The sequence below is a fragment of the Canis lupus genome, chromosome 21 (assembly GCF_003254725.2).
Source record: "Canis lupus dingo isolate Sandy chromosome 21, ASM325472v2, whole genome shotgun sequence".
In the NCBI taxonomy this organism is placed as follows: domain Eukaryota; kingdom Metazoa; phylum Chordata; class Mammalia; order Carnivora; family Canidae; genus Canis; species Canis lupus.
In genome coordinates this window covers 9,519,858-9,591,946 of record NC_064263.1, presented here as the reverse complement: position 1 = coordinate 9,591,946, position 72,089 = coordinate 9,519,858, and the positions used below count along the sequence as shown (strand labels likewise).

Here is a 72,089-nt window from a genome sequence, read left to right as displayed (position 1 = left end):
TTCTCCCTGAAACTCAAAACTGTCACCATCATATATATCAGTTGATATATTTTAATCTATGGGTCAGAGTAAGCTTAGGCACCACCACAGTCTTTAGAAAAGTTACCAAAAATTTTTTTCTAACTTATGCATTTTATAAATTTATTTGATCCACAATCTTATTACAGGCAAGTACAAATTCTATGTATAGCATATATGCACTTTTTATATGCTAGAATATATGCTTATATCTAACTGATTTTCTCTGGTCTTGTAGAGTCTCCTACAATTATGGTTTTGTGTTCCTTATTTGCCATAGTCTCTCATGTATATTCATGTTACATGGTACCTACCATTTCATTAAAACTAGAGCTTAGTCTTTTATTAGTCCATGTTATTAAACATTTATTTCTGTACATCTTTTTTGCCTTATATCCAAACCTTAAGTTTGATGTATTATACAAGGAGATTTCTAAAGATGATTTTTAAGCAAATTGTGTTGTGGGGCACCATTTTTCACCATTCATTTTCACTCTTAACTGCACAGATCACATCTTTCCAAGAAATGCTCACCAAAGAGCCATGCTGGTTTTTACTTTTGTGTATTCCATTTCTTCATTCTATGTAACAATGATGTAATTTAAGATGAGGACTAGTAGCACTCAGATTGTTCCCTTCAAACCCATCTCTCACAATAGTGTATGAATTTCAAAAAGGCAAGATCAACATCTGCTTTGGCCATTACTCTTGATCTAGTTTCTAGTTCTGTGTCTGACACTTAGTAGGCACTTAATAAGTATGAATTTAAATGATGCAAGGCCAGGATTATGTTTGAAAGCTAGAGGACTCTCCACTTTGAATCCTTCAGTGGGTTTTGGTGATAATAAGGATGGTGATCAGGAACACGTGGGTGGCTCAGTCAGTTAAGCAACTAACTCTGGATTTCAGCTCAGGTCATGATCTCAGGGTCTTGAGATCCAGCCCCATGTCAGACTCTGCACAGATGCACTCTCATTTTGCCATACTCCACCCTCACCCTGCTCCCTACTCACTTTCTCCAAAATACATCAATCTTTTTAAAGAAGTAAGGATGTCATTCGGCTCCTTAGTTTAGCATCTAAACTTCCTACTTGTCTGGAAATAAACCTCAAATTATTATATGGACTCCAAGATTTTGCATAGTCCAGTGTTTACGTATCACTTCAAGTCATGCTTCTACTTTCCTCCATGCCCTTTAGTGGCATTTACTGCCTACCACTGTCCACTTCCTTAAATATTTCATTCTTCAACCAAACATAGAATTTGTACAAATATTGTATTTTCTTCATGGAAGTACCCTACCTCCATTCCCATTACCCTTGATTTCTCTTAATCTTTCCTCTATCAGCTGAAACTTCACTCTCAAGAATTTCTTTCCTGATCATCCATATCAAATTGTTTTCCTGTTACACTAATCTATCACAATTATAATTTGAAACAATGTATTTGAACCAATGTCAAAGTAATGTCTATAACATTAACTCTTAAGGTTAGAGTCTAGGTCTAGCTCTTTACTCCTATTGAATAAGTGGGTATTTCCTTAATTAGCTCATCTCATCTGCAGTTTCCTCCACACATATTTTCATTATATGTAACAAATTTGCTTCAAACAGGTCATTTTCTTTCACACTTGTGCTTCTGGAGGTACTGACCTTTCCAATATAACGGTTTCCGCCATCTCAACCCAACACACTTCTCATTTTCTTTTTATTTTTGCTGCCCCAGATCCTATGAGAGTCTCCTATGATTTAGACATTCAGAGCACTTAGTTTCTTAATAGAAATGATAGGATTTGGTTAAGGCAGAATTGTCATTCTGAAAAAGTTAATCTTCAAGGATTAGCTCTTTTATTCTTTCACAAAACTAGATACACTGTTGAAAATAGATTTCATAATTATCGTAGGGCTTGGAAGGCAGTCAGTCAATGCAGTAACTCTGTGCCCTCTATGCCTATTATCTCCATATTTATCACAGTATGTAAACATGTTCTTCTTCTCTTGCTGATAGTTTCCCATCACAAATGGAACAAGTTGCAAACATCTTAGTATAGCATTCTGATGTTACATTATGTAGCATTTCAAAAATATTCAAGTCTTATTGCCCCCTATTCACTCACAGTTCTTATTAAATGCATTTCTATAGCAAATACTTAAGAACTTGCTATGTTCCAGAAACTGTTCTAATACTATAGATATAGCAGTAAATAAAACAGACGAGAGGAGGAGGGCCTCTATACTCATTCAGCTTACATACTAGTTGGGGGACTTAGTGAGGAGAAATGGAAAATATATATTAGGAGACAGTAAAAAAGAAATTGGAAAATAATGAAAGATAAGGAGTACCAGAAAGAGAGATACAATTTTACTGAGGTCAGAAAAGGTCTCTCAGACCCTGGAACAGGTCTCAGATGAAGTGAGTCCCAATTTTCTTAGCTAACTACTTCTTTAAGACTCTGTTCTTTTGCTATAGAATAAAACAAATGCCTGACACCTTGTTCCCCTCATGATAATTTTGAGTTTGGGGTCCCATTTACGTGTTTTCATAGCATTCTGTGTTTACCATTCTCATAGTACTCACTTGGCATATTAAGTATAGTTCTGTGTCTGTCATTCTTCATCTACTAAAATGTCAATATTTCAAGGAAAGAGACCATAAAATGTCTAACTTTTGTATATTGCTCTTAGCAAAGGTGCTTAGTATATGTTTGTTGAGTTGATTTGACCTAGTTGGACTGGACATCTTCTAAGCTATTCCCTAATTATAGTAAAATCATTTGTCTTGGCCTTCATTTTTTTTTTCTTCTGTAAAAAGACACGGAGTCTTGCAGAAGCTTGGAGTAGTGGGAAAATTCTGCTATTAAAATAAAATGATATTATCTAGGGTGGCTGGCAAATTGCCTTCATGAAAAGTAAAACCTCTTAGGGGAAATCACTATATACTTTCTTTCATCTTACCATTTCTTTTATATTGAGGACCAAGTTAGTTTTATTTCCAGATCAGTGAGTTAAGCAGTAGCACAGAATGAGTCGTAGTTTGAATTTTATTCACCAAACTTAAAGATGTCAATTTATTAAAAATTCACACCCTTTTAGTCCTATTTCCAGTATAGCGGAGTAGTTTCTACAAGACCCAACCCTCTACTATGTAACAGCTAGAAAATCTGGGGTGTGTGTGGCAGGGTAGACAACAACCTAAATGCTAGGAAGTATGAATAAAAGCAAGCAGATCAATACGAGAAGTAACACATAAGAAAAGGAACAGAGGGGACATCTATTCTTAGGTCTTTCAGGCTGAGAGTAGTCTGCAATAGAGGCTACTCTGTCAATTAAACTCCAATGGCAAAAATTCTGGGATTCTCTTTTTAGCAGTATTGGTTGCCCTGTAAAGGAAATACGCAGAGAGGACACTACCAAATTCTCCACGTAAATTGAGTCTAACTCCAAGAATAGTCCCATGGGCAGTTTTTAAAGATAAAGATAAAATTGCCCATGAGAGTAGGTAGAAAAAAGGCCATTACTGGGCATGCTGTAATAAAATTGCTGAAAAGCAAAGGGAATATTTTGAAATAGGCAAATGGGAAGGATGACATTTATAGGAAGGATGACATTCCTATATAGGGAACAATTTTTAAATGCTAATTGTACAAAAATATTAAGTCCAGAAGGCATTGGGAAATTATTAAAGTGATGGGATCATAATTCTCAAAATGTAATCTCATGTGAAATAAATATATCCATTGACATTGAAGATGGAATAGATTCTCATATAAAAGATAATAGAGCATTCCATTGAACCAACACTCTAGGAATTTCTGAAGCAAGTTCTTTAGGCTTGAAATGAGGAACATCATCAGAAATGGTAGGTATTGAGGTAAATATTTTTTTCCTTATTTCTTTAAAATACATAGGGTCGTTTAAAGCAAAAAAAGAGGATAATATTGTTTGTTCTTGTTTATAATGCATTCAGTATAATAGAACTCTAGCATAAAGAATGAGAACACTAAATGAGGTCTATGTTTATAAGGTTGACATATTTGATAAATTAAAAACTATGAAAAGACTATGAGAAGTTAAGGATGAAAGACTTATTCCCCAGATTTTATTCCCCAGGCACATATTAAGAATAATATTATGGATAATTTTAGGTCAATAAATTTGCCAGTTAAAAACTATAGGTGACATCAACATCATGGTGACAGATGATATCCCTAGTTTGTTCTCCCAACAATAAAAATTTGGCATCCATTCACAGACAAAGTATTTTTGATGGAGCTTCAGGGTCTAACACCACATGTCAAGGGACCCAGAACAATGTTGGCCACCCATGCATTGGGAACTGACAGATTGACTTTGGTCCTGGCTGTGGACCCTGGCACTGGTCTATGAATCACAGCCCAGAAGTCCCTGGAAAACCCTGACTTAGACAATCATTCATGGATGAAAGAGCCTTTGTAAAAATCCAGGTTTCTAGAGAAAGAGTTCCAACACACTGACCAAAAAAATAAGGTGAGGGGGTCGAGTGGGGTGGCAGGGAAAGAACTTGGACACACTGTAGATAAGGGGAATAATTTTATTTTACATATATAGAACACTCCATGAGAGGGCATAGCTTGGAAACATGAGATCTTCCTTAGCCTGTGATTTCTCACACATAGGAAAAGGGATAATATATAAATGAACACCTGGCTTCCCCATCTGTACAGAATGTTACCAAAAGGGATGATTTCTCTTGCCCCATCCATAGTAACTACAAATGGATTATAGACTTTTTATACTTTTTTATATTATATATATAATTATATATTTGAACATACATTTACAAAATGACCTAACAAGCCTATTTATCACAACTATTTATTAGAGAACTTACAAAACCTTTATTCCTAACAGCCAAAAAACTGAACTAGCTCCATAACCATCGATAGAAAAATGACTGTGAAATATTCATACACTGAAAACCTAATCAGCATTAACAAACTACACTTTTGTTTTTATAAAATTTTAGCACAGGCCAAGCTAATATTTCGTGGTGGTGGGGAATCAAACATGTGATTATCTCCAGCTCTGGGGGTTGGGGGGTGCATGGTGGGTGGTAAGGAGGATTCTGGTTTAATTTGATGTGTTTGCCTATTTCCATGGAGCAAATACTACCACTGTGGCTAACTTCAAATACCAACTTAATATCAAACATAATTGTTAAGAGGTTGTACATAATCAGTTCTTGTGAGCTGGTTTGTTTCCAGGACACAATGGAACATGAAGGAACCTTCTAGAAGATGGTAACATTCTGTATCTTGATAGAGATAGGAATTGCACAATTTTAGGCATTTGGAAAACAAAATCCTTAGCTACAATTAGTGCATTTCACTTCATGTGAATTTAAATAATATTCAAAGTATAGAACTGTAGATAATGATAAAATATTTAGGGAACATTCTACTGATATCTGTAATTTACTTTGAAATGTATTAAAAGATTAATTGATGGCTAGAAGTATGAATAAACAGATGTGTGATAAGGCATGTATAACAGTGACAGAATCTAAGTTGTGATTAAGACTGTTTAGTCTAAACTTCATTTAATTCTATAATATATTTTAGAAATATAAGAAAAAACCCTCTATTTTCAGAAGTTATAAATTTTATTAAATATTTTGTCTTAAGAGTTACATTGGAATTTATAATTTCTATTTAAAGACAATTTCATGTATAATTGTTTTCTTCTAGAACTTTATCTAGTTTTGTCTGTATTACATATTAAAAACCAGAAGTAATTTTCCTAATATGTATAAAATTAATCTACATTAATGCCTTGTTTAAAAATCTTCATTAGTTCTCTGTAGCCTACTTTTTAACCACATAAATGTCACTTGACATTATTTTAATTTATTATAACAGCAATAGAAAACTATCATGAAATCAGTGCCTTAAAAACTTAAAAATCTATCATCTTACAGTTCTGTGCATCAGAAGTCCAAAGCAGGTCTCAGTGGGTTAAATTCAAGGTATCATTTCCTTTCTGGAAGCTCTAAAGAAGAATCTGCTTCATTGCCTTTTCCAAGGCACTTTTAAAAAAGTAAAAAAAAAAAAAAAAAAAAATGAAGATTTCACTTATGAGACAAACACAGAGAGAGTCATGGACACAGCCAGATGAGAATCGGACTTCCTGCCAGGAGCCAATGTGAGACTCAATCCCAGGACTCCAGGGTCATGCTCTGAGCTGAAGGCACACACTCAACTGCTCAACCACTCAGTCACCCAGGCATCCTGTCCGAGGCACTTTAGAGGCTGCCGGAATTCCTGAGTTCAAGGATCCCTTCTTGCTTATTCTAAGCCAGGAACATTAGGTCTCTGATCACATTAGGAACTCATGATATTAGATTGTATTTATCCAGGTAATCCAGGTTAATCTGCCCATCTCTAAATTCCTAGTTTTAATCATATTTACAAAATCATCTTCCCCCTTGTTTACAGGCTCAGAGACTGAAAGGAAGAACTTGTTTTGGAACCATTATTTCTGTCTACCACATCTCCCACAATCCCATGCCAGTTAGAATTATGGGCTCCTTTCTCACTTTATACCTCTCACTCATTGTGCTTTAGTTTAATCAGGTAACTTGCTTAGGTCCTTCCATAACCTTGGGTCCTTTGGCCCTTTCACTTTACTTGCTTGTTCAGAGACATCCCTGGCAGTCAACATTTATTGATGATCTACCATATACTACCTTCAATGCCACTGTCAACTCAAGTGCCTCTTCTCAGAAAAGTCACAAATGGCAACATTTTATTTTTAATCAATCTAGGTAAATAATTTTCTCTGTCTTACCTTGTACCTTCTTGTAACAGTATCTTAGGCAACTTTGCATTATAGTTATGGTACAAGCTTTTTCCTTTCAATACATCTATGCTCCCTTGAATACTGGTACTAGGATTCTGATGTAAAAACAACATAGGCATTTTCTTATTTGAGTCACCCACAGTAGGCACTCGATATACATTAGTTGATATCTACTGTGTTGAATTACATACAAATTGGAACATATGTTGTGTGCTGGACTAGATACAAGGTGTGCAAGGAAGTCTGAGCTATGTTGGCATTGAAGCTTATAATGAAATACAGGGAGAGGGGACTTCTAAAAATAATTAAAAATATAAGGTAGCATATGCTTCGCTCGAAATGAATGGTATAAATACTAAGTGCTAAAGAGTTATGATGGCTAGGATTTGAAACATCTGTGATTTTTTTCTTTCCCTACAACTTTGACCCAATTCAACTGGACTGAAAAGAAATGTTTTAATTCAGAACAGCTGTCTGTCTATAGTTAAGCCACATTAAAATAGCACTTCCAAGAGTTGTTTTTCATCATCCTTCCACAATAAGAAGTTGACAGGGAAGTGTGTGAGAAACAAGAAAGATACCAGGAGAAAGAAAAGACAAGAAACAGAGTGAAAAACAGGAAAACTTTAAGGACCAGATGGGCTATACATGGACATGAACTCTAAGATTCTATAGAATTTTGATATGATTATAATTCTATGATTAAATAAGATCCTAGTGCTTGGGAATACCATCTCCATTTAAAAAATAAGCAAAAATTTTCTGCTTAAAGTTTATTTAATCCTAGAAATGCAGGTAAATATTTTGCTACAAGTGTCTATATAGAAAGTTTTATAAACATTAAATATTTCATTTCACTATGTGCCAATTGGTAAACCAGGAGCTTTTGGAATTAGAATACTTTTTCTAATAAATGGTTATAACAGTACTAGCTGTATTCTTCATGGAAAAACTATTTCAAACCCATTTTTTTCCTATTCTGAAGTTAAAAGGGGGAAGAGGTTCCCATGTTTTTCATGAGTACTATCTTATGTAAAATGGTGGTATCAAAATTATAAAAAAGAAGGCTAACATTTCTCTCAAATTTAAGATCAGATTTGAAGATTGATCACTTTCAGTTTAATTACATATATGGATATAAGACAGAACAGGATGTGGATGGGAATGCTGACCTTGGCAGTGTACAGAACTGGTTCAAAATAAACTTGCTTATTAGCGTTTCACCTCCATTTCTTCAACTGTAAATTCTTTTACTATTAAATGTAAGTGTCATGTGTGTTTAGTAATGGCAGCTGTGAACAAGTATGTCAATGCCTTTTTATTCTGGCTTAAAGTCACAACCCAATCTCCACTTACAAGTTTTCATTTAAATTCCATAGTAGCTAAATTTTAAGTTAACTTACATTGAGAATATAAGAACTGAGGAATAGACTGTATTCCTGGGTAACAGACACACAATAGAATAAACATTTTCTTAAGGTAACTATAAGATTACATTTTAATGGTGTAGTCATCTATAATTCTTTAGTTGAATAAAAACAAAAAAGATATATAAAACACGCAATATTACACCAGCTTCACCAAAGTAACAGGAATAACTATCCTTCAAGAAATAAGATCCTATTTGTTCATGTCCTGCTCCCTGCTTAAAAAGGTAAAAAATTTAAAAAAAATTTAAAAAAGGTAAAAAATTTAAAAATCACCTTCCCATCAATCTACAGCTAAGTCCAGTGCTACCAAATGCTACATTAGGATTTTCAAGTTAAAAATTTATTTTGTATTCACCATATCGGATAACTTTAATAGTCATTTATTATAAACTATGATTGCATTTTTTTAAATCCTACATTTTACTATGAATAGGTATATATAGATCTCTCTGAAGTACAGATATATGGTAGAAAATGGAAAGACAGTTTCTCATACTTCAGTATTATCAAGCACCATAAAAATTTAGCAGATATGTGTTGCTTTTAAACAGGTTACCGAAACAGATATTGGAAACATGGAAATGATTCTCCTCACTTTTAATTCCTTCTTCCTTGACCAAATTATTTCACAAACATGCAGAAACACTTTGATTAGTCAGAAAAGAAAACAGGCATGTGGAACAGAACGGTAATAAAATACAAATACACTAAAAATTGCATAATTTCCCAACAATTAAAAACTCAAGCTTACAAATAACCAAAGAAATGGAAAGTGTAACCACAACGGACTTTTGCTGCATATCCCAAATACTATAGATCTATATCTGAACTACTACACAGCATCTTAGAAAATTCACTTTCCAGCAAAAAAAAAAAAAAAAAAAAGTAAGACATTATTTGGAAACCAAATTTAGTTTTGTTTGTGGGGTTTTCTTTGTTCTTTGTTTTGCGTTTTGTTTTCAACACTTAGATAAGTACAAAATACAATTTTAATTAAATGCTATTTTTATCACCAAGGACTTCATAAAAGCTGTGAAACCTTAAGAGTTTAACCTTCAGGTTGACTATGTAGATAAATTCAGGAGTCCCCATGAAGAAAATCATGAAGAGCTCCTGACCTTTCATGTAAGTCAGACGACTCAGGAACCTTGATTCTTGAAAATACACTGAAAAGAATGAACAGAAAGACTTCATACTCCTAAAGGTACAATTGCTAATTAAGTTCTCAATGTGAGATAAGAGGAGTTTACTTCCTACTGGGATGATAAGGTCATTTCCTACTGCGTGAAATCTTCTATAGAATGAACTTATGACTAATTCTAAGGATTTTGGCAACATGCTATTTCTACAAAAAGTGTCTTATTAATCCCTGTTTAATAATGCTACTTCAACTCTATTTTTATTCATGAATCGAAAGGAAAAAAAAAGCCACTATCTAATAAAAACTGTCAAAATATCCAGTTCTCTCAAGATGGTGGATTTGTTGATAAAGCATACATGTGTTTTGCATTAGGGGCTTGACTGGCACTATGTTACAGCTGGGGAAGATTTTGCGTAGACAAAGTTAAGGCTTACTGGTTCACCTTTAAACTGTATTAAGTTTCCTTTTTCTCTTGACAAGGTTCCTTTTCCAAGATAGGATTTAGAGAAGGTAAGATTATGGTTTGTAGGCTGTGGGATTAGCAGCTAACACAAGAAGAAACAGATGGTTTTGCACAAAGTGCAAAATGTAGTACTGTCCTAGATGAATATATCTGTGGAGAATTACATGAATATTTGGTGCTGACTTGTTGAGCTCCTAGAACGCTAATTTATAGTCTTAGCAGAAGAGTGCCTATACTCTGTCTCAATGCAAGTCAAAGAAGAAGTAATTTCATATTAGGGCAGCAAGCATTTTAAGAAATGATTAAAAGAGAACAAGTATAGGTTCTACATACGGTAAAGATAAGGAGTACAAAAGAGGGAAGAAAGAAAGGACAAATCTTTTCTGCCTGGTGACTCATCTATAATCAAGAATCAAGTATATGACAATGACTTAACATCAATATAAAGCAAAAAAAAAACCAAATTCTTATCTATTTTTTATTATAAGACTTGGGATAAATAAGCTTGTTATAAGCATTTCTTTTAAAAACTTTTGGCTATAATGAATTTGGGAATGATTTTCATTGCAAACCTTTGATCTGTCACATGCAACACAGGAATAATGACTACTGAATAGATTATTGTGAAAGTTAAATAAACTGTGCATACAAAGAGTAGACTAGCCCAGTCTATGGTAGGCTTCAGATAAATTGTAGTTTCTGTTCCTGTCTCTATGATCTTCATGATGTCTATGAACACATAGTAAATAACAACTGAGAATATAAGAGGTGCTAGAATTTGGGGCAGGATGGTATTGGTTAATAATTTTTAAACATTATATAAGCTTTATATTTATATTTTTATGTCTTTAAATGAAATCTATGGGAAGTTAAGCTCAATTCCTTCTTAGCCGTTGTGTGAATACACAGAAAAGGTTAGCTGAAGGTTAGCTGCCACTCTCCTCACTTTCCCCAAACCGTAGAAGAATGGAAAAGAAGGCAATAGTATGTATTTAAGAAAAAGCACTGGACTTCTTCTTTTTTTAAAGATTTTTTACTTATTCATTTATGACAGACATAGAGAGAGAGAGAGAGAGAGAGAGAGAGAGACAGGCAGAGAGAGAAACAGGCTCCATGCCAGGAGCCCGACGTGGGACTCGATCCTGGGACTCCATCCTGGGACTCCATCCTGGGACTCCAGGATAGCACCCTGGGCCAAAGGCAGGTGCCAAACCGCTGAGCCACCCAGGGATCCCCAAGCACTGGACTTCTGATTCTACCAAAATGCTTACAGAACTTAGACACTGTCACTTCTATTCTTACAACAGGAAAAAATTGGACAAAGTGAAAGTCAGCAGATTTTCTTGGAGCCACCAAGTAACTTAACAGGGTATACCACCACCAGAAAAGCTAGAAACAGGCTAATAGGGAATCATAACTGAGATCTGCTTATCTGGAAGAGAGGCTGTGGAAGCCAGAAACTTGTGTTAACACTTAAAAGGTAATTTTGATGAGGTGCTGGAGACTGCAGAATACAGTTTGAGAAGGAGAAACTCATGGGTGCTGTAATTTTAAGGGGCTCCCTCACTTTCATGGATTTCAGCTCAAAAAATACCCACCAGGTTCTCTTGATGAACAGCCCTGCAAGATTCCCACCTGGCTTTGCCAGGGGGAGTATAAAAGTAAACATCTTGAAATATATGCCAAGCGTTTTTTTTTTTTTTTTTAATTTTTATTTATTTATGATAGTCACACCAAGAGAGAGGCAGAGACAAAGGCAGAGGGAGAAGCAGGCTCCATGCACCGGGAGCCCGATGTGGGATTACGATCCCGAGTCTCCAGGATCACGCCGTGGGCCAAAGGCAGGCGCCAAACCGCTGCGCCACCCAGGGATCCCTATGCCAAGCGTTCTTAACAAAGGCCTACTCTTAGGGGAAAACTAGTAGAGCCTTATCCCCCGAAGGAAGTACATTGCTCCAAACTGATTCTCCTTCATTTTTTCTTTAAAATTTTTTTTTTAATTTTTATTTATTTATGATAGTCACAGAGAGAGAGAGAGGCAGAGACACAGGCAGAGGGAGAAGCAGGCTCCCTGTGGGGAGCCCAATGTGGGACTTGATCCCGGGTCACCAGGATCGCACCCTGGGCCAAAGGCAGGCGCCAAACCGCTGCGCCACCCAGGGATCCCTCCTTCATTTTTTCTGATGCAAGAGGAGAAAGAAGAGAGGCTTAAAAAAAGAAATAAAGCACTTATTGGTAAATTTATAGTCTGGGATATGCATCCACTAAACAATGGTTTTGGTAAGATTACAAAATGTCCCCCACCCCCAACTTGCCAACAGGGCTTCACTATGTCAATATATTACACCTGAAAGATCTGAAAGACCATCTGCAGAGGACTTTCTAGGAAGCCCAGAAGTACAACCCAACTCCTAACCAGACTGATGTAAATCTTTATAATAAGACCTTTTTCCCCTCAGTTCCTATTATTTGATACAGCATATCCACCTTTCAGCCAGAAATCAAATGACAAAAATAAATGGCAATCCCAAAATGCTGGAGATTAAACAATAATCTGTAAATAACACATTAGTCAATTTAGAAGTTTCAAGAAAAACAAAATGATTTGAATCTAAATGGAAATAAAAATGCACCTTATCAAAATTTGTGAGATGAGTGAAAGCAGTGTTTAGAGGGAATTTTTTTTTAAGATTTTTTAATTTATTCATGAGAAATACAGGGAGAGGGAGAAGCAGTCTCCACGTAGGAAGCCCAATGTGGGACTTGATTCCAGGACTCCAGGATCACACCCTGGGCCAAAGGCAGGCGCTAAACCACTGAGCCACCCAGGGATCCCTAGAGGGAAATTTTTATCATTTAATGCACATACTTGAAAAAAGGTCTAAAAGTCAATAACGTAAGCTTCCATCTTAGAAAACTAGAAAAAAGAGTAACTTAAATCCAAAATAAGCAGAGAAGGAATAAAAAACTGGTTCTTTGAAAATATTAATGAATTAAAAAACTCTAGCCAGTCAAACCAAAAACTAAAGTGATGTCACAAATTACTAATATCAAAAAAGAAAGAATGGTCATTAAGACCTCAAGACACTGGCCAAAAACCTATTCTGTAATCATTCTGGCCCAACCATAAGCAATTATAAAGGCTTACCTGGCAGGCTGCACTGTGGAAAGTAGTCCTTGCAGTGGAAAGTCATCCTCACCACCCTAACTTGATGCACGGCCCACACACTTGCAGCCTCAAAAAGAAGCTGCAGTCAAGTACAGCATGTATGAGCATGGCCGGTATATATACTGTATGTATGTGGATATATATATATATATATCCAAGGCCTGCAGCTGAGGCTTTCTTCTGGGCCTCTACTGAGACTCCTCATGACTGAAAGACATTCTTCTGCTCTCAGACTCAGTATTCAGTTCATTTCCACTCTGAACCTTCTCCCACCCTCTTCTCCTTCCAGCCCCTATGATAGTCACAGAGAACGAAGTCCTTTGCTGGGAGTTCCCTTGTCATTGAGACAATTCCCACCTGTGTACTGATCCATTTGATCCTTCACCAGCAACCATTCCCTGGAGAAAACTGGCAGGAGGGATGGGGAGGATCTGGCACTTTCTCAGGTTTACCCTCTTGCTGATACTATTGCAGGAAGTGACTAAAGGCTTGATTTTTACTGTACTTTCATTTTGGCTTTTTGTCCCGACAACTGCAATACTCAATAGCTCAGCTCTCAAATCCAGCTCAGTTCCTGACAGTCATATAGCTACTGAAACCATGAACATTAAAAGTGTAATAAAGGAATGCCGTGAACAACTCTATGCCCACAAATATGATAACTTAGATGAAAGGAAGTAATTCCTAGAAGGGCAAAATCTACCAAAACTCACAATAGGATGAATGGATCTTCTGAATAGGACTAAATTTATCAAAAATGTTGAACACTTAGTAACTTTCTATAAAATACTAGTGCCAGATGATTTCTCTGGTGAATTCAATCACACATTTAAGTAAGATATGATACCAATTCTTCTCAATCTTTTCCAGAAAATATAAGCACATTAGATATTTCCTAACTCATTCAATGAAGCCAGCATTATTATGCTAATATCAAAGCCTTCTTCCTGGTCTTTCAAAACTCCTGATTCTTAGGGTAATCTCTCACAATTTCAAGTTTTGAGAGAAACTCAGGTTAATACAATTAGGTAACTATTACTGCTGTTTTCAATCTCAGCTTAAAGACAATTTACCCAGAGAAAACTTTCTGACCTCTTCATCAAAATTCAAACCAAATTTTTCCATGAGTCTTTGATGGTATATCCCTTACTTTACAACCAAATCATTTATTGCAAATTTCAGTGGTACATCATTTTAGAAATATTTATTGGATTACGATATCCATAAGGATAGAGACCATGCCCATTTATCTATTGTATCTACAGCCTTACTGTATCTAACATTTATATGAGACTCAATAAATGTACATAGAATGAATAAGTAAGTTATATCCAAGCAGAAAATATGAAAGAATGGAAATTATAACAGAAGCTATTTATACATAAAAGACACAAACACACAAAATTTGCAATGGTATCAAACTAAAGAATTTAATTGGGAGGAAAAAAAGAACATAGAACATAGCTTTTGAAAGGTTAAAAAATACCAGGAATATTTTATAAAGAGATAAAAAATAACTACGTTCATAATTTTATTTCAGAAATAGTGAGAATGACCGGAAAGTATAAAATATCTGAAACAAGAAAACAAGGGACAGATGATTCATATCCATATACATAGTTCCTGTGTATGATGTGACTATGAATAGTTATAGCTACAAGAGAAGTCCCAATGTAGAAACACAGTTAATGTGTTAACTTCTGTTAATACACAGGATAGAGCCATGTCCTAAGCTACCTACACATAAGTATAAAATAACAAGAAATAAATACTGAGGAGTATCTTGAGACTAATGAGAGAACAAAGGAGTCAATAAATCAAAAAATAAGGTAACCTGCAGGATCATATTTGGGATTAAAAAAAATGTGGTGAGATATTTATTTATTTATTGTGTAGAATAAAACAAGAGAAGAAAAATTGGGGCATGTTGCAAAGTAAATTAATGTTCAGTTACCCAAAGGATTGTGTTTATGTGTAACCTAAAAGTAAATATCACAGAAATTAAAAAAAAATCCAATATGGATGAAAAATGATTTGTAAAAAGTAATCAAGTATATGAGCAGCTCAGATATGAAGTATAAAATATTGGTTATGAGGAACTGTAGGAAAGAGACAAAGGGCACAGTCACAAGAGCAGAATGAAAGGGAAAACCAGAGTGAGGAATGAATGAAAAATATCACAGGAGGTCAAGATATTATAGAAAATGTGTTTCAAGCATATAAAGGACCAGAGGTCACTCTGAAGAAGCCTGCAGAGTAAAAATTATAAGAATAAATTATCGACCAATGAAATAGATATTGCTAAAATATTAAATTAATTCCTTGCTTCCTTGTCTCAGTTTTCACAAAGAAAATAAGGGACAAATTCTAGGAACAGACATTAATTTCCCTTGGGAGAGAAAAGAAATATTACAGGAAATTGTGATCATGCCAGAACAGGTAATCAAAAATAATGGTTGAAACCCCACACACAAGGAATATAAAAACATTCAATAGTCAATGACCATGTATATCCAGATTTTACTGGAGAGATACTAAAGAAAAAAATAACCAAAAAATGCACGAGGAGAAGTGAAGAATAAAGTTCCTCTGAGGTCAGTCTTTTTCTAAAAACCTAATATTTAATGGTTACAGCCTGCCATTTTTTTTTAATTGGAAAGACAAGTGATCAGTGTAAGGAATCCTTTGTCTCCTGAAAACCTCAATTCCACTCACATATCAAATCAGTCACAAGCATTTATATAATCATTTATAATGCTGCTTAAAAATATACACCTGATTTTGGCATTATGCAGAAGAGGAAGGTTTGGGGGTAGGAATAGCTAAGTATTTATTTCATTATAAACAAGTAAATATAAGCCTATGTTTATTACAGCATACATGAAATGAATAGGATCTCTTAAAAGGATGAAATGGCAAAGTAAGAAAAGATCAAAATTTATTCCTAAATTATAAATTTAAAAGGCTTACTTACTATTTTTAAATACAATACACAGAAATGAGTAATATATATATTCAAGATGGAATCCAGATAATTTAATACTTTCGTTCACTTACTGAATAAATCTAAGGTCTGTTTTGTAAAATCAACTTGTCAGTCTAGTGGAAAGACTACTTTTTGGATGAATTCATACTTGAAAAATAAAAGTTAGTTATAGGTAATCTGACAGAGCCTTATGAGAAGTGTGAGACACAAATGGGAACATTTCCAAGGAGAATATCAGAACAGGCATTATAAGGTGGCCACCTCTGATCCAAATTTGTAAAAAAGGAACATCTCTGTAGATAAAGATAGGGCTGGTCATGATTTGTGGTGAGTACTCTAGGCAGTGCAAGAATTATGGATTAAGTGCACGGATAAGAATAAATCAGCATAGTGCCTTCTAAGAACTGAAAGTAAGTCAGGTAGGTTAGAAAAAGAAGCAGAGAAGAGGCAGTAAGGAGGCTGAGAAGTGAATGGCAGGGATAATGCTACAGAGGATCTTTTATTTTTCTTACTTCCATTCATCTATGATTTTGTAATTTGATATTAAAAATAATTACTATTTTGTGATCATTTGTCCTTCATGAAAAATATAGCATAATATTGTATCCCTGACAGCCTTAAGTGGTAAAAGAGGATTTTTAAAAAAATATATTTTATTTATTTATTCACATGAGACACACAGAGAGGGGCAGAGACATAGACAGAGGGAAAAGCTGACTCCTTACAGGGATCCTGATGTGGGACTTGATCCCTGGTCCTGGGATCACACCCGGAGCCAAAGGCAGCCGCTCAACCACTGAGCCACCCAGGCATCTCAAAACAAGGATTTTTGATATGATTTCTGCTTTACTAAAAGCAATCAATGTTACATCAAGGGTCTATATGATATTTTTGTAGGTGGTCACTCATATTAGTCATGTAACCATCTTATAAATAATTGATTTTGAGATGAATAGAGAAATAATGATTTTTTCTTTCTTAAACAACCTTTTCAAAGAAGAGACCAAATAATGCATTTAAGGTTAATACAGATAAATAATTTTTGAAACAATGAGCTAGTGCATAGAACATCTAATAGAGAAAGAATTTAGCAAGGTACATTATCCTTTAATGTTTGGCATCTGAATATTGATAATTATGCAAAAATAGCTCAAAAGGACATGAGGACACCCAGAAATCAATATAATCTAAATGAAACTAAAATATCTAGGAAGGAAAGAAAGAGAAAGAAGGAAGCAAGGAGGCGGAAGAGAGGAAGGAAAGAAGGAAGAGAGGGGAGAGAGGGGAAAGATTGTGAGACATGAGAAAGAGGGAAGGAAGGCAGGAAGGAAAAAGAATCAATCAATCAATCAATTATAGACTTTTTAGTTACTCGTGTTCATATTTACATTATTAAATGCCCTAAATATTCAAGAACCCCTGAATAAAATGATAAGTTCATTTAAACTTGGTGAATATGGTAGGCACATGGACAAAAAAAAGTTCTACTTTAAAAAAATTTCTGTTCTCAATAGATTAATTTCTTATTACTCACCAGGTCCAAGAGTCTAGACCTAGAGACTTAAAAATGTAATCTCAACAAAATTTTCTATAGATTAAAAAAAAATCTCAAATTACAATGAACTTTTAAATGGAACACTACATTGTACATTGAAGCTAATATGACACTGTATGTTAACTATACTGAAATTAAAATTAAAAATAAATACATAAATAAGTTAACATTATAAATTAGTGTTTATTTGGAAAAGAAAATGTATTATAGTGAATAATTTTTTCTTCTTTTTAAACATTTTAAAATTTCTTTTTAAAGATTTTATTATTTATTCATGAGAGACACAGAGAGAGGTAGAGACATAGCAGAGGGAGAAGCAGGCTCCCTGCAAGGAGCCTGATGTGGGACTCGATCCTGTGACCTTGGGATCACACCCTGAGCTGAAGGCAGACACTGAACCACGGAACCACCCAGGGTCCCTGAATAATTTTTACAATACAAAAATTGGAAGCAGCCTGGGGGGATTCAGACAGCAAAATACAGGAAAAAAAACTATAAACTATAGAATAAACAAATATTTCAAAATGTTGTATCACTATATCTAGATTATCTATTGCTGTGTAACTAACAATTCTAATACTTGAGATTTAAAACAACAGTTTATTATTTTTCTTGATTCTACGGGTTAACTGAGGTTAAATGGACAGTTCTCATTTAAGATCTCCCATGTTCACTGGGGCTGAAATCAACTGAAGACTCAGCCATGGTGTAAAACCAACATGACTTACTCACATGGGTGGCATTTAATGCTAACAATTAACTTGCTGCTTAGCTGAGGCTGTCAAATGGAACACCAGCAGTCTTCCCATATTGTTCAGGCTTCTAACAGCACTGCAGGTGGGTTTTGAGAGAGAATATCCCAAAAGACACAAAAAAGGCTGCAAGAAATCTTATGGCTTCACCTCCAGTGGCCCGAATGTCAAATCTATTCCATTCTGCTGGTCAAGGAAACTATGCACCAACCCATATTCTAGTGAAAGGGAATCAAATCCCATCTCCTAAAAAGAAGAGTGTCAAAAAATTGGGGCCCATATTTAATTTACAAAAAAATATCTGAAGAGAGAATCTAGTGGGAGATCCAACATATATGAGAATATAAAATATTATAAAAATATTGTGGGAAAAAGAACAATATAACAAATAATCATAGGAAACTTGGAGACATGTTTCCAAAAATGTTAGAGCTCCTAATAACAAGGAACACAAGTATAAATTCCCTATGGTTTAATATTATCACAACTGTAGAGTATGAAAAACCTTTCTAAGCAATATTTAAAATCTAAAAATCTTAAAGAAAATGCCCCACTTTTTACACTGATGTATGTTCTCTCTATCTTTATTTGTTAAGAGTGCTCCACATAGACGTGGGAAATTTACCAAGATTGACCATATGTGGGCCATAAACAAACTTCAACACATTTAAAGAATTAAAATCTTATATGTCTCGGACCACGAGAATTAACTAGACCACAATAACAGGAAGATATCTAAGAAATCTCCAAATATTTGAGAATTTAAAAGAAACATGCTATAAATGACCCATGGCCAAAGAAAAAGATACATTAGGAAATATTTTGAGTTAAATGGAAATAAAGATGCAACATATCAAAATTTGTGGGATTTGTCTAATGCATTGCTTTGGGTGAAATCTACAGACCTACATGCATAGGTTAGTAAAGATTATATGTCTCAGACAAATTAACTAAACATTCAACTTAAGAAACTTGAAAAAGCAGATAAAATTAAATTCAAAGCAAACAGAAAAAAGAAAATATTAAAGAAAACCAAAAAGGAATAAACAGTAAATCAATGAAGCAAAATATTTTTAAAATATCAACAAAATAATAAATATGTTAGACTGAACAGAAAAAAAAGAACAGATACAAATATCCAATATCAGAGTGTATATCACTAAAGATTCCATTAACATTAAGCCTAATACATAAATATTTGAATAATTTTATGCCCATAAATTCATCAACTAAGAAGACAAAGTGGACAAATTCCTTAAAAGACACAAAATTCCAATGCTCATTCAAGAAGACATGTGTAACTTGGATAGTTATATATCTACTAAAGTAACAGACGGGCATTTTAAGGTTTTCCGATGAAGAAAATTCTATCAAACATTTAAGGACAATATAATACTGACTACAAGCAAAATTTTACAAAAATTAAAATAGGGAACACTTTTGAACTAATTGCTCAATGCTATCATTATTTCAACACTAATATTATAATAGGACAGAAGATATTACAAAAGATATTACAGATCAGTGTCATTCATTGACATGAACACAAAAATCTTTGTTAAAATTTGTGCAAATCCCTCGGTGCCTGGGCAGTTCAACTGATTAAGTGGTTAAGTATCTGTATAGGGGCTCAGGTCATGATTGCAGAACCTTGGGATCAAGCCCCCAGAGTCTTCAGCCTCCCTGTTCAGTAGGACATCTGTTTCTCCCTCTCATTCTGCCCTTCCTCCCTGCCTCATTCCCTCTCTCTCACACACATAAATAAATAAAATATTTTAAAATTTTGTAAATCCAAACCCTCAATACTTTGAAAAGAACAGCACACTACATAGCCAAATGGGCAAAGGGTAGTTATTCAAGGAGTCCAAGTTTGGTTAAAGAGTTGAAAATCAGCAGGTATAATTCACCATATCAACAGACTAATGAGGAAAAACCATATGATAATCTAAAATACGCAAAAAAAAAGTATTCACGAAATTCAACACCCATTCATGATAAAATCTCAAAGCAAACTAGAAATAGAAAGGAACTTCCCAAACTTGATAAAACATCTGCAAAAACTAATGCAAACTGGGACTGAGGAAAGGATGTGTACCTATCAATACTATTTAGCATCATAGTAGGTGTCTTAGCTAGTCAATGCAAAAGGAATAAAAATAAATAAATGCCATATATACTGAAAGGAAGAAATTAGATGACTTGACTGCCTACATAGATTTTCCCAACAAGTCTATAGAAATGAAAGTTAATGGAACTAAAAAGTAAATTTAGTAAGAATGCAGGATATAAGATCAATATATAAAAATCAATACTATTTATATATGTGAGCAACAAACAATTAGAAAAAATTTTTCAAAGTAAAATCTAAAATAGCATCACAACCATGCAATATTTACATATATATCATCAAAAATATATGCAAGTTTATATACTGCAAAGCATAAAATATTGTTGAGAGAGAAACTTAAAACAAGCTATACAAACATAGACTCCCATCATTAGAACTACATATTCAGTAGAATCCCAAACAAAATTCCAACAGGCCTTTTTTTTATAGAAGTGGAAAAGCTAATTTTAAAAGGTACATAGAAAGGCAAAGGAATAAAAACTCTGGATAAAAGCAAAGTTGAAAGATTCATAATACTGATTTGAAAATTTACTATAAAGCTACAGTAGTCAAGAAATTATGGTTTTGGCAAAAGAAGAGGACCATAGTCAATAAAACAGATTATGGAACACAGGAATACACCCAGAAAAATGTGATCAAATGATTTTTTATAAAATCACCGAGGTAATTAATGGAAAAATGGCAGTCTTTTCAACAAATGATACAGAAAAAATTGAACATCCATATGCCAAACAAATATAGGATAAAATATATGCTTGATTAGGCAAATATTTCTTCAACAGGACACAAAGAAGTACAAATCATAAAAGAAAAATATATATTGGACTTCATCAAAATTATAACCTTCTTATGCAAAGATACTATTAAGAAAATTAAAAATTAACAGTACACTATAAACTTGGATAGAGTATTTGCAAAGCATATATATAATAAAGAACTCATTTAGAAAATACAAAGACCTTTCAAAACTCAATAATAAATTATTATGAAAAAAATGAGGAAAAGATTTGAGGAGATAAGCATACAAAAAGATGCTCAACATCATTAATCCTTAGGGAAATGCAAATTAAAATCACAATGCAATACTACTACAACTACAATGTGAGATATAACCACACACTTGTCAATATGAAGATCTGGTGAGGATGTGCAGCTACTGGAAATGTCATGCTGTTAGTGAGAATGCAAAAGGGTACAGCGGCTTTGGAAAAAGAATGCTGGTAGTTTTTTGTAATGTTCTCATAGGACTCAGAAATATCACTCCTAGGTATTTACCCAAGAAAAATGAAAACACATCCACAAAAAAACCCATTCACAAATGTTTATAGCAGCTTTATTCATAATCTCCTAAAGTTCAAAACAACCAAAATGTGTACAATTGGTGAATAGAGAGACCTGGTGCATCTATAGATGTATACAACTGAATTCTACTCAGTAATACAGCAACATGGATAAATCACAAACATGATAAAGAAAATAAACCATTTACTGTATGATCTTCAGGAGAGGGCAAAACTACCTACAAAACCAGATCACTGGTTACCGGGGCTCTCTTCCGAGAGCAAGGAAGAATTATAAGAGGCACAAGGGAGATTTTGGGGAGATGGAAATATTCTTTGTGTAGATTTCAGTAGTGTCTACATGACTGCATGTGTATATCAGAGCATACAGAATTGTACACCTTTTTAGGTGAAATTTATGGTATTAAAATAACTCAAACAGGTTTTTAAAAAGGTAAATGCTGAATAAATATTGTAGAATAGTGATTACTGGCTACACTTGCCTAGAGAGCAGATCAATTAGCCTGTTTTGAATACTGGCTGGGCTATTTGTTGTATATAGCAGATAATTCTTTCTTAAATTTGAAACTTTCTTTTGAAACTACTTAGTGCTTATAACTCTGTGAAGCTAGAAATCAAGTCAAAAACCACAAAATTAAAACCTGATAGAATTTACCCAATTCCTAGATTCAGAAAAATGATGGTCACAAAGAGTCCTTTTACTTTTACTAGAATATGTGTTATATTCATGGGGACTTCCACTTCTAGTAGCAAAGAACCCTTCAGATCTTCACCTGTCAGCAGTTATGTGTAAATGCTTTACTGCTTCTCAGCAATGCACTGAATAAAATGTAGTTATGAAAAACTACTAGTTATGAAAACTACTACTAAAATTTTTTGAATTCTGGAAATCTATAATGTCAAAAAGACAATTATCTCCTGATCTCAGCCTTGCCTTCTAATAGAGACTTCCTATCACAATGGTAGACTAATTAATAATAGCCATGCAGCAGCAAATGCTACAGGGAAAGAAGCAACCTGTTTGTGGACATCCTGGAGGTCACAGAATGAAATATTAGCTGCAGACTCAGTGACCAATTTCAAATGCAAAATGCTAATGGAAAAGATAAAGATTTTGTGTGAATTCACGCTTAGAATAAATTACATATATATGTAATTACATATATGTAATATATATGTGTGTATATATGTAATATATATGTGTGTGTGTGTATATATATATATATATATATATATATATATATTCTCGCATTTTTTAGAATATGCCTTAAGATAGAATGCTTGTAAAGCACAAGTCCCCAAGGAGCTGCTAAGGAAGATGGTCATGAGGAAGGTATAAGTCTCAGTTACTGGGGTCTCAAAAATTTCAAAAATAAGCCACTTAGTTTAATATCATGCCCAGAAAGTCCTCTTTAAAATAACATTCAACTATGAATTGATACCTTAGTAAATGACAGAATAAATGTGCACATTAAAAGTTACCAGAGCTAAAACAAAAAAATTATCAGAGCTCTTAACTAGAAAGTCTTCCTTTACTCTTCACCTCTATTAGATCCTATGTGTTCCATCTATGGTTAACACCACAAAACCCGGACTGAATGTTGTTACTTCAGACACAATTCCTTACAGAAGACCTATAGTGAATTCTCTGTGACAAGATACAAAATTCTTCATAATTAGATACCAATTTAATTTCCCAGATGTGTTTCACACTTTGAGTCCCTTCCATTTGTGCTTTCCAACTTTCAACTATCTGGATTTATCAATACCTCCCTTGCCAAATTTTACTGCATGTCTGGGCATTATTTACTTGTCCATGCATCCATGAGACAACACACACTATGCATTCTTTCTGTAACGCTCATCACTCTTTTTTTTTTTTTTTCCTGATCGAGTAAGATGGACTCCTCCATAAGCCACAGTTCAAAAGTTTCTTTCTTGGTGGAACCCCTATACACAATTGCTCTGTCTTTGCTACCTTAATTCTTTGTTCATAATCCTGTTTGTAAAGCCCATAGAATTTCTGTATGCTTAATTATTGATGCTTCTCTTTCCTTCTTACCTAACAGCACTTATATTTGCTCAGGTAAGGAGAGAATCTATGTCATATTAATCTTTGTAAACTTAACTACCCAACATAATGCATGTAACTGGTATGTATCAAATAAATTATTATTACATTGAATTAAATCAAATACACCATGTGTTCTGAGCACTTAGTCTAAATCTATTTTCAAATATATGGCAAATATGACTAATTTGGAGTTATTAGTCACTAGTGTGCACTATTAAGTGGATACCTTTCAATACAAGAGATGTAACAATTTATCTAACGTTAACTATACATTATATAATAGCATTAGATCAGCTATTTAGTTTCTATACAATACTAAACTCAAGATGAGTATCTTTATCATCAACTTCTAATTCTAGGCTTCATGCTTCCTATGAGCTGGCACCATAATTTATTTATACTTGTATCTTCAGAATTTAGTGGTTCTTATTGATAGTAGACAATTAAGTGCTTTCACATTTTAATTTAGACTAAATGTAAATATATTTCTAAGTAGTATTTTCTAAAGCTAAGTCAGCATAAATGAGTGAATTCCAAGCCCATGTTCCTACCTGGTTAGCCATGTCAGTTTTTTCAGTTCTAAGAATATTCATATAATCATTGATTTAATTTTTAAAATGAAGGCAAGGAAAAATGACATACCACAGCTAGTATGCTACAATATTTATGATTGATTCACATGCATTATCTGCTATTTCAATAAAAATGGCAAGAAAATATCCTACTGGCATTTCTAGTTTCCAATCTTACATTGCAAGGAACATTACAACAAAGCATAAGGCCAGATAAAGTAAAGTCAGCACAAATGATAGATAAGTTGGTATAAAAATTCTGAAATCAAAAATAAAATAAAAATTTATACAGAAGCTATCAAAAGAGTTTTTATAAAAGTAAAACCACCATTATCATACAGATGTTTAATTGTCAAAATTTATATTTAATTTTATAAATTAATGAGGGAACTAATAATATGTCACAACTAGATTAAGAGAGAATCCAAAGGACACACATATGTAGACAATAAGGAATACCGAAAATAATTCATTTAATAAATACAAAATTGGTCAATATCCACAGAGCAATAATTACTGCTTTCCACAAAATTATTTGCATTTCCATACATAAAAATGTGTTGGAATATTATCAGTTTCCTATGTCTTATAGAGTTGTAAAATAGGACAAGACAATGAAAGTGGAGACAACTTGGAAGAATGTTCTAGAAAGGACACCTAGTAAGCTTTTTTGTCATTTTTAATTTCAATCACATAGTTTCTTGGAAATGTGTCTATAATATCATTTAGTTTAATCCTATACTTATCATCACACACATTTGTTTTATGATTAAATAATGTATGTATATTCCTAAAAGGCCATCTGTTACATGGCCTCATGCACACTAACATGGATTTCAGGGGCACTCAATAGAAGATTTCAGAATATTCCGTATAGAAGAGAAAAGTTTGAGAGCTACTAAGAAGAGTTCCAAATTTTATGCCATAGTTTATTTATTTTAAGATTTTATTTATTTATTCATGAGAGACACAGAGAGAGAGAGAGGCACACAGGCAGAGAGAGAAGCAGACTCCATGCAGGGAGCCCGATGTGGGACTTGATCCTGGGACTCCAGGATCAGGCCCTGAGCCAAAGGCCAGTGCTAAACTGCTGAGCCACCCAGGGATTCCCATGTCATAGTTTAGTTTAAAGCAACTGGGCTATTTCACGTTTGATGTGATAACATTGTGTGTAGAATTCTTGGCAATATGAAATCAATTTTCAAAGCATTTCAAATTGGAAAGCATATCTTTACTTTTTCTCCAGAAAAAAAGCAATTATTGCTTTCATACCATTTTGCAATCTAAGATTTGAGATGATCTGGTAAGTGCATTTAACATTTTTTGCGATATATGTTGACAGGTGGTCACCGTCTATGCTTAGAAATGTTTTACAAAATAGAATTGGAAAGGAAGTGGATCAAGATAATGAATTGGTCACGAAAAAGTTTCGTGTCTTAAAACACAAACAGTTAACATATTTCCATCAATCTCGAGAGGAAAAAATCATCCCTGTAATAAAAAGAAAATATAAGATTTGCCAAGAAAAACTGACAAATACTGATGTAATTGCTTGGGAAAAGGGCCACTGAGTTGGAGAGCATGATAAAAAGAACTGTGGTGCTTGGGTGGAATCCAGCCCAGCAGCCCAGCAGCTGCATATTTTGTACAATCTGTTGCTGATTATTAGTGATGGAAAGCCAGGTATAATCATTGGTGTCTATTGTTATGAACACATGAATCAAAATTCCAAACAGCTTTTTTATAATTTGACACATAGTGGGATATGGCTTTCTGAAACCATCTTGATATTCATTAGTATTCAAAGAATCATGTAGCAGTAAATTAAGGCTACATTTATACATGTTGTTCCCTATTAAAGGACACAGCTATATAATACCCAGAGACAACTTAAGTTTGAATTCTAATCCAGCTTTGAAAGATGTTCCAACACTTAGGAATTGGCCGTTATTCTTACGTAATACATTCTTATTAGGTTGGAATAAAAACTGATAAAGCCTATGTGCACAGTTAGAAAAACTTCAATATATGTGGGTAGAGGAGGAGAGCTAAGGAATCTCTTGAGGCTGGTTATAGAGGAAGGTTTCAACTCTTTCAACACCTGAGGTTCACACATATACCAACATATTAGGTAACAGAACATCTACAAAAGTCAGATTGTATGGATGGGTGACAACACTTTAGAGTAATAAAAAAGAAAGCCAGAGAATAAAAGCACATTTGTTCTGGAAACAGCAGAGTAGGTGACCTCAGAATCTAGCCAAACCTACCATTCAGTTTAGTGTATACAGGAAGCATATAAAGGGAAGAAAAAGCTAGCACAACATAATCTGAGAGAGGTGCTTGTCTAAATTTTGTACCAGGTTCAGATTTAACAGTCAGACTCTGCTACCCAAGTGTAACACAGAAAGACAAAAGAATGCTCCTGTCACAATATATGAAAGCAAAAGTAGAGGTCATGGGAAAATCTAACTACTCTTGACCAAACATCACATCACCTGAAAGATCACACCCAAATAGAAAGTGGCCAGATGGGAGTACTTGGGAATTAGGAGGGAGCAGGAACAAGAACAAAGTTCTGTGGTGAAGTACTCTAAGGCAGCAGTATTAACTAAAGCTGGGGCAGAATCAATGCAACCCCTCTCAGAGGAAAGAGCTCTCACTCTTGTGTCCCAAGCAACCAAAATTGTGAGTTAATGGCTAGTCAGTTCCCAAGCTCCCATCTCCTTCTGGAAATAAAACACTAATATACATTTATTATCAGCAGAAATCTCTACGAATGTAGAAACTGAATTTCAATAAGGCTAAAGAAGACCAATAAGCAGAAACAAACTGAAGGCCAGTTTAAAATACCCCTCAAAGATTCCTGGGAGTACTTGGGGGAGGTAAATCTTCAAGGGACAAGGTTTCTTGAATGAGTGGTAGAGGGCATGAAATTATTAAGATTTGTAAATTAAAATTTAATATAGATTAATCTTGACTTAAAATCTAGTGAAACCTGGGAGATTCAGAATATATCTTAGGCAGTTGCTTTTAAACATTTCAGAGAAAAACTACATTTAACATTACAATCTAACAAGTATTTATGCATGAAATTGAAATCTCTGGAAATTAAGTTGTCCATTCCCTGAATGGATAAATGACTTACAGTATAAAATGGAAGTGAAACCAGATGCTCAGTCAATAATAAATATTAAATGCCCACTGAATGCAATGTTACAGTAAAGGAGATTACTTAAGTATTAGAACACTATAGTGAACATAATATATGGGTGGGGTCACAGTGCTTTATCAAAAGGTGGGACATTAAAGATGAGTTGTTGAAATTGATTTGCCATTCTGCTGTAAGAAAACAGAAAACTTGGAGCGCCTGGGTGGCTCAGTCAGTTAAGTGCTTGCCTTTGGCTTGGGTCATGACCTCCAGTCCAGGATCAAACCTTCTGTCAGGCTCCCTGCTAAGTGAAGAGTCAGTTTCTCCGTCTCCCTCTGTTCCTCCCCCTGCTCCATTTCTCGCTCACTTGCTCTCATAAATAAATAAATAAATAAATAAATAAATAAATAAATAAATAAATATCTTTTAAAAAAAGAAAATAGAAAACTGGACAAAATATATGGAAAAAATTGCTACTAGCCATTGGACAACAGTTATCACAGGACTCTGATTCCTCAGAGGACAAATAAAATGGGCACTGTGAATGCTCTGGTTTTATGCTATGATTCACTTCCCTGAGTGTGGTACAAGAGGAGGAACACAAGAAGAACATAGTGATTTTGCTGAATTGCCGAGACATAAATTGCAGTTTGGGGAGGTAAAAACTACTAGAGGGATCGTATAGAGGAAGAGCATGAACGATCTGCCTAAGGGATAATAGGAGTCTGTCAAAAACTAAATTGTGCTTATGTAGATTAAAACACCTGGACATTGAGAAGAGCTCTACCAGAGAGAAGTAGCTAAACAATTCAAAGAGCTTACAAAAGTTTGGGAATTGGGGATCCCTGGGTGGCGCAGCGGTTTGGCGCCTGCCTTTGGCCCAGAGCACGATCCTGGAGACCCGGGATCGAATCCCACATCGGGCTCCCGGTGCATGGAGCCTGCTTCTCCCTCTGCCTGTGTCTCTGTGCCTCTCTCTCTCTCTCTGTGGCTATCATAAATAAAAAATAAAAAAATTAAAAAAAATTAAAAAAAAAAAGTTTGGGAATTGTTCAAATCTAACCAATCAAAATGGAGAGAGCTTCTTGCTCAACAAAAATAATTTAACAAAGATAACGGTACAAACTTAGCACCAGTGCTAAATTTGTCCTAGAATAAAGCTTATTGTAGATCTGACCTAACAAACTGAGAAGCCACAAAAGCATTGAAGGTAATATGCAAGTAGAAAACTGCCCAAATAAACATCAACACTCTTCCAAAGAAGGCAGAAAAAAATAAGACTCTCAACAACACAACTTTAACAATATTTAATATTCAATAAAGATACTATACATAAGAATAAAACAAGAAAATATGAGCTTCAAGTGAAAAATTAAAATCAAAATGATATCCAGAAATGTCAGAATTATTGAAGAGATGGGATCTTTAAGAAACCTATTAAATACATGAAAATAGATTTAAATTAAAATATAAACATAATGAGGGCACTGAAGATATAAAAAGGAAATCAATGGAACTTTAAGAGATGAAAAGTCAAATACCAAAACTGAAAGAAATACACTGGAAGGGTTTGAGAGAAGAAAAGATCACACAGAAAGAAAAACTGGTGACCTTCAACATAGCGACAACAACACAACACATATAAACTAACTAAAGAAACCTTAAACAAAAGAAGGAGGAGGAGGAAGGGGAGAAGAAAACAGTACAAATGAATGGAGTCTCATTTACAAGTGGTACAATATCGGATGATGTAACACATGTATAGTTAGATTTCCAGAAAGAAAGGAAGCTGAAAAATATTTGTGAGGAGATAATCATTATTTTGTTTTCAAATCTTTTTTTTTTAAAGATTTTATTTATTTATTCATGAGAGACAGAGAGAGAGAGAGAGAGGCAGAGACATAGGCATAGAGAGAAGCAGGCTCCATGCAGGGAGCCCGATGTGGGACTTGATCCCAGGTCTCCAGGATCACACCCTGAGCTAAAGGCAGATGCTCAACCACTGAGCCACCCAGGCGTCCCTGTTTTCAAATCTTTAAAAAAAATTATCAACTCACAGATCCACAAGGTTTCTCAAATTCCAGCCAGGGTCAGGAGAAAGAAGACAGCTACACTGAGTAGATCATAATCAAATTGTTGACATACAGTAACAGAAGAAAATCACTGGTCAGAGGAAAACAAAATATTGCATCTTTTCATACAGTGGTACGAAGGTAAAAATTATCTCAGACATCTTGACAAAAACTATGCAAACCCTAAAACAGTAGAATGCCATCTGACCTTGGCATGTGAATTAGTTCTGCTTAATGAATCAAGGGGGATAGTTTTATTCCAGAAGATCTATACATATTACAGCAAAAAAAAAAAAAAAAAAAAAGATGTCACTTTCTTTTCATTCTCCAAACGCTGTAACAGACACATGCACACATGCACACCTGTATATACAGGAGGGGAGAGTCCATCACGGAAACAAAAATAAAATTTCACATGTTTGATTCTGATTGGAGTGCACTGAATTCAGGTGTGCCCAAGTACACGACCGGCTCAAAGGGAGGGTGCTCTGACTTTTCTTTTCTTTTCTTTTTTTTTTTTTTTTGCTCTGACTTTTCTTCACAGTTCTGGTTATTCAATTTTGCATCCAAAGAAAACACAGAAGAAATGAGAACTAGGAAAAGCACAGTATTACATGGTCTTCTCATGGGACTCATTATTCAAGGACATAGTCCTTTCTAGATATACTCTGAAAGCAATATGCCTGTTTTAAAGGAAAATAACAAGCACTGCCTAAAAATGTATCAGACATCAGGCTATGTGTAGAGGATACAGGATAAGGCACATCCTTCTTACTCTTTGTCATACTTCACCTGCTGGATTCTTAGTAAATTTAATAATAAGCATTTTAAGCACCTATTATATTCTGGGCAGTGTTGTGGCATTTGAAACAAACCATAATGAACAATTTTGCATGTCATGCCCTGTAAAAGGACACTTCTTCAAGATGGTGAATTGCTGCTGAAATCGCTGGTGTGAGTTTTATCAACCAGGAAGAAGAGGCATGTTCTTTTATTATTTCTACAACCTGAGTGCATCTATTTCAAATCAGTTTTGCCCTGGGATGCCCCCAGTTCTTATTCACATAACGACATTAATTATGCTAGTGATGACCCTATATAATATGGGTCAATTCATGTGTGAGGCCATTGTACATATTGTTTTGATACTCTTTTAGTTCTGTTTACAAAGCCTGGAAATCTGACACTGCATATAACTTCAAAGAGGGTTTTGCCACAGAGAGCTCATCTAACATTTAAGTATGATTAACACAGAATTATAGAAGAGAAGTTTTTCTATTTTTCCCCACCCTACATGCCACAGCAATAATCAGTTAAGAGTCCCCCAAAAGGTATTTACGAATTTTAATAGCTGGAAGATTTTCTTAAACTCAAATGTTTATGAAGGCAATAGAGGGACTTTTGTAAGAATTACTGAACTTTATTATGCAAAGAGAATACTACATGGAATCCTCTATGAGAAAATATATATGTTGTAGTCTAGTAATTAGTTGGGACTTATTATCGTCAGAGGTCTCACAAGAAGGAAGGGAATCATGGGCCTGCCAAATCACTGGGTGACCTGCTGGAATAAAGTCAGAGGCCATCTCTGCCCTATTATGGTCAAGGGAACTTCTCTGGAACTATCATCCAGAATCAGGAGGCTGTAATTTGCTTCTGCTGTGTCACCCACCACTGCCTTCAAACCCATAAGGCTAGGAATGGAAACATGGAAAACTGAGTCTAGATGCCTCAATTGTCTCTACTATTTGATATCCATAACGCTGCCTGCCAGTAGACATGGCAACTGGAAGCTGGCTTCCACCTTGCTTCCCTACTTACCTTTTAAATTTTGCCGGTACATCTAAATTGGTAGATGTGATTCACATCCAGAATGATAGCTAAAAGTCTGGGAACAAAGTTGTTGTTGTTGTTGTTGTTTTTCCTTTGCTTTTTGCTTTTTTTTTCTTTTTATCTTTACAATTGGAAATGAAATGTAATACATGTGATAAAAGCCAATCTATGGTTGTCTACCACATTGAGGATCCTGAGTCATACAAGTTCAGCAGCAGTATATAAAACGAACAAGGAAACAAAAAGCTTTTGATATATGTCCAATCAGTGTTGCTAAATGAATAGTTTAAATATATTTTGGATCTCTTTCTATATTCTTATATTCTGGCTAACTAACTCAGAAATAGGCACACTTTAAAAATTTTAAAGTGATAAGAAATAGTAGATAGTAGATTAATAGATAATAAAGTGATAAGAAAATATCGCAGAAATAGGCCCACTTTAATAAATAAAGAATAAATAAATTCTTTTTATTAACCACCATTTGAAGATACACCGCAATCAGGTGACTCCTTGACTCCTGAATGCTAAGAATAGATAAATCCCTCCTCAGGACTGACATTACTGATCCCTTTCTATTCTTAATTTGTCTTTAGTTTGTTGTTGTCGTTGTTGTTCTGTCTTGTCCTAAGTTTACTTTGAAATTAACAGATGCCTGAGGTAGGCTTTGGTTACCTTTACTCTATTCTGCATGACACTGTTACTCTTTCATTTATAGACACAGTACTGTGACCCTAAACATGTACACTTCCTTTTCTCTAGCTGCTACTGTAAGATTAAATGCTCTATTTTTGGTGACTGGGGGTGGGGGAAACCAAGAACAGACCTTCTAGAAAGGTTTGCCTCCAAAACCTCTCCAATGTCACCCAGAGTGTAAATTTACCTTATTTAATTTTGATCTAACTTATCATACATTTCACTTATCAGTTTTAATCTCCTATAAATACAAACACATACAGTTTTTAAAAAATATTTTTTTCTTGTGTAAACACCCATATTCCCTCAGTCAGTCCTTTGAGAATGGAGTATTCTAACAACCAGGACATTAGAAGATTAGAAAGATCAAATATCCTAAGTGACAGGAATGCTGAGAGAACCCGTGAGAAGTATATTATTGTTCAATGGAAGAATGAAAAGAACTGGATTCAGACATGAGTCCAGTCTAGGGCTTACCTGAAGAATGGCTCTCCTGTTTGTTCTCATCAGCGATTGATAACTTCATGGGTTCTTTTTTCAGGCAACTAATTATCCATCTCTCTGGGTGAGGCTCTGGAATAATTATATACATTTATTCCATCAGAGCAATACTCCAGCTTTGCTTAGGGCAACACTTCAAGTAGCAATTATGAAGATTAAAAATGGAATAAAAGAACTAACATATTTGGTGGGTAGTATTGCCCAACATTTCAAATGTTTCTGAATACCCACGATGGAAGAAACTAACATGTTTAATCTACTTGTCCTTAGAAAATCTATTCTTTACACCTTAGTTTGCTATAGGATGATTGCCCTTTCATATTTAGTTCTAAGAATTGTACTGATAGGAGAACAATACAGAGACAGGAATTATATTCAGGGAACAGATTTCAAATACAGCCTGGTTTTCTGAATACATTTTTAAAGTGGGCCAATTTTGAGTTAGTTAGCCAATGTGTTAGCCATTTCCAGATCTCCAGTGCTGAATCAGGTGGGAAGAGATCTGCTGCATTATGACAGAGGCTCCTCTCGCTACCACTGGCTCTCAGAAGAATCCTGTGGACACAAGACAGCTTCATAAAGAGAAGTGTACTCTCCAGTATGGGAAATTGTCCAGCAATTCAATGAAATTAAAAAGTGTTCTCTGGGATCTGAGCTACATTGATGAACTGGCAAAAATGATCAAGATTTTATTTACAAATAGTGATTTACAAGCCAAATTAGGGCTACTTGTGTTTTGTTTCATTGATTGCAATGGGAGTGTAGATTGACACAAGGAACCTGATCTTGGATTAGCCTTGAATGTTCTGAACCTCAAATCCTAAGGTAATCACAGGGAAATCACTTGTTTTTATGTAAACTATTCCAATTTCCAATTATTCCTTAAAATGCCATTTATTGGGAAAGGAAAAAAAAAATCTGCTAGAGAGTTGGATCCAGAATCGTGCATTGCATGTCTCTTTATTCTTATAATGTAAAATGTTCTTTAGCCTTCCCTTGTCTTTCATGACTTTGACATATATTTTTGAAAAACAAATGTCATTTTAGTATAACTATAGATTTACAGAAGTCACAAGGATAGGATTGAGAGTTCTTATATGTCCCATACCCAGTTTTCTTTGTTAAGATCTTACGGAAGTATGATAAAGTTGGTATAGCCAGTGAACCAATATTGATGCATTATTATTAACTAGATAATAAATTTTAAGATTTCATTAGGTTTTACCTAATGTCCCTTTTCTATCCCAGGATACCCTCCATGATAAGACATTATAGTTAGTTATCATGTCTCAGACTTCTCAAATTATGACAGTTCCTCAGATTTACTGTATATTTAATGATCCTGATAATTTTGAAGATAATGGTCATATATTTTGTAAAGTCCTTCAATTTGGGTTTATCTAATGTGCAATTTTTATAGGAGGAATGGAAGTAAAGTTGCCCTACATAATATTGAGAGTACACTTAAGGTAACAAGATGAATTATTGCTGTTAATGTTAACCTTGATCATTGGCTATGATAGCGTTTGCAAGATCTCTCCACTATAAGAGTGTAAAACTGTAAAGAGTATAAAAGTGTACTCCCATGTACATGGACACACATACACATAATTTCTATATGGTACTCTCTGGAAACAATTTCTGTGTATAACCCATACTTAAGAAGTAGAAAATTGTACAGATGGTCCCTGACTTATGACTTAACAATGGTTCAACATACAATGGTGCTAAAGAGATACACATTTAGTAGCACAGAGCAACATGCTAATGTGTCTCCATTCAGTACTTTGAATTTTGAATTTTGGGCTAGTGGAATGCAATGTAATACTTTCTCATCACCCTCAGTGGTGACAGTAAGACACAGCTCCCAGTCAGCCACATGACCACAAGGGTAAAACAACCCATATACGTACAACCATTCTGTACCTATACAATTATTCTGTTTTTCACTTTCAGTGCAGTATTCAATAAAGTACAGAAGATATTCAACACTTTATTATAATAGGTTTTGTATTAGATGATTTTGCCCAACTGTAGGTTAATATAAGTGGTTCAGAGCCTATTTAAGGTAAGCTAGGCTAACCTATCATGTTTGGTAGGTTAAGTGTATTAAATGTATTTTCATCTTAGGATATTTTCAATTTACAAAGGGTTTATTGGGGCATAACCCCATTGTAAATTCAGAAAGATCTGTATTCTACCTCCTGGAGGGCAAAGTATTTACATACATATATAGTACTCCAATACAGAGATTGGTCTATTCTCCACATGTATTTATTTATTTAACCATTTATGTATATTAGTATTAACTCATGAATATTTATTTTATTTTAGGTTATTATCCAATGCCACATTATTTATTTAGATGCTCAGAAATTTTTGCCTTTGGCTATTGGAAGCTCTTCTGATTGCCTCTTGTATCCCTTTGATATACTTCTATCACTGTGTTTTATTCACTGTTTGTTTCTGGCAGTAAAAGAATTTCCAGGCTTATCTTAATATTCCCTGGCCCAGCACTTGAATCAACTATTTCTCTGAGGAGCCTTGTTTTGTTTTGTTTAACTGAAGAGTGGTAAAGCTTGACACTTTTGAGGAGTGTAGGCTTTGCTTTGTAGAGTGGCCTTTGATTTGGACTTGTCTGGTACTTCCTCATGATTATATTTAGATTAGGCATTTTCAGCTGGAGTACCAACCACAGAAATGCTATTGTGTTCTTCTCAATCTATCATATTTGGAAGGTACGTGATGTGCTTTGTTCCATTATTGGTCATGTTAACTCTGATTACTGAGTTAAGTTAGTTTGTGCCAGATATCTCCATTAAAAGTCATTATTAGGGGAAACACTTTAAGATCATGTAAAGATCCTATTTTCTCTTCAAACTTTTATATCTTGGTTTTAATATATATTGATCCTTTCCTGAATATATTAATACAATGTAAACTTGCCAGTCCATTTCTCAAGAACCTCTGCTTATAGTTAGTAGAGAATGGTACACAGAAAAAAGATAAAGGCATCAGGTGTGTTCATTGCTACTAGGATTTGACGATTTATGGGCTCTTTTAGGAGACAGAAGTAGAATATGAATCTACATAGAATATTTTTACCTTTTCCCTTTTTAAGATTTTATTTATTTGAGAAAGAGTTTATGTGCACACACGGATGCTTGTGCAAGCAGAGGAAGGGGCAGAGGGGGAAGAACAGCGACCAGGAGACTTTACACTGAGCCTGGACCAGATGCAGGGGCTTGATTCCACAACCACAACATCATGACCTGAGCCAAAATCAAGAGTCAGACACTTAGCTGACTGAGCCACCACGTGTCCCAAATCTCCTCTTTTTATAGTAAACAACCAATTAGTAAATAGTAACTGTGGAATAAATGATAGAATTAGAAAATCACCATTTTTTGAACCTCCATAGTAATCATTAAACAAGCAAGGAATATCAGTGGAAGCTAATAGGGGACAACATTTTGGTGACAGAAAGTATACACACACACACACGCTATGTCATATATATATATATATATATATATATACACATATACAAATATATATGCATATCTATTCACATATGTCCTATAAAATATACTATATCCTATGTATATGTATATTTATATTTTAAATATCTACATATATCTATATATATGTGTGTGTATGTATATATATATGTATATATATATATGTGTGTATATATATATATATATATATAACCATGAAGTCATAGTAATTGCTAACTTCATTTCAGCATCAAAGGATTTATTCTGGCTTTCCTCTCTTTATTTGTCACTTCTTTCTCCAAAGTGAGAAACCACAAATTCCTTTATCCACAGTATATTTATTTATTTATTTATTTACTTACTTACATACCCAGTCCTAGAATATACAGAGAGTGTTTCAGAAATTTTAACCCATAACATTGAGAAAAACAACTCTGCTAACAAAGTTCTCTACAATTATTGTATATAGATAGTTTTGTAGCTAAAATACTGTATTCAGATGCTATATAGATCTTTTTTTTCCCCTTTCTTTCAGTGTAGCTGGGTTATTCATATTAAATGCAGTTAGGTTCACTTGTTTCTGTTTTTTTTTGTTTGTTTGTTTCTGTTTATATTCCAAGTTTTTCTTCCTTTTCCTTTTGTTTTTAACATTTATTTTGTGCACAGATTCCTTTTAAAGTGATGCTTATATTTATCAAGCAATTTTAGTTTCAAATGTATTTTGATCTAGCTTTTAAATTGCTATCCTAAAGAGTTAAGGACTTTAAAGTTAATTACAATTAGCTAATGGTGCCAAATTTCAGAAAAAAAGGGAAAAAATAAGGTAATAGTTGTAGCAAACACCTTAACACCAAGTTCAAGCTGAAATGAGATTGAGATATGTCCTACATGTTTAGTCGATACAATGACTAAGGTTTTTCTCATATCAAAGAGAAATGCTTATACAAGGAATATCAACTCTTCATTTAGATTTCCTCTGTTACATACTTTTAAAAATCATCAGAGATACAAGGCTAATTTTATATCTAGAAAATGCAGAGTAGTGTATTGCTTTGCTATAATTTAAAGTCTCAGAGGGAAGATTTTGTAGAGGTTCAGGTGAAAAAAAAAATCACTATTGCCATCTCAAAAACTTTAAATCATTGCTTACTACTCACAAAACTGTCTTCCACTTAAGTAAAGGAGTATTTTATTGACCAAACTGATTAAAGCTTGTGTTTATTAATATATTTCCTTCACAAATCCAGAATCTTGGTCTCAAAATTGCATGCATTATTCCCCCCCAAGGCTGTAATTTTGAAAGAAAATAATCTGCTCTATCTTTCCACTGAAAACCTAGTATGAACTCATAGCCTTCACCTAAATCGATGCTTGTAGGATTGAAGATAGAGCAGACACTCTAATACAATCTTACAGAAACCTTCAATATCGTCCAGTCAAAATATTTCCATTCTAGAGATAAGGAAAACAAGGCTTGGGGAGTTCAGATGCCATACTAAATACCACCCACATAGGGATAAAGCTATTCCGGAAACACCATTATAACAGCTCCTTCTATAGTGTTTTGTGCATTTATTGAATATTTTTAAACATTTAGAGGAAGCACTGGAAGAGTTTATGGAATCCACACTTCTTGATGTCACCACAATGAAATACACACACGGACAGACACATTGAAATATTTTAACAGGATCTACTTTAAAGGCAGAAGAATGAATCAGGATACCTCAAGAAGGCAAAGATATATATCATATTATCTTTTTATTTCCCCTTAGAACTGAACACAATTCAAGGTATAAACTAAGCTTTTCATGCCTAGTTATGAGGGATGACTACCAGAAGCTATTAAATAAATAATTATATTGATTTAAATATAATTAGTGGAGCAACTCTTATTTCCACAAAATGGGAGCAGAGACTGGAGGAAAAATTAACTTTCTTCTTAAAAACTAACTTGATCCTAACCTGATAATTCAATATTGCCTAATCTTCCCATGCTTTCATTTCATCATCTATAAGATAAAGTTTCTATAAAGAAAAATCTTAAAATACATAGACAATGTTTTCAGTCTCTTGCCTACTCTATTGCCACAGCTTATTAAACTGGGTCTCTGTTTTATTCCCACATCCCACCCATAAACATATATAGAGAGACCACAGCATTGTAATGTTCAGTTTTGAGGAGGGAAGGGCTCCTGAGATGTTCTAGACAGGATGTATTGACACATCCATAAAATATCAAAACCAAGGAGAAAACAAGGTCAATAATACATTCATCCTTTAAAGAAGGAGAAAATGATGACTTTAGAAATTAGACTTATCAATTTAGCTTTGCTATGAGAAACTATAGCAAACTATATATAGAAAATGTAACAGGACCTTTGAGACAATGCCGGGATATTGTTGGTTTAAAAGAAATAGTGAAGACCTTGGAAGGTTCAAAAGTAAGATCTATGAAGGAATTCCAGTTATTATTTTAATGTCCCTGGGAATTTATCTTACTTAATCCATTGTAAGAGCTTGATACATATACATTTCTAAGAAAGGAGGGAGGAAATAAGAATAGTTTGTGGGTGGATGTCAATAGGGAGAGAGAGAAAGCTAGAAGGCAGGGGGAGGAATGAAGGAATATTCAATGACATGGTTTTGCAAGCTTTTAACTATAAGTAACAATGGTTATTTAAGTCATAGTCAAAGCCAGAGAAATGAAACAAGAGAATAAGGAGCAACTTATTGAGTATTTCCTGTCAGCCACTATGCCAAGAATGAACTAACTCAATGTTTAGGCTTTGTGCCATACTCAATAGAACATTGCTACTGTAACCAAAGACATTTGAGAAGAAATTTATATCTTTATGGCAGTTTCTGCTGAAAAAAAAAGAAAATAGTATTTTTTATTACACTGCACAACTCAGAAGTACATGATCTCCCTCTTGTTCTCATAGCAGCTAATCGAAACCTCTCATCCTAAATCCCAGATCACCTTAAACTTGCTCACAAACTCAGTCCACATAGATTTTTATTTTTTCTTCTAGGTCAATCTTTATTATACAAGCCAACTTGGCTTCCTTATAAGATGAGTTTATTAAAGCCTGGATTCCCCATCCACCGCCTCCCCATCTGTCAGCTCAACAACAGAGACCATTTCAGATTTACCTTCAAAATATATGAAGAACTCTGTTTATCTCATTTATGTGTTCAGTTGTTTCTTTTGTATCTACTGGATATGACGGATATTCCAATAGGGAGCTCATCTGTTTGTTCCCTGCTGTATCTTCAAAGTCTACCACAATGTCTAGTGTGAGTCAAGAGATATTTGCCAAGTGTAGAACTTTAAGTTATCCTCTGTTCTTTTTTTTTTTTTTTCTGAACCAGAAAAGAAGGAAATGATGATTCTGGGACACAGCTAGATATGAAAATATTTTTTCCTTGAAGGGATCTTATGGCCAAAAGAAGTGAAGACAGGTCCCCCAGAAAACTATAAGCACTTACTCTACCAAAGAAGTACCTAAATGTGCACTGGTGTAATTACTGTTTACTAAACAGCAATTAGCACTGTCTATGCCTCATCACCCTCTGGAAAGTTATAATAGCTCATAAGAAGCAAGATATTCACATATCACATTTTCTTATTAACGTGAAAAAAGTATAAATGAGACCGCAATTTAAGTTACTGTGTTTGATTCCATACAACAATTTGTGATATGTCAAATGAGCTATATACTCAATAAAGGCTACTAAATGCTCACTGCTAAGGATTATTATAGGCTAGAGTAGTCAGGAAAGTCAAATGGAATAGGTGATTATCTCAGTATGTCATACTAAATGCTACTCTGATGATGTTACTGAAAACAGTTTCTTTTATATTTTGTGGCATGTTACTCAAAGCGCTCTCTACTATTACCATTGTCCTCTATACAATATGCAATGATACTTGTTATTTAATGCTGATGACTGAAAATAATAATAAAATATTATTTGCAAGTTCAAGTCGTTGATTCACCATCTAATAATTATGTGATGGGCAGTTATAACATGGCAGCCACTGTTCAAATACTTATTTTAAAGCAGTAATGAAGATAGAAATAGCCTTTATACTTATGCAGCTCACATTCCATTGGGGTAGATATTTAACAAAGAAAAAGTAAAGAAACAAATGAGATCATTATTTGCTTTGTTACATAAAGGAAATAAACTGGTCAACAAGAATAGAGTACCTTGGAGTGGGTACTTCAGTGATACTAGTGTGTGATGGCACTCTTAAAACAATTACATTTGGTTGATGTACCGAAAGGGGTTGGATTAGCCTGGTGAAATGCTGCAGGAAGAGATTTTTAGGTAAAAGGGCAAATGTCCTAGATGTAGATAAAAATTTAGTTGTTTAGGAGAAGAAAAGGAAGCTGAGGTGACCACAGAATAATGATCCAAATGTGGGTTATTAAAGTCTAGAGAAATAAAGAAAAATTGGATTACAATGGGGTTTTTATAAACCATGAAAAAATACTAGATTCTATTCACAGGGAAATGCAATACAGTTATAGAATTTCATTTGTGCACAACTGAAACAGAAAAGTAACATAATATGATCAGTGATTTTGGAAGGCTGTTGGAGAATGGATTCTAATAAGGACAGAGAGAAGTGGGACACACAGCTAGGAGACAAGAGACCAGAGACCAGAAATGAGATGACAATGACATGGACTAAGATGAAACACGGAGGATAGGCAATCATGATGGCTTAGAATATAAGGACTCACTGATGGTCAACTTCATCTAATGACCATGGTTGCTACTCAAGATGGTGATGAATATATGCTGAGGGAACAACAAAAATGTCCACTATGGCATAAATAAAAATATTTTCAGATAAAGGAAAGGAGCATAAATTATTCCAAAAGACAAAAGAATGATCCTTAGTTGGAAGACAGAGGGATTTTGTGTCAATATTAGTACAGAGAAATTTTGATCATTCAATTATATGTATCTTGCTATACAAAGTAGGAACACCCATCAATATCTTATCAGGTACTAGTGTTCAATGGAGCACAGTTATAAAGAGTAGACTATAATTCTGAGGGACAGTAAACAGATGGATTTACTTTCTTTTCTAAATCTGAGAAAAGATACATGTAGTAGTATAAAGATACATGTAGTAGTTTTCCATCACAAATGCAGTCACATTGCATATCTGAAAGGCTGAAAAGTTAAGAGAGTCGAAACATTTAACTAGTTGTCTAAATATTTTTTGCATACCAAACAGTATAGTCTTTGTCAATGATATACTGATTTATGGAGTATATTTGCCACTTTTCTTCTCTCCGGTTAAGTCTACTATGTATCTGTTATTGGTGAAATTTCTGCTACTGAGTCTTGAATAACTTGTTGCCACAAATTCTACATAGAAAGTACGCGTGTAACTGTCTTTTGATGATACATCTCATCTGAACATATAAACGCTCTTTGCCAATAGTCAAGATCGGTGATCTAGAAGACACTGAATCCATATCCTTCCACACACTTCGCTCTGAATGACCTTGACTCCATAATTCTGCCCTCCCTGCCTCTCAAGTTTATATCAATGATTATAAGAGGATATAGAAGTATTAGCAGAAACCCAGTACTACAGAATCAGTTCATAATTTTTGTCTCCTAACAAGCAAGCCATAAGAGCTACCTTAAAATAAAAGAACATTTTATTGTTTAACATGAGATGATGCATCCTCTTATCTCCATGCTATGCTGTCAGTGTCTGAAATAATTACCGGAGCCTAGTCTCACCTCAAGTTATAATTAACATGTACTCAAGGATTAAAGTTGCCTTTTATTTTTTCAAATATTTGGATATCAAATCTGTAAAGGGCTAAGGGACTATTTTGTGATTTTACCAATGAGAACACAAAAGATGAAAGAAGATAATAAACTTTCCTAAGACAAAAAACAGTTTTTTTTTTATCTCCCCCATAAGGAAAATCTTTTGCTCTCAAAAGGGGACTGATGCAGACTTTGTGTATCCTGAATCTAACTCAAACTACAAATATTAAGCTATGACATATGAATTTTTATCAATGAGAAAAACAAAATGATTTTAAAAATTAAAAGACTGGCAAAGACCACAATAGTCACAAAGTTTAGAACAGTAATATGATACTTTCAGTAGCTACTTTTGACACACCTAAGACATTCCTCCTACATTTTTTCTGCTTGTTATTTCAATCATGTCCATATAACAAAGATTACTTAATTTCTCAAGAGTAAATTAAAAAGCAAATCTTTTTTTCAGTATTTTTGGTCAAAGTGATTTATTGATATTTAGATGTTTACATCTCATGATAGAAAGGAAATCTTTTGTCTCTTAGTATTCCAGAAGTCTAGTAGGAAGCAGGGATCCGGGAGCTGGTAAAAGGGGAGTGAGAGTAGATGTGATACATGGCTTAAATTTACAAAACACACACACACAAACACACAGTGAACAAATTTATATACATTATTACAGTTTAGCCTAACAAATTGGAAGGAATTACTATTTTCTTCATTTGATAGATTAGATAGGAAACTGGAGCTTAGAAATGTCAGACAATTTGCCAAAATTCACAATATTACTATACAATGGATTTGTGTCCATGTTTCCAGACTAAAAATCTCATGCTCACACTATGCCTTTCTTATTGCATCTTGATGTAAAATAATTAAAAGGAATGTGGGCATTGTATTTGGAAATGAATAGAATGAAGCATTCAATGTCTCATATTTCAAGTATTCAAGTCTTTCTTTGGATCTTACAGCCTATGCTTTCACACAGCAACGAGGTAAGACTGGACTATGCGTGTTCTCTTTTGTAGGCAAGACCTGATGATTTATATACCGTTTTGGCTACTGTTTGTCGTTTTTCTCACATTCACTGACTACAAAAGAGTCTTAAGAATTATGTAAACTACATTTCTACAGGTATTGAATTGCCCTACAAATATGAATGCTTTAGAGCTACTGAAGTTTTGAGAATTATGTCTGGCTTTAACAAGAGAAAAATAGTTCAATAAAAAAGCACAGTTGCTTTAATCAATATAGTTTATCATGAACACAAGTTCAAAAAACAAAAATTTGGCCCCAAAAATGATGAAAATGAAATACCATAGAAGCAGATAGAAGAAAGGAATTATTTGCCATTAAATATTTTATTCTATGGGCAACAGACACGGAACTTTCTTGAGAAAAGGGGTTACACTGTCATATCTTATATTTAGAAATATAATTAGAAGGAACTTGTAGCAAGATGAGAACTGAGCAAGAGGTTGGAAAATCAGGATTTTGATGATAAAGACAAAGAACTCAACCAGATTTTAAATAAATAAATAAATAAATAAATAAATAAATAAATAAATAAATCTTCATATATATATACATATATACATGTGTATATATATACATACACATACATACATACATCTGGCTTCAGTTTGCTTAGCTTCTTGAATCAATAATTCTAAATCTTTCACTAAAATTTCGTAAATTCTCTACCATTTTTTTTCAATTATTATTTTTAAACCCTTTTTATGTCTTTTCTCCTATTCTGGGCTGCCAATAACACACATATTAAACCTTCCATTAGATATTGTCAAATAGGTTCTGAGTCTAAATTTATTTCTTTTTAAAACTTTTTTTTCTCTATTCTCTCTGCTTCTTGCTCAAATTAAATAATTTCTATTTATCTGTCTTCAAACTCACTGATTTTTTCCTTTGTTATATTTATTATTTTATTAGTCTCAATCATTAAAATTTTATTACAGATACTATACTTTTTCATTTGTAGAATTTTTAATTTATTTTTATAATTTCTTTGTATTTGCCATAATCTTCTATTTTTTTTTAATACAGTTTCCTTTACAGCATTGAGCATGGTTATTTTAGCTGCTTTAAAATACTTGCTGCTAATTCCAGCATCTAGGTCACCTCAAGGTCACATTTTCTTTCTTCTTCAAATGTATAATAATTTGGATTATATCCTGTACAATGTGAAAGTTACACAGTGGAAATTCTGGATTCAGTTATAGTCTACCAGTTTGGTTTTTTGCTATTTGGCAGGCAATCAAATTTTTTAAACTCAAATTATGAACTCTCACTTGGATATCTGCCCAAATCTTCATTCATTATTTTTATACTTATCTGGACTGTAATTTTCTGTCTCATGCATATGTAATTTTTTGCAATACTAAAATTTTTAAAATCTGTCCAAATCTTGTATGAGTTAAAATGGCTCTTCCCTTTGGGACTTCTCTCTCACTTCCTAGCCATGCTGGATGGTCCGTGTTCTTCTTCTTTTTCTTTTTCTTTTTTTTTTTTTTTTTTTTTGTTTTTTGTTTTTTGTTTTTTTGTTTTTTTGTTCTTCATTCCTAAAAGACTGTTTTTTCCACTGTGAAATTAGAACCCTATGCAATTCACTATGGTTTGCCCTAAGAATAAGAGCCAGAAAAATAGGAAATATCTCTTGCCTTATTCCTCTTCTAAGTCACCTCCCCTTTGAATATGCCTGCTTGAATTCGCTCTGCATGCCCTCAGAAAATATTGTTCCTTTTTTTTCTTCAGGAAAAGTGGGGGATTTTTGCAATCTGATCTGTTCCTCTTGTGGAACAGATCAAAATCTAGTGATTTTAGCACATATGTGGACATATTAGGATTTAAGTAACTGCCATTATTTTGAGCTCCCAGAACTTTTCCAACAATGGTTTGTTTTCCCACCACTAGTGCTAGATTGCAGCTAAATATATCTGTATGTTTGCTGCTTGGCTACCAAAACTGTGCTGACATTATATATTCCCTATATTGCATAAATAATCAGAAATTATCCCGATTCCTCCAGCAAGTAACAAAAACATAACAGAAATGATGTGGCTTTTGTTCTTTAACATACTTGGGCTGGAAATCTGACTCTAGAGTTCACTGGCTATGCTTTCCCAGTTATACAAACTTTCCACATCTTAATTCTCACAATTGTAAAAGAAGAGTAGTCATACTTTTGTGATTAAAATATATAATGCATGTTTAACAGTATTGAATTGTATTGTACTGTATTGAACAGTATTGACTACCCTCTCCTTAACTATACACATAATGAAACAATTTCTGTGAAATAAGGTTAATGCACACATCACCTGTTAGGTCAAAACCAGGCTTTGGATCCTACTCTCCTAATCCCATTTGTGATGTTTTTAAGAGTTTCGTGTTCTCTTTTAGATTATTAGATAGTTATTGAATTCTGGAAAGAGCCAACACTGAATTTTAAGTATTTTACATACTATTATTATTTGTAAACTTAAAAACTTCTGTGACTCTCAATGACATTATTAGTAAAGTCAAGTCAAATCATGCCTCACTGTTGTAGGAAAACGAAGTAAAAATTCATATAAAGTATCTGGAAAATTAGTGGTGCATAATAATGTTAGTTCACCTTCTTTAATTTTTGCATAAGTCTTTATAAATATTTGCAAAGTATTTTTCATTGCCCGATCCCTAACGAAATACTTACATTAGTTGTGTTGTAATTCTTATCAGGTGATTCTCTAATCAAGGTTATATTCTGTGCCATATTCTATTTGTCATTAATACCAATATTTTCCACTTCTATGAATGACAGGCTTCTGCAGCAAACAGGTGAGGAACACCCCAGGATTTTTTCTCAAACAGACTTTCTATTATCTTTCTGCCACATAATGCATGGAACAGTGTTATTATGATGAACTCAAATTTTACCCCCTAACCCTGCTTAAAACCAGCATATACAAATATGTCCTACTCCTGGCAGAGTGACATCTATTAAAAGCAGAGACAATAATGGCTGAGGCAGACCACTTTTTGTGTTTCATAAACAGTAGACAGGTATAGTTTTCAAAAGATTTAAATGTATTCCCACGGGGAATCTTCTTCTAGGTAAAAGTTGTGTTTTCTTAACTTCTTCACAAGTTTTCTCATTTGTCCCCACCATCTAAAAACCAATTTACATTGAGGTCAGGCTGATGCTGCAAGACAAGTCACAGCACTGCCTGGGATTTTCATTTCAGGCTGCCTCTCTGATTTAAACTCTAAGTGCTAGAGTTGGAGCCTCAGGTATAACTTACTGCTTTTTCATCTGAGGATGCCCTTAAGAAAAAAAAATACAAAGACTTTATATTTATTTCCCTTGTTTTAAAAGAAAAAGAAATCTCAATTGTAGATGATAACACTCTTCCACAAGCAAAAAAAAAAAAAAAAATTCACATTTAAAATATCAATTTAAAATAGTTTTTTCTATTTTATTGAATTTAAATTTCCAACATAAAAACATTTTATCCCCAGACATAGCTGGGCCACTTTTAAGCACTTTTAGCATGACTTTGAATATGCCAGATATAAGATCAATCAAGCTGAGTGATGATGGTAGTGGTGATGATATTGGTGGAGATAATGCAGGATAACTTTTCTAATACCTGGTGGAGATAATGCAGGATAACTTTTATAATACCTGCTGAGAGCATAGAGAAAGGAAAACAAAATCAGATTTTCCCAAAGGACCAAATTTCAGATATACATACAGATGGTTATGCAGTATGTAATTAAGATAATATACTTAAATAATACATACAAAGACTAAAGGTGGAATAATTTCATGAGGTAGAGAGCATGCAAAGAAATGAAGAAAGTAGGGCTGTGTAATTAGATAACTTTGTGTTCGAAGGGAATCCTAGCCATAGATTGCTTTTTGCACCCTTGAATAAGAAGTTGTGTTTCTTTTAGGGTCATATGACTCTAAAAAAAAATTGCACAAGATAACAATATTTAACTTGAACTGTTGTTTTGAAATGTCATCACTTACATGAAGGGGCATAGCACAATATCTGGCAATAGAGATTAAACAACATTTGTTAGATTCCCTACTCACTACATGTAGTTTGAGAAAACTGTATGAGGAAGATAGCATATGAACTAAACTTTGTATGCTGAATAGGATTTATACACATAAAAATAGTGAAAGGTACCACAAGCCAACAGAAATGGAAGTCAAGGGATCCCTGGGTGGTGCAGCGGTTTGGTGCCTGCCTTTGGCCCAGGTCGCGATCCCAGAGACCCGGGATCGAATCCCACATCGGGCTCCCGGTGCATGGAGCCTGCGTCTCCCTCTGCCTGTGTCTCTGCCTCTCTCTCTCTCTCTCTGTGTGACTATCATAAATAAATAAAAATTAAAAAAAAAAAGAAATGGAAGTCAAAGTTATAAAAAGGGTAAAGAACTGAGCATTTGTAGTTTTAATAAAATGTTTGTGGTAAATATTAAATCTGCAAAGGTACATAGGGCTACAGTTATTTATAACCTTGACAGTGAGGCTAAGGATTTTAAAACATATTGTTTTGGCTGTAGTTTTTAAATGGGAATACTCAGACTTTTCCTTTTATTTTAGTTTGGGGATTAAATTATATTAGTAGTGTCTCGGAAAGTTTTTCCTAGCAGTAAGGCATACAGTAGATTGTAGTAGAGAGAGAGGAAAAAAAACTATTCAGAAGTGATCAATTACAAAGCAACTAAAGTAATCAATAAGAAGAAATAAGAGTAAATTAGGTAAATGGCAGTAACAGTAAGTGTGAAATGAGCAAGACATAGATATAAAATGGACTGAAGTTGGAAACAGATTGTATGTCTGTGGAGATGGTAAAGTCAGAGGAAAGAAACATCTTTAATGTCGAGAACTTGGAAAACAGGGAAGATTGGCTTATCAGCCAAAATTATTAAAATTGTGGAAACAAGTACAATATATTTATAATGTAGAATTTCATATTTTTCAAAAAGCTTGCAATGTATCTGATTATAAAATTTATCACATAAAAAGAAGTATATGTATTGAAGTTTGTATGCATACACACACAGATTTGTACATGCACACATACACACACTACTGAATTTGGCTTTCAAGTTATATATCTGCCTCTGGCAGATGGCAGATTCCTAGTCTTTGTGAGAAAAAACTAGAAAATCCAGATTATTTACATATGTATTATATATACATGTATTTTATATGTAATGACTGTATAAAATTTATATATTAAATACACACATATGTGCCACCACTGTAGGTACTAAGGTCAAAAGATATTTTGGTGAAATAATAAAACTAAAGAAAGAGAATTAGAAATTTAAAGGATAGAACTGTTAATGAAAAGATAAAGGTAAGAACTATCCCTGACATAATTCTTGTTCTCCTTTTTTGACAGTTACCCAATACTCATGCTCCACAGAGAAGGGGACTGCAAATGAAAACACAAAGGCTCAAAAAAGAAGAGGGAGGTAAATAATGATAGTCCACTGTGCTAAAGAGAAAAGCATTAACATTTAGTACCCATGACAGAGAGGAGCCCACTGAACCACAAAGCTCTTGATTAACCTGAAGCATTATTCCCAAACAGCTGGGTAAACTGGAAGTACAAGAATATTACCAAAACTGCACCTCAGCCTGAACTTCTCTCAATCCCCAAACTATATTAGGGAATTCTATTTGCCTTACTGAGGAAAATGGTGAAAAACTTCTGATCTTTTACATAGCCTAAGAAGCTTATGAATTTTATGAATTTTTTCAAAGAATAAGTTTTTGTTTTAGTGATTTCATCCATTGATTTCTAGTTTTCAATTTCATTGGTTTCTGCTTTAATTTTTATAATTTTCTCATTTGCTTAATTTGGATTCATTTTGCTCTTCTTTTTCTGGTTTCCTATGTGGAAGTTTGAATGATTGATTTTAGATGTCTTTATTTCTTAGTACATTCAATTCTATATATTTCCCTATAAGCATTGCTTTCATGCATCTCACAAATTTTGGTAAATTGTGTTCTCATTTTCACTTAGTTTAAAATATTTTTTAAGTTCTCCATGAGTGCTTTCTCATGCACACATGTTCACACATTCTCTCTCTCTCCATACATATATATATTTGTATATATTGTTGCTATTATTACTTTAAGGAAACTCTTCTGTTAGATCAATTATGAATAAGAAAAATACAAATTTTAATTTTACCATCACTTATACATTCTGTAATACCTTTATTTTTGTAGATTTATTCATATTTCTTTATATAGAGCCTCTGAACTGTGAATTTAACAGTGCTTCTCTGTTATCCCACATCTAGTCCCACAGGATGGTGGGAGTGGATTGGAGTTGGGCATTTCTCTTCTCCCACATGAAAGGCTATATGGCTCTAGAGATGGATATCTCTTCTTTCATATGGAGGAATAGAGCCAACTGGAGTAAAGTATTTCCCATCCTCCAGGTCAATTTGGCTTTTACAAAACCCCACAGATTAGGCTCTGAGAAAGAAGTTTTCCCTGAGGCAAGATCTTGTTAAGAACAGAATGCTCTAGTGTATTTCAAAATGGTTCCTTTACCTCTCCCACTAATGAAAGCAGGGGGGTGTCTTTTTGATATTCACTGTGAGAACCTGTGACTAGAGCTCCAAGAAATAAAACTCGCAAAAGTGTGGGGGCAACCTGATGACTGGGTCCTCCTGAAGTTTTCTCTCTTAGAATCATCTACTCTAAATGTCCAGCAATTTGTCAAATACAATTCAGACTTCCCTACCCCAGCACTGGTTCTGCTCTGGTAAATTGTGATTCTTTGTATTTGCCTGTCAATCTCTCCAATTTGTAGGGAAGGATTGGGGCAGTGGTTTGCCCACTGACTTCACTTCTCTTATGACCTAAAAAGAGTTGTTGATTTTTCCGTTTGTTCAGCTTTTTACTTATTGTTAAGATGAAGTGACAAGTTCTAAGCTTTTTACATGTTAGACTGGAAACTAGAAGTCCTTTGCTTCTGTTTGTAAATTCAACTCTGAATCTTTTTTTTTCCATTTGTGTTCCAATATTTGCTAACTCATGCTTTGTTTTCATCATTTCTTGGCAAAGTTCTCTTGAACAATCATATCTACATAATTAAAGATAAATATAAGACTTGTATATTGGCATACCAAATACACAAACAGCAAAGGCTAAAAGTACATGGTACAAATGAAAAAGCATATCATAAAATAATAAGAAAGAATTAGGGCCAAAGAAATATATATTACTGTTCTATGTAATATAATATAACATGTATTATGTTATATACCATGTAAATATAAAAGCATCAATATGCATAAAGTAAAACCCACATATGTCCAGGAGAAATAAACTACAACAAATGAACTCTACCAGTATGTTTTAAGTCACTTTTCTTTGTTCAAAAAACTTAACATGATTGATAAAGGCAGATCTAATTAACATGTATCACACTCTAAAGCCTTAGCACAAACATACCAGCTTATTTTTTTAAAAGATTTTATTTATTTATTCATGAAAGAGAGAGAGAGAGAGAGAGGAAGAGAGAGAGAGACAGGCAGAGGGAGAAGCAGGCTTCATGCAGGGAGCCTGACGTGGGACTCCATTCAGGGTCTCCAGGATCAGGCCCTGGGCTGAAGGCAGCATTAAAGTGCTGAGCCACCCGGGCTGCTCCCAGCTTATTTTTAAAGAACCATGTTATACTATAAAACTGACCACATATCAGAATTCAAAATATATCATTAAATTCCAAAACCAAAAATATTCACACTCTATCTGCATTTGAGATACATTTTGAAAACTAATAAAAATGAGAAATCTAAAAGCATAATATTTTTTCAAAGTCTTCAAAACCAAGTAGGGTCAAGGAAAAAACTCTGCAGATTATACAGAATATGATAATAATAAAATCACTGCATATTAACAACAAAGGGGCATAGCAGAGTACAAGGACAATTCTTTGTCTCTAATGCCAACAATGAGCCAGAAAAGAATCAAAATAAATTATTCCAATGCATTAAATTGGAAAAAAGACAACAACAAAAAAAGAAGTGAATGCAAAAGTAGTAATCAATATTTTTGTTTCCTTCAGCATAACACCCTCTGGTTCCATCCACGTATTCTCAATACTTTTTAAAAGCAAAAAAAAAAAAAAAAAAAAAAAAAAATCACATTAAGATGTCTAAGTGTTTAAAGGAAAGAATAAATAAATGAACCATTAGCATTAAAAAGCAAAATGATGAAATTACAAATACTCAAAATAGAAACGAATAAGGTGAAATAACTGGAGAAGTGTAAGTATAAAGAACTGTACCCTCATGAAGTAACAGTCTATTTAAAATTTAAAATTTTGGGGATCCCTGGGTGGATCAGAGTTTCAGCGCCTGCCTTTGGCCCAGGGTATGATCCTGGAGCCCTGGATCGAGCCCCGGGATCGAGTCCCAGGATCGAGTTCCGGGATTGAGTCCCACATCGGGCTCCCTGTGTGGAGCCTGCTTCTCCCTCTGCCTGTGTCTCTGCCTCTCTCTCTCTCTCTCTCTCTCTCTCTGTCTCATGAATAAATAAATAAAATCTTTAAAAATAAAATAAAATTTAAAATTTTGTTTTTAATTACTATAGGGTATAGCATGCAGGCAAACTACAATTAAAATCACTAATTCAAAGCACTTAACAAAGCACCGAAACTACTTTTTTTTTTTTTTTTCCTGCAAGTAATTGTCAAACCTGATAAACTTTGAATTTAACAGCCTTGGGAGATATATATCAGTAAGATAAAAGTCTGAGTCTGCTCAAAATGAAAAATCAAGTAAGAAACCCTCTCCCTATAAACTAGGGCAATGAAAGGCTGAACATCCACAGAGACAGCTGAAACAGAGACAGCAAGGAATTTTGTCTTAGCGTGGAGTGTTGAAAGGATCCGTGTTAAAATACTTATTTGGTTTTGGTCTTGTGTTATCACAGATTTGTTTTGTTTGTTATTACTTTTATTTCACATGTTTCTGATTCTTCAACCTGTATATTGAGTCTTTCATCACTTGAAAATTCTCAGCTATATCTCTTTAAATATTGCAAGGCTTGGCTGGCAGTCACAATTTATTAGGGATGGAATATTTGCTTATTTTAATATATAAGCAAAAAGTATAAAACTCTTTTATAAGAGAATTTATATAAAAATTCTTAATGAGGTATGAAAAGAAGGAAATATATTTAACCTAATCAAGAATATCTATCACAAACCTACTTAAAATGTAACATTTATTGAACAAATATTAAAAACTTTTCATTTTTGATCCGGAAAAACACAAGAAAGTTGACTATCAATATTTTTCTATACTGTTCCAAAATACCTAATTTGTATGTTAAAAGAACTAAAAAGATTATAGGAATCAGAAATGAAGAACTATAATTATCTAAAAGTGACATGATTTTGTAGAGGTAATACAAAAGACTCAGCATGAAATTGTTAGAATTAAGAGAAAGTTAATAGTAAGGTACTAGATTTAGAAAACCAAAATTCATATACTAATTGTATCTCTACAGACAACCGATTAAAAAAAACACATACAAATGATTTACATATTTTACAAAAGCATAATATATCAAATATACAGGAATCTAGCAATTGTTACGCAAAATGTCTCTTAATGGAAAAAAAAAGACACAAAATAAATAAACAAGCTTTATTTAAAGAAAAGTAGGCTATTAACCACACCCATCTACATCTAGTGTTAAAACTTTACCCCTGATTTCAGATAATCTTCCTTCTACCACTTCACAATTACTCCTAATCTGTGGTAGCTCTGATGCCCACTTCCACAAATAAATTTCAAGGACTTTTCAGGTTAAAGTGCCATATTTATTGTAGTATACATATTTTTTACCACCTAATATATGCAAAATTATGCTACTGTTTTTTTTCCCCTACATTTTTTATGTGTCATTGATATTTTTGAGTTTTTTCCCTAGTCCCATTTTTCTCAGAATCCTTTCAGTTTTATTGGGCAATTTTTCACAGAAGACAAATTTGTAATAAATAAATATGTTGCTTTATAGCTTAGATAACTGTATAGTAAATACTTCAATTCTCATTGAATTTTTCTGTATATTTGATGCAATTCTAATTAAAATAGGAACAGGGTTTGTGCTTACAGGTAAGCATGGTGTGCATGTGTAAATTAACAAGCTATTACAGATTTAGAAGGAAATGTAAAGAGTCAAATAAACAAGTAAAAAGCCCACTCTATCTAATATCAACAGTTATTATGAATCTACAGTGATTTTTAAAAAAGAAATTATTTTTCAGAGATAGACAAAAGGGCCAATATATCAGAATATAGGACTGAGAAATTAATGCACATATATATGGATATTTGACACATGAAAAATGTGCTTTTTTAGATTAATGAGAAAGAACAGATTTTCAATAAATGATACTAGGAAATTAAGTATCCATTTGGGATAACAATGAAATTAAACCACTACCTCAGACTATATACAAATTTAATTGCTTGATGATTAAAGTTTGAAATGTTGGAGGCAAGTTTTTGAAATTTTTAAGGACAATTTAGTAAAATATTTTTATATTCTCAGATATAAAATATTGGAAATACTAACCATATTCTAGACAATACATTTAAGTACACTTAAGAACTTTTGCTCATCAAAATCACACTATAAAGAAAGTAAAAGAAATGGCATATACTAAGAATTAAGATTTGGAATGCATGTAAGTGATTTTTAAAAGAGTAACTCTAGTCTCCAGCATAAATGAAAAACTTCTATATATCAGTATCATAGAGACAACTCATTAGAAAAATATTAGAAGTCTTCAAGCAGATATTTCACCAAAAGTAATATCTATATAACCAAAGACTACTAATGGGATCTCAAGTTCTTTTAGTAATAAAGGAAATACCAATAGTAACAATGAGATATCATTCCACAACTAACATTTTGGAAAACTTAAGCATCTGATTGGTTCCAATTATTCGTGAGGATTTTAAGTAATGGAACCCTCCTGCATTGCTAGTTAGAAATTAAGTTACTATAATCACTTTTATGTATAGATTTTCATTACTTAACATATACACACTTTTTATACAGCATTTCAATTAACAATAATATATCCCCGAGAAACTCATACATACAAACTCTTGCATAGATCTCCAATATTTTAATCTTAGCCTGGCTTACCATGAGATTTATTTAAAATTATTTTATTTTACTATTTTAAATTTGTTATATATTATATGTATTTATATTTTTTAAAATGTATGATATCATGTTATATAAATTTTTGTTATTTAACAATATTAGGGGAAATGATAGATTCTGACTTAATAAAATTTATAATATAAAGATACATTTCACTGCTAAACTCCATGCAAATAAATTTGAAAATCTGGATTAAAAAGAATAATTTACTTGAAATTACCTCAACTGCCTCCAGAAAAGCTGAAATTCTGTGCAAATTGCTTAGAATAATTAAAGAAACTTAATTTCTTCAAAGAAAACACCAGGCCCAGATTAGAATGGTGGAACTTTTTCATCTTAGAAAACCTGTTGGTATTATTCGCAATATCAGTAAATCAGAGGAGAAATTAAGATGATCAGCTATGTAAGTAACTATCAAATGCACTTGATAAAATAAAACAGCTATGCCTGGGGAGGGCAAAGAAGAAACAGATGGGTATTTCCTTCCATTAAAATGCAGACATTAACCCAAAGTTAAAAAAAGCAAAAGGATATCCACAAGAAATATTTATATTATTGTGTTTTTAAAAAATGAAAGAAAAAATACCCATTAAAGAATATTTTTTCATGATATCTGGAAATCACTGTACTAGTCAATGTAATTAATAAGAAAAAAATAAGGTGAATATAAATATGAACAAAGGAAATACATTTTTTTCTTTGGCAAAGTATATGATTGAATGCATAGGATTATGTTATTTTATACATCAACTAGGAGGATCTTCTAAAATACAGAAATTAATCAACTTTATAATACAAACCAGAACTAGTTAGAATTTATAAACCAATAAAAAAGTCCATATATAATAGTCCCTAGAATTAAATACAACAAAATAAAATTAAAAATCTAGGAAAATAACAAATATAGTAAATATCTATGAAAAATAAATAAGCAGTTAATGTTACTGAGAGTCCCAAAAAGACCACTGAGCAAAGAGAAAGTTTTATAACATTCCTGTATAGGAAGACCCAGCTTCATAAATATTTAAAATCTGCTCAAGTTAATTTATAAATCTACTTGATCCAAAATAAATATCAAAGAGATTTTTTTGGGAGAATTAGATCAATGGTAGTATTATTTTGTAATAAAAGCCATTATGATTTTGAGGGGGAACTATGCACAATATATATTTAAATATTATTATAAAGTTTAAAGTTTAAAGCTAAAATAGTTAAAATGTCACTTAGTATATGCATAAACAGATCAGTGCAACAGAATGAAAAGTCCAGAGATAAGCTGGAATATATCATAGAACCAGAATATGACAACATAACATACTAGATAATTTGGTAAATCCATGTTATTTTATAAAACATTTATACAACTTGGAAACTATCTTTAAAATGTAAAAATGGAGTGATAAAATTTAAAAGACAAAAATCAATTCATATTGGAATATATACTGAACCTTAGTAGGGAATCCATACTAGTATTAGAAAAATAATGATATATAGAGTAACTGAACGATCTCAAGCTGAGGATGGTCTATTTAATATGACATTAACCTCAAAACAATACATTAGAAAATTAGAAGATTTCTAAGTTGAGTTCACGATAATGAAAAAATACATGATAAAAGGCAACTTAAAAAATAAAACACAGTGGCAGCCTGGGTGGCTCAGCGGTTTAGTGCCTGCCTTCAGCCCAAGGCATGATCCTGGAGTCCCAGGATTGAGTCCCACGTCCGGCTCCTTGCGTGGAGCTTGCTTCTCCCTCCTCCTGTGTCTCTGCCTCTCTCTCTCTCTATGTCTATCATAAATAAATAAACAAATAAACAAACAAATAAATAAATAAATCTTTAAAAAAAAGAAAAAATGTGTAAAGGAATAATTTTGTTTTGCTTTGTTTTACTTCCTTCTTTTAGCCTAAACTTCCTTTTGTATTCATTAATATACTCATCAAGTTGGCCACCAAGTGTACCTTTGCTTGGACTCCTTCAAAGTGGCCAAAAGCTCAACACCAGGTGCCTACTTATCTTTGAGTCCCTCAAAATTTAATGCATTTGAGCATCAGTGTTTATTTAGAGTCAGATACAATGCTCCCTTGGTAGCCCAAAGATTTAATTGGAATCAGTCTCTGTAGTTGAAAGAATCATGACTCTCTCTTTTGAGCCTTTTTAAGATCAAAGTGTCACTGGCCCTGCTTTGAAGCTCAATGCTTAAAGACCTCACTATCAATTAAAGGATTCTCTCTCCAAACCCACTAGAGCCCTGAATTATGTCCTTGAAGCATACATCTAAGGAGATTCCTAAGACTTACAGATTTAGTGTTCTAAAATAGCCACTCTTTCTAGCAGAATCCTTTCCCCTCTCTCTCCACTAGCAAATTGGAAAAAAATCCTCCTGATACTCAGAGTTCTCAGAAACCTTAAAAAGAAAATCAACATTTTTGTGCTGGATAGAATGTCCTGCAATTGTGATTCAAGCCTTTATCCTTCTAGGATCTTGGTCATCATGATCTGTGTCTCTTATCTCCTCTCTCTATCTTTTTTTCACAAATATAATTTTTTCACATATTGTGTGATATCAGTATCAGCAATGAAGACTATGCTGGAGAATAAATACAGAAGCAAGTTATAATGTTTACTCCTAATGCAAGAAGAAAAGAACAAAATATCAAATTCATGGTTTCATGCACATGGATTTGCATATTTTTAAAATGCCCCATGAAATTTGTATTAAAATGAAGCTAGTTCATAGTTTTTCCTTGTTTTATTTATTTATTTATTTATTTATTTATTTATTTATTTATTTATTTATTTAAATTTATTTATGATAGTCACACAGAGAGAGAGAGAGAGAGGCAGAGACACAGGCAGAGGGAGAAGCAGGCTCCATGCACATGGAGCCTGATGTGGGATTCGATCCCGGGTCTCCAGGATCGCGCCCTGGGCCAAAGGCAGGCGCCAAACCGCTGCGCCACCCAGGGATCCCCTAGTTTTTCCTTGTTATGTGGTGGTCCAATTTGGTGTTCTTTCATGGTTATGTCATGTGGGCCCTTCACATAAAATAACATACCCAACAGATTGCTAATTGAGGACCCAGTTCAATAATTACAAAGAGCAGTAAAACGTGCAAAAAAAAATTAAAAAGCAGATTCTGTCCTTGGGAATTGTGAGATGACTGAGCTCATTTGCTTCTATTGTTAAACTAAACTGTCTTACCTTGACAAATTAAGCTGGGACTAACAGATACTATGTGATCAGTGGGATTGAAATGAGTGACATCCAATCACATCATGCATTATTATATGCACATTTTAATAAGATGAAGAATGGCCTTGCAACACAGGCAAGACACAAGAAATCATTTTCCCCCCAAAATTGTCAATGTTTTGGGGAGAGAGCATATTAAGGAGCTGAAATATCAACTCTGCTCTGCTTACATAAAGGAGCCAGTTCACCTCATCAATGATACCATGTGGTAGCTTTACTGTTACACACACTAAGCCCCACTGACAGAAGAAAGCAAATTATCTAAAGGTGAAGAAATCCCTTTTTCCCAAGACATTTCAGCAACCTGAACCAAAGTAAAGATACTATTTAATTTTTTACATACATATGATTATTGAGTGCTTTTGCCTCCAAAAACCTGTGGAGCAATCTCTCATTTACAGGGAGAGAGAGAGAGTATTCACCATATTTTTCTAGAAATGATTAAAGAAATTCATAAATCATACTTTCCATTGTACATTTCTTCCATCAATTAGTACATATTTGACCTAAAAGATGATCAGAATTTAGACAGTTAAGTAAGTTCAACTAGGAAACACTGCTTTGATTTTTTCTCAAAGCAGTTACACATCAATAGCCAAAATACCTTTGTTTCTTTTCTTCATTCCTCAAAGTCAGACAATGTGTCAATGGTATAAGATTGCTTCAGTCTGCTAAATTTTATAATAAAAGAAATCAATTTTCCTGTGGAGAGAGTATTACAATGGAGTAAACTAAAATTAAATGTTTTCTGACTTTTGCCATCTTATGCTGACAAAAATTCTCATGTCATTATTTCCAGTTACTTACAAGTCCTAGTATTAAAGTCATATATTTTATCTATAAAGAATCAGTCTCCCTCCCCAGTTGCTTTGTTGGGGTTTTAAAACCAGGTCTAACAAGTAAACATAGAAAAGTATGAAATAAAATTCCATTAATTAGAGGGAAATCAGTATGAAAGGTCTAGAAATTACAGATGGTTAAGATGTCTGATTGAATTCCCAGGTGATGCAAATTGGCTGCAGATAGTGAGAAAACTGGTCCAGGACTTAGAGTTCACACCATTTTTTGTTTTTATTTTTATGTTTTAATGTCCACTTACCAAATTTTAATTTTGACAGTAAAAGTCCTCTCATATGAACTAAACTTATGCATTTCTAAATTTCATAAAATCATTTTTTATGATTACATAAAAACTATACTGGGAATTATCATCACCTGGTGATTTGATGCTGTTTATATTTCTTCAACAAATTAATTTAGTTATAGCCAATCATTTGCTTCTGAGAGCAAGAATTAGAAATTCAACCTGGCATTGAGCTAATCCATTAAGATTTGACAATAAAAATGCTTTTGGAAGGGTACTAGTATCCCTAAGAATAACCAAAAGGAAAATAGCCTATGCTAAACATGAGGCTTAAAAATTATTAAATATAATTAGCACAATATTTAAACAAAAATGTTAATAACAAATCGCAACCTAAGAAGGTATGCATTGATTAAAACAGCTTTTATCTGAACCTGACCCACAACAGATGAAGCTAAACTGAGAAAGTTCCTAAATTTGTCAAGTTTCTATCAATGTGTATATTTGAATAAAAACTGAAAACTTCAGTCAAGAGTCTCAAAGCTTTACATCATCAACTCTAATGCTAGCATAAAACAAAACAGAATAAATAGAGTATTTAGTTAAAAATTTGGACTCTGAATTTGACACCTAGGGTTTATATACTGGTTTCACTACTTACTAATTATATATGAACTTGAGAATATTATTATTATTATTATTATTATTATTATTATTACTTTTAAAGATTTTATTTATTTATTCATGAGAGACACACACAGAGAGAGAGAGAGAGAGAGGCAGAGGGTGAAGCAGGATCCTTGTAGGGAGCCCCATGTGGGATCCGATCTGGGCACTCAAGAATCATGCCCTGAGCCAAAGGCAGACACTCAACCACTGAGCCACCCAGGCATCCCAAGAATATTATTTAAATGCATAGTGGCCTGGTTTCCTCAATTTTGAAATAGATTGTATCAGTCAGAGCCTTTGTTGCACAGAACACAACCAACTCTATAATTAGCTAAAACAGAAAGTTATTTATTAAAGCAGAGAATTTATTAAGGTAAGTATTTATTAAGGCAAACTTTTCTCTCTGAGCCATGATTAAATATTTTAGACCTTGTTACCAGATGGTCTCTGTTGAAAACACTCAAGCCTTACAATTTAGCAAAAACAGCCATAGATAATGTATAAATAAATAGGTGTGATTCTGTTCCAATAAATCTTTATTTACAAAAACAGGCAATGCCAACCTCTGTCTTCAAAAAATACTATGTATTTCAGACTCTTAAATACTATGTATTTCAGAGATACAGATGCAGAACCAGAGATATAAAACCAATTTTAATGGCAAAAACTCTAGGCCACTGATTTCACATACAAGATCCTACCACCACTGCCCCCAGAAAACACAGCTTGCAGTATTAGACAATGAGCACACACAGGACACTATTATTAGGAGCTTATCACTCTTATGCAATATTTTCATTGTCCTCAACCTCTTTGACAGCAAAACGGGGTCAACTGAACACCTCTTACTTCATATTACCCTCTCTTATCACTGCATCTAATTGGAGAAAAGTAAGTCATAAGATATAATAAAGGCTAGAAAACCAGTTTTTAGCTTCTATCTTGGGAAATTATGATTCATTATAGGAAGATTACCAAAATACAGAAAAGGTATTTAAGATATATGGTGGCCAAAAAGGGACAAATATAAATCACATAGAAAGATATGAAAAGGGCAGCCCCGGTGGTGCAGCAGTTTGGCGCCGCCTGCAGAGGATCCTGAAGACCGGGAATCGAGTCCCACGTTGGGCTCCCTGCATGGAGCCTGCTTCTCCTTCTGCCTGTGTCTCTGTCTCTCTCTGTCTCTCTCTCTCTGTGTTGCTCATGAATAAATAAATAAAATCTTTAAAAAAAATTAAAGAAAGAAAAATATGAAAAGAATGCACACCACATGATAATGTTCATGATAATTAAACATAATATACATATATCACTCAAATCATTGTCTGGCATCATTTATTTCAAATTGGAGGACTCCTTTAGCATTTGTTATAAGGCAAGTCTAATGGTAGTGAATTCTCTAAGCTTTTGTTTATCTGGGAAAGACTTTATGTCTCCATTTTTGAAGGAAAGTTTTTCTAGGCATAATAATTCCTGGATAGGAGTTTTCTGTCTGTTTTTTCTTTCAGGACTTTGAATATATCATCACACATTTTTCTGGGATACTGGTTTCTACTGAAAAATTTTATGGGCCCTGTATGTGACGATTCATTTTTCTATTAGTACTTTCAAAATTCTATCTTTGACTTTTTTAAAAAGATTTTATTTATTTATTCATGAGAGACACAGAATTAGAGAGGCAGAGACATAGGCGGAGGGAGAAGCAGGCCCCATGTAGGAAGCCTGATGTGGGGCACGATCCCAGGACTCCAGGATAATGCCCTGGGCCAAAGGCAAAGGCGCTCACCACATCCCAGTATCTTTGACTTTTGATAATTAAATTACAATGTGTCTCAGTGTGGATTTCTTTGAGTTCATTTTATTTGATGTTGAAACTCATTGGTATAGATAAATGGAGAACATTGCATAACTGTAATGGTAGTGGGTAGGTCACTTTATTCTGACATAAAAGTTAAAAGACAAAAGTATTAAAAATAGCTATAACTGAAATATGTTAAAAGACATACAATAGGGCAGCCCTGGTGGCCCAGCGGTTTAGTGCTGCCTTCAGCCCGGGGTGTTATCCTGGAGACCCGGGATTGAGTCCCGCGTTGGGCTACCTGCATGGAGCCTGCTTCTCCCTCTGCCTGTGTCTCTACCTCTCTCTCTCTGTCTGTCATGAATAAATAAATAAAATCTAAAAAATAAAAATAAAAAGGACATACAATATGAATAGATGAAAATTATGGCAACAACAAGAGAGTATACATGGGAGGAAGAAGTTATAGAGTTGTTATCATTTTAAACAGACTTATAAGACTCTTAATGTAATTCCCAAGGTAAATATACCTATAGAAGTTACAAACACACAAAAAAGGGAACCAAAGGATACCAACACAAACAGCAAAATACAAAAGAAGACATCAAGAGAGAAAAAGACAAATAAAAGAAATATAAGATTAACAGGAAACAACATAAATGCAATAATAAATCTTTCTCTATCAATAATAGCTTTAAATGTAAATGATTTAAACTTCCTATTCAAAAGACATAGAGTGCCATTCATGACAATATGGATGGACCTAAAAGTATAATGCTAAGTGAGATAAGTCAGAGAAAGACAAATAAATGATTTCACTTATATGCAGAGATTACTTAAAAATAAATAAACAAACTTAAAAAATTATATGTAAAATCTAAAACACAAAATGAACAACCAAACAAATAATAACAACAACAGAAGAAGAAATAGACTCATAAATACAGAGTACAAACTGAGGTTTGCCAGAGGGGAGGGCTGAGAGGATCGATGAAATATGTGAAAGGGATTAAGAGGTACAAATTTTCAACTATAATATAAAGAAGTCACAGGGATGGAAAGTACAGCATAGATAATTTAGTCAATAATGTAATAATTCTGTATGATGACAGATGGTAACCACATTTGTATTTCACAATGTAAATAACTATCAAATCACTATGTTGTACCACTGAAACTAACATAATATTGTATGTCAAATATATTTCTAAAAATTATTGAAAAATATGTAAATAAATTTTAAAAGAGAATATTAAACCATAGCACAATTAAAAAATAAGACAAAAGGAATTGAGTAGAGTTGCATGCACTGACCTAGTAGATCTCCAGGATTTATTACTATGTGGAAAAAAATAAAATAAAATATGTATACTATGAAAAAAAACAGAGTGGCTGAACAGATTTTCTAAGACAAACTGTATGCTTTCTATAAAAACTCACTTTAGGTTTAAGGATACTCATAGGCTGAAAGTGAAGGGATAGTAAAATACATTCCATAAAAATGGTAACCAAAAAAGAGCAAGAGTAGTTTTATTGCTGTCCCACAAAAGAAACTTTAATTCAAAAATTGTTATGAGATAAAAAAGAACATTATATAATGATAAAAGGGTCAACTACCATGAAGATATAATGATTATAAATATATATGCACCCATCTGAGAACCTAAATATATAAAGCAAAAAATAATATAACTAAACATTAATAGAATTGAAAAAACATTAATAGAATTGAATTTACTTCTATTTGAATAGAAATGGAAAGCAATACAATAATGTTGGGTATTTCAATACCCAACTTTCAATAATGAATAAAACCTCAGATAGAAAATCAATAAGGAAACAGGACTTCAGAATATAGACAAAATGGACCTAAACGACATATATAGAACATTCTACCCCACAGCAACAGAATAAATTCTTTTCAAGTGAACACTGATCTTTCTTCAGAATAAATCATGTTAGTTCACAAGACAAGTCTTAATAAGTTCAAGAATATCAATGCCATACCAACTATCTTTTCCAGCCATAATAAAATGAAACTAGAATTTGACATAAAAAAAGGAAAATTTACAGATAAATGAATTTTAAACAATATACTCCTGAACAAGCTTTGAGTCAAAGAAAAAATTGAAAAGGAAATTAGAAAGTACCTTGAAACAAATGAAAATGAAAACACAATATACCAAAACTTATGGGATGTACCAAAAGCAATACTAAGAGACAAGTTCATAACAATAAATGCCTACATTTAAATAAGAAGATCTCAAACAATCTAACTCAACATCATCAGGAGCTAGAAGGAGAACAAACTAAGTGGAAAGAAGAAAATAACAAAGATTAAAATAGAAATAAAGAAATAGAAAATAGAAAAAAGAAAAAAAAACGAGTTTGATGGTTTAAAAAATAAAATTGACAAATCATTAAACTAAGGAAAAAGAGAAAAGACTCAAATAAAATCAGATCTGAAGGAAGAGACATTATAACTGCTGGCACGGGGAAAAACAAGAATCACAAAACACAATATTGAACAGTTATATACCAGAAAACTGTACAATACAGAAGAAATGGATAAACTCCAAGAAACATATAATATACTAAGACTACATTAGGAAGAAACAGAAAGTCTGAACGGACCCATAATTACTATAGAGATCAAATCCTCAATCAGGGATCCCTGGGTGGCGCAGCGGTTTGGCGCCTGCCTTTGGCCCAGGGCGTGATCCTGGAGACCCGGGATCGAATCCCACATCAGGCTCCCGGTGCATGGAGCCTGCTTCTCCCTCTGCCTGTGTCTCTGCCTCTCTCTCTCTCTGTGACTATCATAAATAAAAAAAAAAAAAAAAAACAAATCCTCAATCAAAAGTTTCCCTACAAAGAAAAGGATAGATGGTTTCACTGGTGAATTCTACTAAATATTTAAGGAAGAATTAATACCAATCCTTCTCAAGTGCTCAAATCAAATAAGAGGAAACACTTCCAAACTCATGAGATTACCATTATCCTGACACAAGAACAAGGACAACACAAGAAGAGAAACTGACAAACCAATAACCTGATTTATATATGCAAAAATCCTCTACAAATTACCAAACTGAATCCAAGAGCTCATTAAAAGGATCACATACCACATCTAAGTGGGATTTATTCTGAAAATGCAAGACTCTTTTACCATATGAAAATCAAGTAATGTGATACAACACAATAACAGAACAAAAGATAAAAAATACATAATCATCCCAATACATAAAGAAGAAAAGCATCTGACATAATTCAATATCTTTTCTGGATAAAATTCTCAACAAACTAAGAATTGGAAGAATCTACCTCAACACAATAAAGTTCATACACTAAAAGCCTATATAGCAAACATTATACTCCATGGTGAAAAAAATTAAAATATTTCCCTCTAAGATCAGAAAAAAAGAATACCCACTCTAGCACTTTCTATTCAACAGTTTTTTGGCATTCCTAGCCATATTTGTCACCTAGATATATTAGGTGAGAAAAATTTTTAAAGGCATCAAAATCGGAAAGAAAGAAAAATAAAATTGTTCCTGTTTGCAGACAACAGGATCTTATACATAGAAAACCCCAAAGATTCCATTAAAAAGAAAGAAGAAGAAGAAGAAGAAGAAGAAGAAGAAGAAGAAGAAGAAGAAAAGGAAGAAAGAAAGAAGAAAGAAAGAAAGAAAGAAAAAAAGAAAGAAAGAAAGAAAGAAAGAGAAAAGAAAAAAGAAAAGAAAAGGAAAGAAAAGAAAACCAAAAAAAACCCTCTTAGAACTAATACATAAATCCAGTAAAATTGCAGGCTACAAAATCAAAAGCAAAAATCAGTTTCATTCCTATACACTAACAGCACAGTATCTGAAAAGGAATTAGGAAAACTATTTACAACAGTATCAAAAAGAATAAAAAGAATCAATTTAACTAAGGAAGTGAAAGACTTGTATACTAAGAACTACAAAACACTGATGAAATTAAATAATAATTAAATTAATTAATAATTAAAGTACACTGGAAAGGCAACCATGTGTTCATGGATAGATTTGATATTGTGAAAATGTCCATATTCCCCAAAGTAATCTACAGATTCAATGCAATCCCTACCAAATTCCACTCGTATTTTTTTTTACAGAAATATAAAAAAAAATTCTATAATTCACATGGAACCACAAAAGACCACAAACAGCCAAATCAGTCCTGAGAAAAAAGAACAAAGTGAGAGGCATCACACTTCCTGTTTCAAAATGTATCACAAAATTACAATAATCAAAATAGTGTCATATTGCATAAAGATAGACTTACAGACCAACAGAATAGATAGACCAGAAATAAAACCATACATATATGGTTTGTCAAGGATATCAAGAAGACAATGGAGGAAAGGATAGTCTCTTCAATAATCAGAGAAGACTGGATATCCCCACGCAAAAGAATAAACTTGAACCCCTACCTTACACCAGTCATAAAAATTAACTTGAAATGGAGTAAAGATTTAAATGTAAGACCTGAAACCATAAGAAAGCACAGGCAAAAATTTCTTTGACACTGATCTTGACAATGATATTTTGGATATGATACCAAGAGCACAGACGACAAAAGCAAAAATAGACGAGTGAGAGCTACATTGCTAGATAATATTGACCTATCATCAGTCACACCATACACTTAAAAATTCATTAAAAGAGTGTCTCTCATATTAAGTATTATTACTATAATAAAATAAACTTTTTAAAAAAGTGTTTGGCCCTCTGTGCCTACTAATCATCAGATATTATTGCCTGGAATTCCAAACATGTCATGGTTCCATTTTTTGTTTTTTAAAAATTAGCAAAAAGAAACCAACATCTCATAGCACCTTTTTTTTTTTTTTTCTTTTTTGTAAAATTTAAGTAGAATCAACTAGATCTTCAAGCTGAATGCAGCCTGGACCAAATGTTCTCAGAAAATACTCTCTATCTTCTCCTCCTGACTCACATACAGTTTTCTCTAGCCCATGTAAAGAGAGATGAAAAAACTAGATATTAGACAATGGTACCTGTTGGGGCAGTTGGTTAAGTATCTGTCTTCAGCACAGGTCATGATCCCAGGGTCCTGGGATCAAACCCTGCATCGGGCTCTCTGCTCCACAAGAAGCCTGCTTTTCCCTCTCCTTCTGCTGCTCCCCCTGCTTGTGCTCTCTCTCTCTCTGTCAAATAAATAAATAAACAAATAAATAAATAAATAATAAATAAATAAAATCTGAAAGGAAGGGAGGAAGGAAGGGAGGAAGGAAGGAAGGAAGGAAGGAAGAAAGGAAGGAAGGAAGGAAGGAAGAAGAAAGAAAGAAAGAGAAAGAAACAGAAAGAAGAAAGAAAGAAAGAAAGAAAGAAAGAAAGAAAGAAAGAAAGAAAGAAAGAAAGAAAGAAAGAAAATAGTACCTTTCGAAGATTTGAAGACAACTGAGAACTATGAAAATATTTATTTATTGCTAATTACTCTGCTTTCATCTTTTTCCTGACTACACAACTCTGTTGCAGACTATGCATTCAGAACCATTTTTCATCAAATTCAAAGGAATCAGGAATCAAGAAAAAGTAGTGGAAGTCCTGTTGGGAGAGCTGGAACTCTGTGTTATCCCAACCCTCTTCTTGGTATTTACGTTTTCCACATTTCTTTTGCCCTGCCATATGGTGCACTCCTTTTTTCTTGATTTTGGCTGTGTGTGTGGATTCCACCAGTCTTACTATAGCTTCTTGACTTTATGTTATTCCTCTGCTCAAAATCCTCCAAAGAATTTCACCTCACTCAAAGTAAAAGACAAAACCCTGGAATTAACCCATAGGGCCCTACCTGGTATTCCGAACAGATGTCAGCTCCTTCTACTTCTGCTGCATCATTTCACTGCAGTAGCCACGCTGGTCTGTTCACCATTCTCCAGCATCCAAGGCATTTTTGCTTCAGGGTCCTTTGCATTTTCAGCTTCTTACCTGCAGTGCTCTTCCCATATCACTAACCCATTTCCTTCAGAGATTTATTTAAATGTCACTTCACTTTCTTATACTACTTGTACTTTCATGCCCTTTTCCTTTCCTCTTTTTAACTCTTTAACCCTAATCATCTGTATCATTTCATTCCCTTCTTCCCAACTATCTAGAAAGCCCTACAAAAGTAGGGATTTTTGCTTGGTCCATTTCCCCTTGAATCCCCTGGAAATGTGCCTGGCATATGGTAGATCCTCAATAAGCATCTGCTGAGCACATTAATGACTACAAGAGTGCTTATCTTTCAGCGGCTGAACTTAATTCATTTTCTTGAGGACTGATGCTTTGCTCTCTTTCTGGCTTCTGAGTGGTCTTTAATTTAGCCATCTTTAATACAAGTCTCTGACCTGCCACTTTCATTAACTTTTCCACTCTTTGCTCCCACTAGTCTGTTGGGCCTCTGATAATATATGATCGGCTCAGAAAAAACAAACAAACTGGTATTTAATTGGAGGATCTATGGATAGAAAGATTTGTTCCCATCTCTTCATCATCATCCTTACCAATTTTTCACTTAATTATAGGCATAGTTCTGTTATTTAGGAAAGTCTAGATCTGAGAAGATGAGGTAAACTGAGAGGAATATATGGATTTAAATGCATTGACAATGATTTGTATATGTTATACCTCATAAATATATATGTATATATATCATACTTCAATATTAAAAAGTGGTTTCAAGAGGAAACTGAGACTCAAGACTTTAACTTGTTGATTTCCATGCATCAAGTTCTGTGACAGAGATCATGTACGCTTTTCCCATACTACTGCATGGTCTCTCTTACAACAGAAATTAGATCTAAATCAAAATATCATGAATACTCACAAAAGCACAGACAATAGAATGAAAATGTGGTGGCAACTGGTTTTGCATCAATGAGAGAAAATTGAGCAAAATCATTATAGTGTTGCCTTTCTACCTTATTGTCAAGCCATTTTGTTTATTTTTAGAGATTTTATTTATTCATTCATGAGAGACACACAAAGAGAGGCAGAGACATAGGCACAGGGAGAAGCAGGCTCCCTGCAGGGAGCCCTATGTGGCAATTGCTCCCAGGACCCTGGGATCACACCCTGGGCCAATGGCAGATGCTCAACCACTAAGCCATGCAGGCCACATTGGGGGATGGAGGCTTGAAGGATGCAACTGAGCATGTCTGCGGAGAGAAAAAGAAAACAGAGGAGTAGAGAAACAGGGGCTTGTTGATGGTAGCTATCAGCAGCTTCATTTCCAAACCATTAGAGGAAGACTGAGGATAGATGTCTGAACACCTGAGGGACTCAACAGGACTACATAGCAAATGGAAACATCATGCTATTTTTACTTTTTTTTGCCTTTATTTTTGTGAAAGCCAATTTCTACCAACTGTAATTTTGCATTTGAAACCCTTTGAAATTTCTGTCACAGCACTTCTTTTGATAGAAATGACATTATCAGGAGATACCCAGTAATTTCTATCTCATATTAGCCTCTGTGTTTCAAAGTGATTTGATTTTCCCTAAGCAGTGGATTTAAACATTTTTTTAAATTTAAATGCTGTTTGAAAGAAATAAAATGACTTAAAATATATTTTTACTCTTCCTAAAATAAGTTCAGACAAATTTCTGTACCTGAAAATGACAGACAGCCAACTTGGATTTTTCACTATATATATTCAGAAATAATCCCAAGCAAAGGCTATATAGAGCCCAAAGTAGCAATTAAAACAAGTAAGGGATATTCATACCCTGATTTTAATTTCCTGGTAAATTAAAGGGTCTGCTCATGCATGCAGTATTGTATAATGGCTCAACCACTCACAACCTTAGATTGTCTCATTTAGTGCGTCTACCACATTGTTGACATCTTACTCCTTTAGGCATCATACTTGTGAAGTCTGATTTCTCTGAAGTTCTGGTCAAAGTCTTTAGAATTCTATTCCCGAATTTCCTCCTCCAGCACTCTCACTAATGTCCATGAGTACTGTATCTAGAGGAGCTTTATATTCTCATTCATCTTCATTTCCAATTTTCAAAACTGTGAAATATTTTTGCGGACTAATCCTCTCCCTATCACAATATATGCCTTCACCTCTCTTCCACAACTATAACTTTATGAATGCTGTCTAAAATGAAAATGCATGTTTTTATGCAAGTACATTTATTACAGAAATGAATGAAACAGAAGGACAATGAACACAAAGCTAAAAACTCTGGGCTTTTAAGTCTGTTTGCCATTCACTGAGAGATTGGACCTAATTATCTAAAATCACTGAATTTCACTCTATCCATCCTACCTGGGAATGAGAACTGTCCCAACCCTGTGACAAGGATTCAATCAGTACCAAATGAGAAGTATGTGGTAGTACTAGTGGATATGGATAAGCGTAGTGGAGGAGAATCTCTCTTCTTATATCATTTTATGAAATGAAAATATTGAAATGATGAATTATTTTGCATGTACATTTGTAAATATCAAAATCAAAATTATATACATACACACATCCATCTATCTGTCATCTCTCTGGATTTTTTAAGAGGGAATAATTATCAAGTATTTTTCCAGGTGGCACAATTAATCAATGTGTCTAACATTTGTCTTATTCCCACAATTTCAGGACTGATTAGTCAGGACTTGATGGCATGAAAGCCAAAGCCGTCACTCATGTGGATGTTTTAGAAGTCTGCTGTGCCTCTAAGTAAGAAGAGTTGTGACCCCAAAATCCTAGGTCTGCAGGGCACCTGGGATATGACATAAAATTCTCTCAAGCCATGCATGTCCAATTTCTCTGTGTAAATTAAATCTAATAGGAAATCTGTCAGCTGTATTTCCAACCTTCAAAAAAACTTTTCAAAAGAAATCTATGACATAGTGCTTTTACTGGTTGTGACAAGTAACTCATTTACTACTATAACTGAAATGGCAAGTAGGACAATATACAATACTTAAAAACAAATAGGACAGCCTTATAGGAAAAATATTTATTCTTAATAATTTGGCCAGAAAAAAACTAAAGAGATTGAGAAGAGTAGTGTCCTTATTTGTTTTAATGGTTTTGTGTTTTGTCCCTGCAGACCACGGAGATGCCAACTCTGTCTGGTTGGTTTGCTGATCTGAAACGCATTTTCTCTAGCCTCTGTGGCAGTGTTTTTTCCTGCAGCTTTTTGTCTTTTTTTTAAAGCCTGTACTGACACTGCATGACTTTATCCAAATGTTGTCACCATGAGAGCACTGGGTTTTATACACAGAGGTATAACAAGCCTTCCAAATGAGGATGAAGTTGGGGAATATAGCCATGCCTTAAAAGTTAAACTGTAAAACCTAGTGCTGTGTAGCTCACAGCAGATGTGCAAGATAACCTTCAGGAGGCAGAATGTTTCATGGGCATGCAAAAACTGACTAACATATCCAACACAGATTTAAAGAAAACAATGCCTAACTTACAAAGATTATTGGTCAGCTCTGGACAAGATAAAAGGGGAGGCATGGTGACAAATAATGGCATGGCCAATGCCTATACACAGTGTCTAGGAAAGAAGTCACCTTAGTTAAGTTTTTAACTATGATGAGCCCACCATGCTCACTGTGAGGCTGGACAAACAGGATCATACTTGCTATAGGTTAGATATTATCCTAAATATTTCATATGCTGCATTATTTAATATGAAGCAAGCTACTATCACCATCCCCATTTTGCTAATAAGCACATTAAGGTTTAGAGAAGTTAAAAAATTTGTCTAAGGCTTCCCAGCTAGTAATTGTTCAGGCTGGGATTTGACAGCAGAATCTGAGAGCCTCTGCACTATACTATACTATTTAAATTTTGCCAGATGCCACTTAACTTTGACCCAGTTTTCTTGTTCTCATTTTAGTTCATCAAATGATTTTGTAGTTAATTTTTGGCTTAGGATATCTTTATTTCAGACAGGAATATCCCAGATTTTGTTATGGTTATGTATGAGGGTAAATTAATGGAACTGACAATCTGGTTTCATATAGCAATCACATGAGCTTGGTTACTGAGAGGCTCTGGGAATAGATGGGTTCACTCTCAGTATATGATAAAACTAGGGCTGCATGTTTACCAAATAGTGATTGAATAATTGAATTGAGTCAAGCGATTTTCCAAGAGGAAAACCAGGGATAAGAAAGAAACCAAGGAATGAGTTGACTATTCAGATTTGAGTTGTAAAGGAAGGATAAAGGGGAATATAGAGGTCTAACTAGAAGGAAAAGGAAGAAAAACTGATCTAGAGGCTTACAGCTACCCAAGACAGGTTTTCTGTGTAACATATAGACTTTGAATTTTTGTTATGTTCAAGCTGTAACATGGCCGTGAGCAACCTGTGCACTCCATCTTCCCATGCAACATGGACCCGTTCAACGCCTACCTGCCATGGTGCACTGTAGCCAAGTGTGTATTGCCAAAGTTGCCAAGCACAAGCCGCTGCCCTTCCTGAGCTTCACGCCACAGCTGAAGGCCTGCATCTATAACATCACCTACTGACATGGGTGAGGCATGCACCAGGAGGCCTGAGAGATTCAATCAGTACCACCCGGCAGGTCTGGCACAGGCCTGGCCCTTTGCCTCCATCCACTGTGGGCAGAGCTGTGTCCTGGAGCACTGCACCTTCTGGGCTACAGCCTGTGTTCTCTGAAGGGAAGCAGGGTGACCTCTGCCTGGATCTGGTGCTGCCACAGGGGTCGAGCAGCCTCAACTGGGCCTTGTTCACAGCCTCTGGCCCCCAGGCCTTAGCAGAGGCCCCCAGTTGTGGTGGCGGGGAGGAAGTTGGGCCACACAGGGCGCAGGCTGCTATTGGAAGGCCCGGGTGTTTGGGTGTCCTCCCCTGTAGTAGGAATGGACCAAGTCCCCAAACTCCATGTTTCTTTCTCCTTGCTCCTAGGTTTCCCCTATTTAGGAGCTAGGTTCCCAATGGGTATACTCTTCACGGAAAGCCAAACTGTGTCATCACTTCCACTGGGCACAGAGGGTAAGTTTAGACAACTTGGCTCCTACTCAAGGCTTATTTAAGTTCCTCTTACCTTGGGACGCAGCATTCAGTAG

The 72,089-nt window shown here is 34.0% G+C and overlaps 1 long non-coding RNA gene across 1 annotated transcript; it reads right to left on the bottom strand.

The window, feature by feature from the left end:
• Positions 1–32,654: 32,654 nt before the first annotated feature.
• LOC125753290 (uncharacterized) lies at positions 32,655–66,617 on the bottom strand. The gene is made up of 3 exons (XR_007404737.1): positions 66,442–66,617; positions 66,060–66,209; positions 32,655–32,750 (listed from the first exon to the last, which is right to left on the bottom strand). It is a non-coding gene; the product is annotated as an uncharacterized LOC125753290 (long non-coding RNA).
• Between the last annotated feature and the right edge of the window lie 5,472 nt (positions 66,618–72,089).